This window comes from Drosophila novamexicana, unplaced genomic scaffold (assembly GCF_003285875.2).
Source record: "Drosophila novamexicana strain 15010-1031.04,08,12 unplaced genomic scaffold, DnovRS2.1 tig00000193-arrow-pilon, whole genome shotgun sequence".
NCBI classification, from domain to species: Eukaryota; Metazoa; Arthropoda; class Insecta; order Diptera; family Drosophilidae; genus Drosophila; species Drosophila novamexicana.
The window spans coordinates 8,535,934-8,600,102 of NW_020824787.1; the positions used below are offsets into that span (position 1 = coordinate 8,535,934).

Here is a 64,169-nt window from a genome sequence, read left to right on the forward strand (position 1 = left end):
AAAGCTGGCCATATGAAGAAACTTTCCAGAAGCTCTGTTAATATCCTGATATATGTGTAATACTCACTGGCAGAGTATAATAAAGCCAAAACGTGAAAAAGGTAAAAGTGGAGAGAAAAAAAAAAAGAAACTGGCTTAGCATGGAATGGGTCTTGTTGCTGCAGCAGGTCAAGGGTGCTTGGGGCTGGGGGCTTGCAGGTCGCCTGCTTGCCAGGCAACTGAAATAACATGAGCAATTTTTAGAAAAGCGACGACAAAACGTCGAATGAAAGATAAATAAAGTGAAGAGGAGACACACGAAAAAATATATATATAAAATGTTAGAAAAAAAAAAAACGAGAAGCGAATAACTCGCGAACAGAGCTATAAATCAACGTGCAAAGCAGCCAGCGGCGCCTGTGGGGTGGAGGAGGTGTGCGGCGGGCAAGGGGCGTGGCAATGTATCTATTACATGAACGCGCTGCGCTGTGAATTGTCGCAGCTGCAGTCGCGTCGAGTTAGCAACATTTTTTACTTTTATTTTTTATCGTCTTTTTTTTTATCAATTTTTCTTATTCTTTTTCTTTTTTAGTTGGAGCACAAATATTTTTGCAAGTGTGACAAAAATTGTTGCCGCTTAAATGCTGCGCGCATCGATTTTGATGACATTCGGTAGCATGCCACGCCCAAGCGCCATCTACTTGTCCACCTGGGCCGGTTCCATGGTGTACATATCGCGCAATAGTCGCGCTATCGGCACATTGCCGATAGTCTCCTTGAAGAAGAGCGCCTCAATGGTTGCCGCCCGTATTGTGCGCAGTGAGGGTAACAACAGCAGCAGCCGGCCGAAGCGTGTCGCCTGCCTTGGATATCGCAGTCGGACATGATCGGACAGTATGCACTGTGCCTGATCCTGCAGCATTTCCACGGGCTGCACATCGCACAGGCCGGCTGTCTCCGGCGCGAACAATGCAATCGCCTTCATGCAGCCCACTTCGCTGCCGTCGGGCGTGATCTGGCGAAATCGACAGAGTATCTCCTGTATGGTCTTCATTTCCATTTGGGTCGCCTCGTCCTGCAGCACGCGCTCCTTGATTAGCGGCGATTCTAGTATCGGCGTCAGATCCAATGGTATGGTCCATTGGGCGAGATTAAGCAGAAAAAGCTCCTTCCAGGACTCCTAGAATTGGGAATGGAATAGTGACAAAATAATGGGGTAAGTCAACTTTGTTTTATGATATCTTAAACTCTATATATAATATTATGCGCAAGCCGGTTTTCCCCTGCCTTGCCCCTGTCAAGTTTCGTACTCGAATAAAAACCAAAACTATAAATCATGCAAGTCTTTTGGTGAGAATTTGGGTCTGAAAAAATAAGCTTTCGTTCTTGAAAACGTTTGACACGCAAGAGCAGTGGATCTTGCGAAAAATGTATCGAATGAATTTTCACAGAGATCTTCGAAAGTGAGCTTAAAACCGATTTGAAAAATGTTGAAAATGTTTCACAAAATTTCCACAGTTGCGGGTGAAAATCCGAAAATGAAGCCCATTAAAATCAGCTTACACTTTGTGTGTATATATATAGGTTAAGCTGTGGGCAATACCGACTAAATATCTGTCTAGAGCAACAAAAATCTAAAAAACTTGATTTGAAGAATATTTATCCCATAAAACGTAATTCACCAATTGCGGAAAATCGACTGCGCTAGGTGCAAATGGGGATAGAAGATAATACGCAAAGGGTTTTGAACGTGCAAAGCCGGTTAATATCCGTAATTTAGAGATTGTTTTCCTTAGAAATTAAATCGTACCCACCTGTAGCAGTAGATGCTGATCATTCTTGGACAGCGTCTGGAACGGCATCAGACACTTGACCCAGCGCACAGCCATGAACAGAAGACGCGCCGTCGTCTCCTGGAGCATTTCCCAGGAGAGCAGGCGCGAGTCGAGCAGCTGCTGTGGCAGCGGCGAAGGGAAGAGCAGGGCGTTGTGCTGCACCTGGTACTGGATGAGCTCCTGGCATTTGTCCGGACTGAGCAGCAGTTCCAGGAAACCGTTCGAGGCGTGGCAGCCGCCGACGGTGGCACGCGGCGTTTGCAGAGCCGGAGGCGGTGTCGGTGTTGTGGGCGTGGGTGAGCCCGATGTGTAGCTAAGCTGTTTGTTGTTGTTATCGCCGCTGCTAGCATTATTGTTGTTGTTGTTATTATTGCTGTTGTTGTTGTTGACATGAATGCTGTGCATGAGGAGCGCAGCATTGCTGGGCGGCGTTGTGGCATTATTGTTGGTCTGATGCGAGGCTTCGCTGAGGCAGTGCGTCGAGCCCTGTGCCGGATGCGGCGATGTGCTGGATGCGGCCAGGCTCTGTGAATCGGTTAACGTGGGCGCCGGCGATACGCTGCCAGCGCTCAAGGGCGGCGATGCCGACGGCGATGGCGTCTCCGTTTCCACATTAACGCGCGGACTCTCGCTGCCCAGGCTCAGGCTGCCTGCCTCGTCGCCAACAGCTCCGGCACTCCGCGAACCAATGCTTGATATGGACTGTATGGAATTGCTGGGCGAGGGCGATGAGTAGTTGTTGTGGTTGCTGCCAATTGTCGCCGACGTCGCCTGGGTGCCATAGGGCGACGTGGAAACCACAGCGGCCACTGCCGTTGCTGTTGCCGCCGTAATGCCAGGCAATTTGCTGGCCGCCTCGGCAATCAGATTGTGATGCAGCAGGTGGGGCGGAAAGGTCATGGCCACGGCTGAGGCACCACCACCACCAGCAGCGCTGCCGCTGACATTGCCATTTTGTAGACCGCCGGGCGGCGCCAGCGCGTGCCCATGGCCAGGATGATGAAAGGCCGTCGCATGTGAAGCTGCCTGCTGTGCCGGATGTGCTCCATGTGTCTGGTGTGGATGCGTCGGCGGGGGCTGAGCGCCCGTGGGCAGATGAAAGCCAGCCGGCGGTGCGTGCGTCGAGATGTGCTGCGTATAGTTGAACGAGGCCGAGACATTGGTCACCAGCGACACCGGCAAATGGCCGCCATGATGATGATGCAGTCCGGCAGCAGCAGCGGCAGCCGCTGCAGCATGATGCGCCGCCGCCGCATGTGCGTGATGATGATGGTGATGGTGATGATGCGCGTGGGCGGCGGCCGCATGATGAGCCGCAGCAGCAGCAGCCGCATGATGATGATGATGATGCAACTGCGGATGCAGCTTCGGTTTGCGTGGACCGCGCTCGTGCTGCACAGCTAAAATGAATCCAAGAAGAAATATAACTTTGAGATGAGTACAAAATAAGGGAATAGTCCAAGGCAGCATGCGAATGTTTTGTCATTAGGAGGAAGGAGCCCTCTCAGACCCCATAAAGCATATATATATTCCTAAGCAGCAACATTAGCCAAGCCGATTTAGTTATGATCGTTTCTCTGTCTGTCTGTATATATATACTATGTATGCAAAGTATTTTTAACATCGAAGCTATATATCATATATCTGCCATAGGTACGTTCGATGGAAAGTAGGTTCTTGAATGGAAAACTTTATATGCCCTTGTACAGGGTATTATAATTTTGTCTTGAGATGTATAAGGCATAGAAGGGGACATCTTCGACCCCATAAAGTATATAATTTATTTTATCAACATCGGATAATTATATCATATCGCTGCAGCAAAGACAAACTTCGTTGTTCTCCCCACATAAATGTCAAATATTAACATATATAAATAATATTATATGGCTTCTCTGGGAAAAATCTGACAGAAAATCATTTGGCCATCCGCTTAAGGTTATTTAATCTGCGGCGTGTCAAAGAAATCCTTTCTTGCTTCCTTTTTTTTTGTTTTATATATATTTTGTAAATTTTCTGAGCTTTTCTATAGATTTTTCGCTGATTTAGCCGTTTTCATCTTGTCGAACAATCTATTTTGCTTTGTTTCGGATTCGTTTTGTTTGCCTGCGAGTGCGTTCCGTTTGTTCAACTGTTTTGCATAAAATCAGTTCAAGTGTGTAATTGCGTTAATCTGCTTTTAAGTAGTTAAATAAATAAAGTTAATTTCAAAGATACTTTGAGAGTGGCTTTCTTCTTCTTCTTTCTATCTTGTTTTTTTTTTTTTTTATGGCCGCCCAGCATACTTTGCTGAACTTTGCTTTGAAGTGTGGGCTGGAACTGCCGAACCAAATAGCAAATAGTAAATAACACTTGGCTACGTATAAGTAGCTTCTTGAGGCACACACACACACCCACACACACACACATGCATAATAAACCGATTATTAAAATGCGCAGAGAGGGAGATGCAAAGATAGAAAACGGCAGCTCTCTGGTAGTCGAACCTGGCCTGGTCGTGTGAACTGTTGCATATGCCCCATGGCCTGGACCTGGGCTGACATGTGCGTGTGTGGGCTGCTGTCATGACTTTTATTTGTTTGTAATTAAATGTATCTATAGCGTGCGTAAGTGTGGGCTTGTGTGTGCGCTTCTATCTACTACCTTGTGCGTGACGCAGCGCAAAAGGGGTGACATTTTAATCCGCAGCTAATCGCATGTGTGAGCGAGCGTCTGTGCAAAGTGACTGCAGCCACTTGACGGCCCCCGGGGCCACACGAAACTACTAGTAGCTCCACTGTGCGTGTGTGTGACTGTGTGTGTGTGTGTGCAGCGAGTCTCAAAGCTTTCAAAAGATCACAAATTTCAATTAAAGAAAATGCCAAACTCATCAAATTTTTACGCTGCGGGTTAAGCGGCGCATCAAGCAAACTTGCGACAACATTTTACCCGGCGCCGGCGAAAAAGAACGACTCTTAAAAACTGCGGTTGGCGAGAAAAAAGTTGGGGGCAAAAGCAAACCCTTGCCTCCGACTCGAAAACTTGAAAACCCCGACCCAACCTTGGGTCATGCTAACCCTTTGCACGCGACACTTTCGTGCTTCAGCTTCTGCTTCTTCTGCTTCTTCTTGGCGCAGCCGTCGGGCAAACAAAGAAACGTGTGAAAAAGGCAAAAAATTAAGGGCATAAGCAAAAATTATAAAATTTTAATTTTTCCTTGGCGGCGCTTTTAAATCAACCTCAACCCAGCCACGCCTCCGCCGGAAATGAAGACTTTTCCAACTCGCAGCGACGCCATTTTATTTGCCGTCGCTCACAAAAGTTGCGGCAAAGAAAATTGATATGAAAATCCAACTGATTTGATAGAGCTGAAAAAGTTATGAATGCAAAATGCAAAAGTCGTGTCGCCCCGCGCACAGTGTTAATTGACTGGAGGCGTTTTTCCTTCTTTTCTCGCAGCCACTTGAGGCCAGGATTGGTGTAAAATACCTCGCAGAAAGGTCAAAGCGTCGTTAAATGGAGAGAATTAAAGTAATTTAAATATTTATTAAAAGAAGAACTTCAATTATATTATCTTGAAGTATATTTTTAGCCACTTGAGGTTAGGATTTGGTGTAAAATATATTAAAAGCAGGTTTATTGCAGAGAATTGAACTAATTTAATTGCTTTTAACATAGAATTTCACTAGTTACTAAAATAAAATAAATCGAAAATACATGAAATAATGCATTAAATATGCGTAGCTCTCATTTCTCTCGTAACAAGGCTTGCTTGCAGCTTAATAATTCAGTGGAATGTACCTAGGTTATGTTTTAAGGCATCAAAAAACAATTAAGAGTGCTCTAGCCGGGAGTGTCCGACTAGGCTATACCCTAAACCTTCTTCTACCAACACCAAATAAGGGTCGAACTAGGCGCTTGTTTGCTATAAATTGATCTATGTACACTATTGTAGAAGCTTCATGTCAAATTTGGTGACTCTAGCTCTTCAAATCTAAGAGATTTACTCAAATAACTTGATTTCGAGATAGATTTTTATCGATTATCGCAAAGAAACTCGTACTGCACAGACACTAGGAATAAATATTAGTCTCTAGCTCTTATAGGTTGGGAGATCGACGCATTCCTACATACGGACAGACGGACGGAAGGACAGATGGACAGAAAGACGGGCAGGGCTAAATCGACTCGATTATTGATGCCGACGATGCTTGATGCTTTCATCCGCCTTTTTACGAATTTTTAATGGGTTCAGATAATAAAAATTAACATTTGTTACATTTGTTGCAATGTTACATTTACAGTTGCAAACAATAAAATAATTTGTAACATATTTAAATCAAACGATTGTAACGTTTGACTTGTGATGAATTCTAGTCCAGCTTTCGAACACCTGCCCAAACTCCCAAGCGTGCTGACGGATATCATGAAGAGGCGGGAAAAAAAAAACACAGCTATCTTCAAATCTAATTAGCAACTCATTACGCATCCTCAAAGCGTGGAGCAATAAAAACAGAAACAGTAGTGAAAAGAAACGGGAAAACATATTGACCGATTTGCTGAAGCTAATCAATTAATTAGGGTAGAGAGCAGAAGGAAGCAGAAGTACGAACGCAGCCAAGTAAAAACAATTATGTCAAAACAGAAATGAGACCAGAGCTGGGCAAAGGCAAAAATGTCAGTATGCCAGACAGAGAAATGCGGTAGAAAAATTAATGATAAGTGGCAGAGCAACTGAGCGAGAAAGCAACTGAGTGCGACTGCGGGAGAGGGATAGGTGTACAAAAGCGGATGTTAAACAGCTGCCAAGTTCCCAGAGCTGAGCTGCACGCCCGGCGACTTCACGACCGAGACACGCAAAAATCCCAAATGAATGATCATCAGCTCGGGCGGGGTTGGAGTGTCTTGTCCAGGTTATCCTGGCCAAGCTGCCGGCTCGTAAGCTGAAAAGCGCAAACCCTGGCCACAAATTCGGCAGGCATTATAATGAGTGTGCTACCGATATGCAAGTGAATATATACACACACATATAAATCTTTTATAGGTCTGCTGATAATAAAAATAAAATGCGATTGTTTGGCAGGCAAATGAAAAGTAAATAAGGCAAGTATTGCCAAATGCTTCAAGCGGGGGACACAGAAAAAAAATAAACCATGAAATTAGAAAAAAGAAACACTTGAACTGATTCGATGCGGTTGGCAAGCAGTGGGGGGTGTGTGAGTGTACGGGGGGAGGGGGGGGGTGTGTTTCCCTCATCGGGGTTGGGTTGGTTCAGATATGAGCATCGCCTTTGGCTTAGCAACTGTAAAGTGCGTAATAGTTCATAATGGCCATTGTTTATGTCAGCTCAAGAGCTGCGCCTTCTCCCCAGGCAGGGCATCAGCTAGTCTAATGACAAATTGTCGGCTTACACTTCTGATAGTACGATAAGAAAGTTACGTTTCATTGATAAATTGGTTTACTTTTGAGATGAACGATAAGAAAATATTTTAAGCATAAAAGAGTGAAGATTGAGCAGCTGCTAGTTTTCGCTGGTTTCACACAAAATCTAAGCAATCCGCCCTATTGAACCCGCTCGGGCCTCTTTATTTTATTTATATAAAATCTAAATGAAATTAAGTTAGCCTAGCATATTTATAAATGTAGATTAAATTAAGTAAAAGTTAAATGAAAAACATTAACAAGAAAGCCATACAATAAAGTCAATATTTATGCAGGTCCTGAGTGTTATTCAACAGTCTGTAAAATCTCAATAATAATTATTATTGTGGCAATACAAAAATCATTAAAAGATTATATCTAAAAAAATATAAAATTAAATATTTTTACTTATTTAAATTCGATTTTTTTTATTGTTACTTAAACACTTATTTTATGGCGATATATTTTTGACTTATTAGTAGAAAACTTTTTAGATGTTATTTTATTTTTTATTTTAAGATTTAGGTTATATTAGGAATTCGATTTTATTTAGACTTAGATTTTATTTAGACTTAGATTTTATTTAGATTAAGACTTTATTTGGATTTAGTTTTTATATTTACTTTATATGTCGTTTAGACTTAGATGTTATTTATACCTAGACTTATTAACGATTAGATTTCAAAAGAATAAATCTAAGCTTATTTCAAAATAATATTTGTAAATATAATTCTAGATCTATCGGGCTAAATATTGAATTATTTGAGCAGAAAGTTAAGAGTGAATAATTTCTGTCCAATTCAGTTGTTATTCAAGAGACTTAACTACACTTAACTAATCAAAATATAATATTTAAAACAATCAACTTTAGTTCTAACAAAAAATTTGTTCATGAGTCCACGAGTTTGGTTCCGAGAAAGCTTTATCCCATAACTTAATATCATTACTACATAGCTCTTCACCACATAGGTAATTGATAGGCTTATTTGTTTATGCATAACCTTTAACTTCAGCCCATTTTGAATATTTACAATAACTTTTACTGCCTGCCTGCGCATCGCGCCGCACCTCAACGCAACGCAAGGCAACGCGTCAGCTGCATGGTTGAGGAGGCCAAAGGCTTTTACGCTCTGACTCTGTCGTCAGGGCCCAGTGAGTGAGTGATTTTAAATCCGCTTTTAATGTTGACACTGACACTTTTGTCATTCACAGGCACACACATACACATACACACACACATAGACAGTGGTGGTGTGAGTACATGACACATGCAAGCCAGGCGCATTTACATGTCGCCAGTCGCACACTGCCTACCAAAAGTGTATGCACATAAAGTAGTAGGCTATAATGTCAATTAAGAGCAGCACTGCAGCTTGTATAAAAACATATATATGTAAGCATATATGTGTGAGTGTGTATGTGTATGTGTGTGTGGGGTTGCTTTGTATGTTGCATGGCTTTCAGTGCCCCGCAGTCATGTGTAAATGCAATGCGTATACGTAATATGGCGGGCGCAGTGCGTGCGAAGCGGGCAGCTTAAAAGCTGCATGCGAATAAATAAATATACACATATACACACAAACATGCGCACATACATATACATATAAACAAAATCAATACGTTTTAAATGTGGTCATGAAATTAGTCGCCAGCCAGCGCCAAAAAGTCGACTATATATAAACATATTTATATATATATATATATATATATCTATACATATAGACACAACAACGACAACTACATTTGATGACCGCAAACGCAGACGCTGTCAACGGGCCAAGTTACAGCGTTCGGTCTGTTGACAAAAGGGCTTAAATGCCCAGAAGTATGCTGCAAAATATATACTTTATAGACACGGACAGAAGATGCTATCCAATCACGAACTAACCATGTTGCCCATCATCAACCCGACTGCCAAACAATTTCCATTTTCATTAAATTTGCACTTGGCTGATTTTCCAGCAGCCTTTTCGACTACTATTTGCTGTTGTTGTTGTTGTTGTTGTTGTTGCTTATCTTGTGTATTCAGCATTTGCTACTTGGCCCGGTTGGCAGCGTTTCGTTAAGCATTTTGTTTGCCATTAGCTTTGTAAAATTTTCGATTTGTGAAAAGTGCTAAAGTTACAATTGAATTGGCAAGCTGAAAATAATATTGTAACGATCACAGAGAGTCCTTGTAATGAGAGTGTTACAATTGCGGAAAGTAAATGAACTATCGAAAGAGTCTTAGATACAAAAAATTAATCAATTGCTTAACATTTTTAAGAACACATTTAAAAAGGTCTTTCTTTCTTTAGTTATATATACAGTCTCTAGATAGTATTGGGTTTTCATTTATTAACAAAGAGTCGTATTAAAGATTTGGCAAATAATGGAAACGGGCCTGCTAGCCCAATAAGGTATACAATAAATAATAATAAGACAAACAAATAATAATTATTTAAATAACAATAATAACAATAAATATAATAGGCATACATTAATATAAGCAACAGAATAGTATAAGTAAACAGAAATTAAACTTTAAATTTTAGCGTCGCATTATTTTAATACAATTTACATTTATTTTCATTACCTAGCATAACTCTACTCTCAACATGTAATATTAATAATAATAATAATAATAATAATAATAATAATAATAATAATAATAATAATAATAATAATAATAATAATAAAATAATAATAATAATAATATCCTTAATATTTATACTGAATAACTTCAATTTGTTTAATTATGGCCTGCAATATTTTGATAAAATGAACAATTAGTTTTATAACCTAATGAACTCTCGACATTTACTACTACTACTACAAACAATTATAATAAAACTAATGATAATAATATTATTAATATTCATTTCCTATAGCTGCTTAATTAGGTACAACCTACTCTAAATATTTACCATTAATTGTAATAATAGTATTCATAAAAAAAGTAATATAATAGCTGCTTCAATTTATTTAGTAATGTCCTTTACTTATTTTGGTACATTTTGCATTCATTTGTTACATTGCTGTAATCTAAACATTTCCCAACTGTCCAACTGGAACTTAAAAGTATATTATTTCTCATATTTTCCAAATGCCATCATTAGAGCTCACTTTTCAGCTCATCACGCAGCCAGCAAAGATAAAGACCTAAATATGCGCTGGCACACGCCCCCTGCTCCGCACCCCACCCGCTATCATTCCAAACTCAGAAAAGTGGACGTACCGAAAAGGACATTTTACTGCTCGTTTTTTTTTTCTTATGCGAATGGGATTTGGCAAAGCGACACAAATCACTCAAAATGAAAAATCCGCTTAAAATGCCGCGTAAATATTTGTAAAGAAATATATAAGAATCTAAGGCGCTCCAGAAGCTGGAGCTTGCAATAGAATGGAGCTGGCAAATGGTTGGAATGAAGTGTGCAGAAGAGGGGAGGGGAGGGGGCACTATGCGTGATGATGATGCTGACACTTTGTTGGTATACAAATGCAAATACCATTAAATGTGACAAGTGGCAACATAATTTGTTAAGGGAAGCACTCGCCGTGTCGCCTTTTTTTCTCTTCGCCTTTCCTCTTCTTCTTGCTTCCTGTACCCTGCCCAAAGATATTAGCATACAAAGCGGCCAACATTTATAAGGCAGTGGGCAGGCGGCAGGGGGAAGGGGCAGGGCTAGCAAAAGAAAAAAAAAGAAAAATGAAATGTGCGCTGTTTGTCATATTTTCCCATAATAACTTATTTGCCAAAGCATAAGTTTAGTTTATAACAAACGCTGGAGTTGTGTAACACTACACTTTACCGCTTGCCAACACTGGCTGCTCTACTAATTAGCTTTATGGGCCAACATCGAGAAATCATACAACAATAATATGGTCCAACTGTAGCTAAACAAAATTCAGACCAACTAAAAATGGCTAACCACAGGACCCCAAATTCTACCACACCCTCCCGCGAAAAAGACAAAGGAAAAGTAGAGAATATACAACTATTCTTATGTTGGCCCGAAAAATGTAACACAAACGTGCCTTGAACGATTTTTGTGGCTTTTTTGCTTTTTGCTCTAAACAACAAAAGCACTTTGTTTGGGGCACATCCTGACGCTGGGCAAAGGGATACGCTGCTCAAGTGCGAGCTCTCTCAGTTGTTGGTGTCGGTATCTGTGTGTGTGTGTGTGTGTGTGTGTGTATGTGTGTGTGGGTGTATGTTTATTGTTTATTTACGGCAACCAGCCAAGAAAAACCCCAAAAAGGCAGCTAACATGAGGCTTTCCAGCGGCAAACTAAGAAAATGCACAAAGCAAAAGTACATACACATGTCCTGGGCACACCACTCGCATGCTCTAACATTGAGTTTGTTGGTTTCATCATGCAGCTTGCGGCAATATTTCTTTGAATTGGTGACAATATTTCTTTGAATTGGTTCCAGAATGGTTCCAGAAACTTAGCCGTTTTTAGCTTGGAATATTTAGAATATTATTAAGAATTTTTTTTGTGTTGTATTTTATTTCTTAATATTTAATAATTTGTTATTTAATTTGATTTAATATTTTTTATTATTAATTTTCTATGAAGCGTTTTAGCTTAACAAGTCGTCGAATTCAATTGTTACTTTTATTATTTTTGCATTTTTATTTTTAAAGAAATTATTTATTCCCACAAAATTTTTAATATTTCTCTTTGGTTTTAATATTTTTATGGCTCAAGCCTTTCATATTGTGGGTTTTATTTTTATTTGAATCTGTTGTCTATATTATTCTTAATTTAATTGTTTATTCTTGCACAATATTATTTTAAGGTTCATTGAGTTCATTCAAGATTCTCAATATGTGGGGCAATTGCTCTATTAATTGAGATATTTTGGAAATAGATCTAACATAATTTTTAAGACTTTATCGTGGGATCTTATTATATTTGCAAAAGAGATAGTTTCCATATTCTCACATTGGCTTTTGGTTTGACTTAAGAGCTTCCGTTTTTCGTGCTGTTCAAAGTGTAAGGGTATCTAATCTTTGGCTTTTCGAGCTTGTTGCCTGTTTCCTTTTTTTGCTGTTGTGCTCTTGCCTGTTGTGCTATTGTTGTCACCTAGCGAGCGTGTGATTGTTGTTGGGCCACGTTCAGAGGGCGTTAACTATAAAGCGTGAAGCAGCTCCTCAGACCGCCCCAAACGCTTGGTAAACTAACTTTGCTTCTGGTTCGTTTCAGTGAAATCTTTTGGGCACCTCGTTTCGCCCGAGCTGCGCTTTGACATCTAATGTCGCACGTCTGACGTCTGAGTTTTGGTATCATCATTTGATTGTCAATACATTTTAGTCGCATTTTGAAGCGATGGGATAATGCATGTAATCCGCTATTAAGTGCACATTGTCAATCGACTCCCCCCTAAAGGCGAATTGCGTGTGAGAAAATCTGCAACAATTCTCACGCTGTTCTCCCCCCTGGCTGGCTGCTGTTCTGTGCAGTGAACCCATCAATGGTTGATGCTAAATGGTAAATTGTAGCCATAGAGCTGTTGCCATACAGTCATAGCTATAGCTATATAGCAATAGATGTAGCCATAGATGTTTGTATATTGCTTTCATTGCCAGCCGCTGCCGTTGTTATGTGTTTTTATGCTACATTTAATGTTGGCTTAAGAGCTTTAAAGCTACCATTGTTGCATGGAGTTGTTGAGTTGAGAGTTCGATTCGATTGGGTTGTTTTTGTTTTGTACTGTTGGGCGGGTCTTCGTTTGGTGTGGTGCGCCTGTAAAGCTTGGTCAATTGCATTGGCCAAATAAAGTTGGACATACACGTTTAGTAATATGCAAATCATTAAGTGACTCAATACAAATGCGAGCTAACGTATACATCTATTATCCGACAATAAAAGCAGAAAGGTAGAAATACAATGGAAATACATGGAATTATTTCAAGGGTACAAAAAAAGACTATTGTTTTGTTTAAGCACCTGATTATTATTGATTATTATCGTGTATCCAGGAGTCAAAGACTTTATTGACCAGAAGACCCAGCTGAATGCCTGCATAATATTGAATACGTATTTGAGTCGGGATGGTCCCCAGTTTTAGAGAAAACTTATCTCTGCAAAAGGTTCAAAAGCGGCAACTGTTAAGACCCAGATCAGTTGTAAGAATTAACGCTGCATATATTCCTTAGTCTTTATATAGTCATAGATAATATTTAATTTTGATAGTATTTATAAATAAAATTAAAAAATGTACATTATGTCTGCATTTGAATTCGATTCCTACACTTCGTATGCCGACTCATATTTCATATTTTGTTCTTAAAATTTATTTTCCCTTAACATAACTCTCATATTTCTGAATAATACAAATTGATTGAACAAATATAAAATTCAAAATGATAGCTTTATTTGACCCAGCGACCTCTCGCTCGCCAGTTCGACTATCCTAAGCCAAAGAGAGTTTTAGTAAAAATGCGTACTTGCTCTTGATTGTGCCTTGTGCCTTGATCTCCAATCAATTTAGGAATAACTCTTTTGAATTTATAAAGGTCATTTTCAAATAAAAACAGCTTCTGTCAGCCAGTCCTGTTTCTCTGATTCAAATCAATCTATTAGCCCCTTCCTTTCGACCTTCTAGGCAATCAAAGTCACGCCTACATAATTTATGCGGTACACAAAAAGTGTCGTACAAAAATCAAGTGTCGCAATTTCAATTGTGTGGCTTCTGCTAAAAGTGGAGTCAGCGGGGAGGTTCGCATAATTTATAATCAGCTTAATGACAACTACAACAAAAAGGAGAAGGAACACACACACTCCATGAGGCCGCAGCCAGAGTAAGTCGAGAGTCCTTCAGACTCTGGCCAAAAGTGAGCGGCACCCAAAAGCCTGCGGCATTTTGGTTTTTGAGTTTAATGTAATTTATGCCTGGTCTTGTTGCCGTTGTTGGCAAAGCAGCCCCAGCTAATTTGCTGCATAATTAAATGAATTTTCCAAGTAAAACAAAGACTTGCGGCCAGAAAATAGCCTCCCCCTCCCCAACTCACTACTTACCGTCCTTATTCATGGCCGATTGAAAGCATTTGGCTAGGCGGCAGGCGCGGCACTGATTCCGATGGGTTTTGTCTACAGGACAGCGACCCTTGAGATCACCTGTGGCCTTGCAGGTGTAAATCCGATTGCGATGAATGCTACGCTTGAAGAATCCCGAGCAGCCTACATATGTATATATTAACATCAATTATCATATCATAGTTTGGATGGATGCGACTTACCATCGCAGCTGTAGATTCCATAATGTTTGCCCGAACTGCGATCGCCGCATACCTTACAGGGTATGTCCAGCAGACGATCGCCAGCTGTGAATATATGAAATTTATTGAATTATTCACAAATAATATATAAATGCAGCATGAAAGAAGAATTATGAAGTAACATTTTGCTGCTTTTAAAATTAGTCGTGAGTTTTCTTGAAGTTTTCAATAACTATAAATTTGTTTGTTTATTTATTTTTGGTCAATTTCTTATAACTTCAGACAAAGGGAATCTGCACTGAATTAAAAAAATAATAAAATTAATATTAATCTAAATATATATAAATAAAAGTAAATGAATAAAAAAAACTATCCAAACTAAATTACATATAAAACGTAACAAATAAATAAATAAATAAAGTATTTATGAATACATTATTTAAAATATTAAGGAATATGTGTTCCAACAGGTTTCTTTGGGCTACAGCTTAATAAAATGAAAATAAATATAAATTAAATATGGATAAAGTGAAAATCAAATAAAATAAAAATAAAAATTACAAAAGGTAAAATAAAAACAAAATAAAAAAATATATTATAACAGCTTTTTGGCTTATATAACACAAAGTATTAAATAAATTAAAGAAAAACCAAACATTTTATTTTCGAATTTTTAATTTGATATTTAAATGTTGCAGAAGTCAGTTTCTTTTTAAGAAAAAACTTAACTACTTTTGTAGGTTCTCTTAATGTACATAAGAAAATTTCATCCATTTCGTCCCAAATTTGAAAAAAAAAACCCAATTTTTAAAGGTCATTTCTTTAGTATGCCATATTGAAGCTGTGACAATTTCATGAAGATTGGCCCTTGTATAAGCACTAAAATCTGATTTATATTGATGAAAGATAAGTGAAGGTGTATTTAAGTGGATATTGGCAACATTTACGCATATTTAACTTATATTTAAGAGCTAAGCCTCGGCCTCAAAGCTTCCGTTAGGCAAACACAGTGCAGCACGCAGAAAAGTTGTTGCACACTTTGCGGCACAGTTGCCGTATATTTGCCAACTGTGTGCTAGTGTGTGTGTGTGTGTGTGTGTGTGAGTGTGTCGCGGATTAGCAAGTGAAAATTGCACAAAGCTAGCACATAATGCCAGTTATATGGCTACAGCCCTTTTGGTGCGGCACACTTCACAAATTAAGTTGAACACTCGGCACTTGTCAAAATAAAACGCTCGCGTTTTCGATTGTTTCCCTTTGTTGGGCCCTTTGTTCTGTGACATTTGACATATTGTCAACTGTTGGTTGGGTTTTGGTTGGGCTCTGGTCTGGCCTGGTCTGGCCTGGTCTGCTCTGGGTGGTTGCCTCCAGCCGCATTTTGGTTGCGACGCGTGTTGCCAATTTTCACACCCTGCGCATCGGCAATTGTCCGCAGCGTGTTAACACCTCTCGAGTGGCTGTGCGTGCCCGTCTTCCAGTCACTGGCCCTGCCCCCGCCCCTGCCCCTGGCCATGGCCCATGCCCTCGCCCTGGCTTCTAAGGGTTGTATTAAAATCTATATCAAATGAGCGTGATCCTTTGCGCTATGTTTTCTTTTTTAAACATTTTTATTGTTGATTTTAAATATTTTTGTTTATTTATGCCATGGCATTTCGTTCTTCTGTGTTTTTTTTTTTTTGTTGCGTCAACTTTCGACTAGTGTGTGTCCTTCTGTGAGCGGGTTATATCTTAGTTCTAACTGATTCAATATGCTTTTTGACTGGTATGGAAATCTCGGCATTGTTTTGATAGGCTAAAAAGGCTGCCGACATTGGGATGTGGGCAGACGTGGGATTTTAACTGTTTGGGCGTGGGAATTGCGAATTAGGCATATCAAAGTTATGGCAATGGAAAGGGTGTTAGCTGTGCAGTTTGATATCCCAGTAATGTTCAGCTTTTATATAAATGCACTTAAAAAAAATGTTTTTAAAGCTATACACAAATAATATGTAAAAAATAAATGGAAATATTCTGTTTAGTTCAAAGATCTCCATAATTTCAAAATTATTAAATGTATAATAAAAAAAATTGAAAATAATAATTATTAATTTCAATTATAATTGTATTTTTTATAATACAAAAATAATAATAACAAACAAAATAATTAATATAAAATATATAGGGCCTAATAAGATTTATTGCTTTAACAATCCTTCCATTTTTTAAATATTTTTTAAGCGGGTTCGAAATCTGAAGTTTAATTTATTAAAATATAAACAAAACTAATTTGCTTTAACAAATATAAAAAATTAAATTTGAATACAAATAATTTTATTTGTATTTTAATAGTTTTATAAACATATTTAAAAAAATAATTGTATTTATATTTTTATAAATTGGACCCCGGACCTCGAGCCTTATACATAATATATTTATTAAAACAAAATTGTTTTATTTATATTTCTGACCTGGGAATTTTGTAGAATGGAAGGGTCACCAAAAACAACATTAAATATTCAATTTATATCAATAACAAACTGAACATATTAAACCTAATGTATTTTATATTATTTCCTTAGTAATATGCCTTAATTATAATAACAAGCTACAAGCTTGCTTATCAATTCAGGTTTAATATAGTTCAATAATAAATTTCCCTAGTATATTGATCATTTCAAATAATTGTTTAAGTTGGCCTTCTTTAATCATGAATATTTTAATTAGTTTATCTTACAACAAGTTATATTTTTGATTGTCACAATTTTTTAAATAATTTGTGTTTGACTCTGTATAAATTAAAATGCCGGGTCTTAGGCAAAAAATAAACTCTAAAATTGCCTTAAAGGCTCTTTTTGTGCAATACTTTTCCTTTAGTTATATTTGTTTTGAATATTGACCTAGTATTTATTTAAATTTCATTGAATACTCATGATAAAATTTTAACAATTTAAAAAATATATTTTTTGATTTTCTCTAATCTCTGTCACTTTTTAAAAGCCACTTTTTTATATACAATTTTTTTGCGGCTTTTCTTCAATAATATAAAAAGTTTATTTTTCACACTTCTTTAAGCTATGTCAATAAGAAATTGTGTTTAATTTTTATTTTATTTTTTTTTGGCTTTTATAAACTGAAATATTTAATAGACTGCACTTTCAAAACCGTTAATTTTTCCGTCGGCATGTGATTATGTAATATTCATGCTAAAAAATATTCTGCTTCGGCTCAGTCAAAGCGGCGACGGCTTTGATGGATTTGAAAAATTTCCCGACGGGTTGATGAAATAATGACTTTTCGCTGTTTACCTGTGCCCATTTTCCGTTGATGGAAATATTTAAAGCTTAATGTATCCAGCGTGCTTAAGTTTATAATAACTGGGTATAACACTCGAATTAATTGACTGCGTTTGTGTCAATTTTCAGTTCGGAATTAGGCGGGTTAACAATTAGAACTTTGAGAAACACGATAACAACTTTTGACCACCGCACGCCAAAAATGTTGGGTTACGTTTGCCGACGCAAAGGACGACGACGACGACGACAACGCTGCTGCGGAGCGGATGCGGATCGTTTTGGCTGACGGACCAACTGTGAATGCCGCAGCCAGCAGCGAAACGGAGCAGAAACAGAAACAGAAGCAGAAGCTGAACCGGTGCCAGAGCCAGAGCCAGAGCCAGAGCCAGAGCCGTAGCCAGAACTGAGCAGAGCAGAAAAGAGCAGAGCAGAGACCGCCAATTACGAAAGTGAAGCTGCCAAAGAAGAGGTCCTTTTTTGCAGTCAATTTGACAGAGGACGCAGGACGCAAAGCCAAAGGCAGCAGCAGCAGCCACCCGCCTCGGCCACCCACACACCCCCGTTTCGGGATGCTACACAAAGCCACAGCCGTGCGGGGCGACGCGGGATATATGAAAAATATCGGGCGAGAAAAAAAAACCCCCGAAACCGAATGAGGAAAATGAAAATGGTAAAGCGCAGCGCGACGCGATGCGATGCGAGGCGAGGCGATGCGAACGATGGCAGCGAAAAACCAAAACGTCGACGAAAAAGTCGAAAATTTACGAAAAGCTACAAAATGTTACATTTCATCCCCTGCGAGTGGGCACAGTAACGGTGCAGGACAGGACAGGACAGGCGGGCAGCCAACCGGAAAACGCCCTTTTTTCTGTGCCTGCCGCTTGATGCGATTACAGCAAATGAGGAGACTTCCTGCCGTCCACCATTTTCCTTCTTTTTTTTCTGTGCGCGCACACACACCCACACACAGACATACACACACACAGACTAATGTGCGTCCCGGCCACGCACACTGCGACATATCTTGTGGCTTTCGACAATTCACCACAAAATGTCAAGAATGATGAAAAGCTAGCAACGGAACGAGGCCGTCGACGACGTCGTCGTCGTCGTCGTCGTCGCTTTCGTTGACGTCGTCGCTTCTGCGTGTGTATTGGTAATAATATCTGCTGTCACGCTCTCTGTATGTGCTGCTCTTTCCTACACGCTGCCTGTGTATCTGTGCCTCAGTAAATATCTTTGCCAGCAGAGGCGTCGTCACTGCTGCTGCTGATGCTGCTTCTGCTCTTCGGGCTGATGCCTCGCTGGATTCTTCTTTTTTCGTTTTTCTTCTTCTTTTTTTTTGGTTGGTTCGTCCTGCGCTTGTAGGCTGTCGGATTATTAGTTCTAAAGTCAGGATCTCAGCAGTAAGGGCGCTACAATGTGGGGCATACAGGGTTGACTACGACTTATTGTCCGTAATAATTTATTTTCTATATTCAAAAAAAAAAACTTTAAAAATTATAATAATGATTATAATGATAATGATAACGATAATAATAATAATTATAATAATAATAATAATAATAATAATAATAATAATAATAATAATAATAATAATAATAATAATAATAATAATAATAATAATAATAATAATAATAATAATAATAATAATAATAATAATAGTAATAATAATAATAATAATAATAATAATAATAATAATAATAATAATAATAATAATAATAATAATAATAATAATAATAATAATAATAATATTAATAATAATGATGATGATGATAAAAATAATAATTATTATATAAAAACAAGTAAGAGGTTCTAGTCGGGAGCTCCCGACCTGGGGATACCCTGAACCCTCTTCTTCCAACATCAAATGCATATATATTTTATTTTAGAAGCTATATATCAAGTTTGGTGACTCTAGCTCTTATTATTTACCAATATTGCCCAAAAAACAAGATATCGATATCGATTTTTATCGATTGCTTGGAAACGGAGTAACTTATCGATTATCAAGTTATCGGTTTCTAGCTCTTATAGGTTCTAAGATCCTTACGTTCATACATCCGGATAGATGGACGGACGGACAGACAGGCGGACAAATACAATATACCCTTAAACCCATTTTTAATGGGTATAAAAATGATAAAATTATAGAATAGAAATTTAAAGAACAATAGTAACAATAATTATAAAAATAATAATGTTACAAATAATAAGAATGATAAAAATATAAATAATGATAAGAACAAACAAACAAACAAACTGCCAAATAATGCTCCACTTAAAAAAGTTGTATAGCCCCACAAAAGTCTGGGTAGCGTATGCTATTGGGGATAGGAAATGCCATATGCATGATATATGTATGCATTTACTTCTATGTGTGCTGCTATGCGTGTGCCTGTGTATGTGTGTGTGAGATTATTATGTACGTGTATGCGTCGAGAAATTCGCAATGGCGTTTTCTGGGCTGGCACTGGCTGGTTGTTGTTGGTATGTTGATAGGGGTTGATTTACTGACTCGCATCTAAATTGAAATGACTTTTGTGACATTGTGTATTGGTTGCACACACACACACACACACACGCACACACATATATATATATAACTAGTCATATATAGAGAGAGAGTGTATTATGGGTAGGCAGGAGGCGGCTTAGCGGACAACGTCTTATATATGATTACATTTTGTGGGTGGAGTCTTGTAAATCGGAGTTCAGCACAAGCAACTGGACCTCAGCGCGGCGGCTATTACACAGCCCATTTAGTTGCCTGTGGTTATATAGTCGCATCCGCCTCTCCATGCACTAACCCAGCCTGTACACTCACACGCACGCACACATATGAGAGTAGAGCCGTCGCTTCGATACAATCCTGTGGTTATATTAACCAGTCAGAATGCAAAGTCATTTGCCAACGTTGGCGTTAACTACCTAACTCATACCCTGCTACCAGCTGCCCCACCTTCTGCCTCCTACCATCAGTTCAGGTCGTGCTCCATCAACATGCACGCACGCACACACACACACACACACACACACACACTTACACATACACATGCCAAATTTGCGGCATCAAGAAGTCGCATTTTTTCTATGCCCCAAAACTGCCAGACTACCGCTCGCTCCACTTTGCCAGCGACCCTGCACGGTTTTCATTGTGTGCGTGTGCCAGTTGGCCACGCCTCTTTAGCAGAAAAACTCACCACTTTGTCAGTTATAGCGCATGCGCTGTGCCCTCAGTTCGAAAATTGTTCGAAAATAATTCGAAACACAGCAAGCGTACGAATTGCTGTCATCCTTTCTCGGCTAAACGTACAGCATTTTATAGGTATATGGCTCATTCCTTTCGAACACCTTTAACAAATCAGAAGTGTTGTCTATAAACACAAAAGTTTTTTTTTTGTTTTGTTATTTTGTCTTCCTGAAAAATAACGCACTGATTTGCCGGCTTGTGAGACAAAATCCAAACAGGTGAGCTAATAAATAAACATAATTAATTCAACGTGAGACTGTATCAGATTTGATGTCGCCAAATCTCTAGCACTAAGTGACTATGGATGGAAATACGCCTTTTAAAATTCCCAGCCAATTCGGTTTTGGAAATGGCTCGTGCTTCAACTGCCCGAATGGTAACTGTTCCCGCATGGATGGATCGGGCCAATCGACCTGTTGCCCTGGTGGCAATTGCTGTCCCGGTGGTTATTGCATGCGTGATAGGCACGCCGGGCAGCCGTCTTGGCATGTAAACAATGGACGTCAGCAATAAAGAGCTGGACGCTTCCATATCCGGCAAAGCGGCGCGTGATTTCAATCATATGAATCCAGAATCGCGAATTACCTCTCCCCACCGGATGGTTTTTTTATACAATGTGTTACATTGAAAGCATGACACCACACAAATAAATATTATAGATGGTCCTCTTCTTGGAGAAAGATACAACAACAACGCTACTACGACTGTTATATTTATGGGGAATTGCAGGGAATTTCAGAGCGTGCGTGCGTGTAGGCTGCACTGATCTGAAGAGTGGCCGCTCGTCACTTTTCATTCCGTTATCGTACGAGAGCTTTAATGAAAGGAGCGAGCATTGTGGAAAAAGAGCGCCAGAGTTGTATAACAGTTAAATTGCCTTTACAGCGTATGTCAGCCTAGCCTAGTTGCCTGCTTAGTAGTATGCGGCAATTTAGTCAGTGCGCGTCTGCTTTGTTGACCAGTCGAATCTTTTGCGCGTGCGTGTAAATTTTCATTTATTTTAGTAAGCTAGTGTTAATTGCAAATTTATTGTGCATGTCGGGCTTGTTTTGCTTTCCGTTAATCCACCCTCTATGTTCTTCAATAAGCAATAAGCAATAAGCAAGGGCGTGCAATTGCAGAAAAAAAAACGCAAATGGCGCCCATTTTTTGAGTGGAAACGAGAGGCGTTTAAACATGAACAGCATTCGGCCCTGTCCATCGTGCACGCAATGGACTTTGTGCTTTTGATCCTGTTATAAATGAAAAAGCGCCTATGCAATGAGAGAGCAGTTTTGTATTCTAGCGCGCTCTCCTGTCTTTGCCGGCTTAGCGCAGGCGCCAGCTTAATGAGATAATCTAGTCTGTGCGCGTCTGCCTAATGAAACGAGTGAGACTTGTGTGTGTGAAATCGTTACCTTTTGTTTAATTTAGCAAGTGTTATTTGCAGTTATGTTGTGCCGCGTGTGCTTGTTAATAATGTTTCATTTAATATAAATGTATCAATATAGCGTCTTATACTCATATGTATATTCATATATCAAAATATATAATGCGTGGGGTCAAATTCTTTGTGTTAAGCTTTTTCTGCAAAAAATGGCGTAATTTGTGCTTAAGGCCTGGAACAGAAAAAAGAAGAGAGAGTGAGAGAGAGTAATAAAGAGAGTATTAGTACGCAATGGAGCATTGTGAAGCTTTTCGTATAAAACAAGCTGCTCATCTTTATCTAAAAGGTAATTTTTTGCTATTAAGCGTTAACAGCCATAAATTTGTAAACGTATTCACATTTTTTCTCATATTTCAAACTTAAGCCTGAATTGAAACAAGTGTTTTTTTTTTTAACATTATTCATTTTATTAAATCGTATTTTGCTTTTTCGCATATGTTCTTATGACACGAACTAACAATTAATATATGTATATATATATACTTTTTTATATGGTTTATAATAATTATTTGGGTTCGTTTTATTCATGTGTTTCCTTTTTGCTATGGTATTCTTTTGTATTGGACTTAATTGGCTAGGGTTTCCTCGTTCGTATAATTGTGCTTGATGCTCTTTCTTTGAAATGTAAGAATTTCGGTTTTAGTCTTTGGATAGTTCTTGAAATGTGTGTCTTTAGTTGTAGAATGTGCTGATTTTTCCTTTTATTCCGTGCTTCAAGTCTTTTGAAAATGTACTTAATTGTTTTCGGTCTCCCATGCAAGAGTTGGGGAGCTTATATTGTTTTAATTGAATAATTTGTGTATATAGCTGTCACATGTATATAATATTTGTAAATTATTATCAATGCAACATGTAGATGCTCTACAAAATACCGAATATCTTTTTAATTACCACTACGACCATTTTATTTATCTAATGTTTATTTCATCTAAATATTATTTATTGTTTGCTTCGTTATTTATCTTTTATATATACAAAGATTTTAGTTAAGAGTTAACTGTCATAAGTTCTTTAAATCAAAAAGAAAAGAAAGCGAAAGTTTTCAAATATGGGATAGTTCAGAAAGTTGAATAAGGTATTGAGATAAATAAATAATCATTGAAAATGAAAAACTTTCGACAGCATAAAATAATATTTACTACTTTTTTTTTTAGAACTTTAGCGTATTTTTTTTTTTTAAGATTTCATTTAGTTAATTTGCAATTTTCAATATTGCTTTAAATTACGGACCCATTTAGTACATCAACATTTATCATTGCTTTTTTGTTAATTGTTTTTATACGTTCGGAAGTGTCTTTTATTTAATTTTTATTTATTTTTTTATTTATTTATTTTATTTATTTTGTTGTATATGTGTACAAATCTTTAGTGTGAGGTTCGAGTGTTGTGTGTGCTAATTAGTTGTTCTGTTTGCCCAGTAAAATGCTGTCTCCAAATTTGTTTGTTTTGGTTATATATTAACTAGAAAATTGTTTAAAGTTCACTTTTGTAATTGATATAACTGGCGGTGCTTGTTTGCATTATTTGGTTAGCTAATTATTGATTTGGGTTCTGTGTGTGTGTGTGTGTGTGTGTGTGTTCTGATACTACGTACATTCCCTATACAATAAGTTTATTAATGTTTCTTTAAATAACAATATTTATTGTGCGCTGGTCGCATCGCTAAGCAGCTTTAGTACATGCACAAAAATTCACACACACTAAATGTTTTTTTAAATTTATATAATTACACAATTTCATTACTTTACTACAAATTGTCAATGATTGTGGCGTATAAGCAATATTTATATTGTTTTATTCGGTGTATAATAAATAGTATAAATAAGATATCAAATAATATTGCAACACTTTTGTTTTGTATAATTAAAAAAAAATATTTAAAATCATATAATAACAGCCTTTGGTTGTTTTTAGCGCAACACATCGTTTTTTTTTGTTTTTTGGTTAAAGTTATTAAAAATTAATATACAATTATACAATATAAATAAATAAGTAGTAGTATTTATAAGAATGCCCCTAACGTCTTTTAACAGTTATGGTAGTGTAAGGTTTAAAGTAAACTCCGGTTATTACAATTCGTTATTAATTGTCCAGGGAATTCGTGCGCAGCTGACTATAGCAGGCCTGGCATACCCTTACAGGCTTCAGAATGCGCAAACGCGATATTTCCGACTCGAAGCGACTGCACTTGTTGCAAAAGACCTGGCCACAGTTGCGGCAATGATGCTTCCGTTCATACAGTGTAAATCTGAATAGGAATGAGATATATATCAAAACATTTACACATTTATTTAGCGAAAATTAAAAGTTGTCATCCCGTATTGTACGTAAATACAAAATGTTGTGCCTCTAACTCTTGAAATTTGTGAGAATACATAAACAAAAAGCATAGCCAAAATATATATAGGTATTTTGAATCACTTTGAATAAAACATGATATGCTTTTGGAAATCCAAATATGATCACAATATAGCTAAAAAAACTACTTTGTAAGATCGTAGATACCTTCCTCTGCCAGTTACAATACATGGAATGCTAAACTTCAATATGCTCTCTAAAGGCTATTAACGAATTGAACCCTCTTACTTACTTCACATGACATTTGACACACTGATCGGCAACCTCATCCTTTAGCCAATGATCGGCTACGCCACGACCCGGCTGCTCCGTAACGCTCCATGAGAAAATGCGGCCACGTGTATCACCTGTAACATACACGTTTCAATGATGAGCACTTATATTTTGCAATCGTCAGTTCAATCTTTCGCTGGCACACTCACCCACATATAGTATTTTATGATCTTTGGATACCGTCAGGGCTGTTATGCTAGCCGGTTCGGCATTATCTTTGCGATCATAGGCCGTATGCATGGTTAGCTTTGATCTGAACATTAATTGACGTTGCCATTTAAAGCCTAGGGAGAATTAGAGGTAAAATTTGTGTCAATGCCAAGCGTTTGGGTTTGAGGGAAACAAATGTTTGCAAATGTTGAGAGAGGTTAAGAAATTGAGTTTAAGCACCTTTTCGAAGCGTCTGCTCGCCACGATATCTGTCATTATCCAGCAGAACGAAGCCGTCCGTTAAACTGGTATCGGATTTGCTAGGTCGAATGTTGTGCTCCTCTGTAAACAACATAAATTCAACATTAGAAAGTATGAACAAGAATGAAAGAGAATATTCGGCATGCCGATGTATAAATACCCTAGAATATTGCAGAGTTTGGTGAAGATATCTTAAAACAAAGAAACACTTTCTATAAACTAATTCGAACTATTCGTGCAGCGGTATGATATATTAGTCTGATATTTTTATTAGATTGGGTTTATATGCGAAAGGCAATGTAGTTAAGTTTTTTATACAAGAACTTAATTTTAGACCGACTGTTCCGAATTGAGCTATATGATTAGGTGATTCGATGCATTTAGTTCATAGCGACTGCTATAAAACTGAGACTAGTTTGCATGGAAACAGACAGACGGACAGAGATACATAGCTATATCTTAACAGCTGTTGATTCTCCTCATATATATACATATAGATCTACTTTGTGGAGTCGCAAATGTCTCCTTTTCTATGCATATTTCACGCTAAAGCTATATTCAGATACAGCTATATCGACTAACACTCATCATGTATATAGATATTTTATAATTGATATATATATATAACCCGTCACACTTTTGCCCTCACCCTCATTCGTTTTGTGCTCTGTGCTGCTGTTGCTGGGCCCCTCCACCGTGGCCGATTTCATTTCATGCAACGATTTCGCCCCACTTATGGAGCTTTTTCTACGCTCAGTCGAGGGTTCCACTTTGGCAGTTGCTTCCGCAGATTTGCTGGACTGATTGCTGTGCTGTGAGGCCTCTGAAATGCTGCTCTCCGAGGCGGATTTCACAATCTCTGTAAAGTGTAATTAAGTTATAATTGATATTTCAATGGAGTTGATGGTTGTGATAAACTAACCATGCTCCGGTTCCGGCTGAGAGAGGCTCTTCATCTGCTTGAAAATGTTCATTTTGGTCGACTTATTGTTGGAATCATCGACGGAGCCAGCGTCGGGTTTGTCCTGCGAGTTAACTTCCACGCCGCGCTTGAGCTTGCGATCAATGGGCACTTGAATGTGCTCCAGTGACCACATCTAGAAAAAGAACATTGTTTAAGCTGTATAAGGTATATATGGACTATGTCACCCACCCGGACAACGCCATCTGTGGAGCCCGTCATGATCACATTTTGCTGATCCCATTCGCGAATTTGTGAGAAGGCAACACAAAGAATTTGCTGCATGCGATCGGCGCTGCCCACACACGTGTTGACCATAGCCAGGGCATCGCCATTGATGGACCACACGTGCAGCCAGGTTGCCGAGCAGGTGGCAATTTCGCCAGTCAGCTCGTTAATGGCTACAGCGGCCACAACGCCAGCGTGTCCGCGCAATTGGCGCACGAATATAAATCGAGACATGTCCCAGACGATTGCGGTGCCATCGCGTGAGCCGGAAACAATGACATTGTAGGCAGCACTGGCCGCCAGACATGTCACCGCATCCGTGTGGCCATGCAATTGTTGCTTCACGCTGAGACTCTTCCGATTCGCATCGAATTTCCATATGGTCACAACCGAGCTGGTGCCGGCAGTGACAATCATTTTGGCATTGGGACAGGCGCAGGTCAGTATCTCGCCCGAGTTCTGGGCCGCCGCCTCGGACACAAAGGAAGCACGATCTGTATCGTAGAGGCCCACGCGCAGCGAATGATCGGCAAAGCCCCAGGCAATGTATTTGGTATACGATGGCGGCATCATCACCTTGTTCTGCTCCACAGCAAATACCGTTTTGTCGGGTTGCAGTATTTGGCCCACTGGGCCCTTGAGCTCCTTGATGGGCTGTAGACTGGGCTTCAGATTGTCCAGATTGTGGAAGAACAGACGATCGGTTTGCAGCACTGTGCTGTTGCCCTGTATCAGAGCCGTGGGATCGATCAGTGCCGAGTGTCGCGAGTTGGCCATTTTCTTGGCTGGATGCGCCTTCCTGAACAGCTGTTTTGGTATCTGGCCAAAGTTGTTGATAAAGCCAATTGTTGCATTCTTTTTAAGTGGATCATCAATGCTACAAGATTTAATATCGTTTAATAGATCCTCTCATGGTGCGCCTCTTAAACTCTTACTTGTAAATATCCACATTGCCCTCATAGAAGAGATGATGGAACACATTGACGGCATCCACAGCTGTCGGTCCTTGCTGCTTACAGCCAAAGATCAAATCGATCCACTGCAAGAATATTTTTAAAGGTTTGCGAAAAAAAAAAGTTTCTGTTAATAATGTTGCTCATGTGCTATGTTTAACGGCTTAAGTTTAAGTGTTTATTCTTTTGGGATTACGTCTGTTTGCCCTTCCTTGCAACTTTCATTAATTCAAGCTGCTCAGCTTTAGACGATTGTTTTACTAAGATTCATGTCGACTTACCAAATGCAAATTTTGGCTAACGTAATCGCATTCCAAAGCACTACGATGCAGCCGTATAAACTCCCTGGGATCCTGTTTGGCCCAAGGTGGTAATATGACATGGTTCAAGGTTTCACCGTTTTGCTTGGTGCCCAGATCAAAGTTGTTAAAGTTGCTAAGGAATTCGGGCAAATAGAAGAACTCGGGTATTAGCTCCTTGACATCAGCCATGTTCAGCTTGGAGGCTGATAGCCAGGCCTCCTTGATGCTGTGGAACATGCGATCCGCCAAATCGAAATGGCCGCCTTGCAGCTTGAGGAACGGCTGGGCGAAGGGCTCCAATCGCACCAGATACGAGCACACTATCATGGCCGAGCTGTAATGTGTGCCATAGTGATAGGGCGGGGTTTCGCCATGCGGATCGTCCCATTCCTTGAAGCGCTTCTGGAACTGCTCCAAGCGCTCATCCGACTGTGCGCCCATGGGACGCGAGAAGTCGCGGAATGTTTTGGGATTCGTAAAGTCCAACTCCTCCGAATCGTAATCGGCCAGTATCCAGGGAAATACTGGATACTGCATGAGATCGTTGTAGCTGCGTCCGGCGAGCGTATTCAAATGCATCAGATACTGAAAGTTTGAGATCTCGCCACGTACCCAGCGCTGGGTAACCGACGTTTCACCAATCAAACCGCTAAACAGACCCGACGTTTGCTCCACGCTGGCTGTACGCTTCTGTCCAGCCACGGATTGCTGGGCATTATCATTGAGAGCGGTGGCCAAGGCCAAAAATCGTTGGTTCACCTTGTTGCGCACCTTGCGCGGAAAGCTGAGCAAATAATTTCGGCCATCCTCGGAGAAGACCTCCAATGCAATGGGCTGCAGCAGATAGCGACGCTTGTGCACCTCGCGTATCTCCTCGTAGGCGAACTTGGAGCACTGCCTCAGCTTGTGGCTAACAGCGCGCGATGTCGACGACGTCTGACCGCCCGAGTTGGGTATAATGGGCTCATAGGCACCCGGTGGTAGCGTGTCAATGTCGCGTATCTCTCTGTTCTTCAACAGTGTAAAGCCGTCCACAATATAGCAATGCTCCTTGCCGAACAGCAGTAGACCCTCGAAGGTGTCGAGGCCCTGAACGCGTGCACAGCGAAACATGAAGCTGATCTTCTCCTGTTCCTCGAGCAAACGCAAAAACGTTTCGTTGTCGCTGGTCATTGAGGTATCCTCTTCCTCTTCATCATCCTCCGGGGCATTGCCATCCAGCGAATCCTGCGGATATGCTGCACCATGTGCTAGCAATTTGGGCGAAATAGGCGGCGGAGGCGTCGATGTTGAGCTGCTTGCCTCCAGCCGATGCGGATGTGCCGCCTCCAGTGAGGATTGCTGCTGTATGGCATGCTGCTCAGCTTCGGCCAAGATGCGCGGCTGTTGCTGGCCATGCAGAAAATAGATTTTGCTATCCAAACTGGAGGCCACCTTATACTTGAGCTGCCGATTATCGGCTAGCTCCAGTTCGGGCCGATATGGATAGTGCAAATAGAATAGCTCATTGCGCATTGTCTTTTTCCGCATGCGATGAGGTCCTTCCGTTGTGTCCATTACCCACTTGTCCAGTGTACAAGAGCCCGCCGGACCCCACAGGCCGCGTTCCCGCGTTAGCTCCGTTTCGGATTGCACCCAATCCTGGTAGACATAGCGCTGTGTGTGCTGCAGCATTTGCTGGTATTGCTTGGTGCGCAACTCCAGCAGATCTTTAATTAGCTGCACGTGAATCCCTGTGCACTCGTACGCCGATTCCCGGCTCATATTCGACCTGGTGCGCACCAGCTCATCCTTCTTCACCTTGCTGCGACTGGCCAGACGCGTCAATCCGCCGGTGACCTTTTGTATCTTCGATTGGATTTGATTGTGCAACTCCCAGGGTACACGATATGAGGCCTTGCGTTCGGCATCCACATAATTGAACCAGAGTTTGGAGGCCAACTCCATGACCTGCTCGCGTGTGGTCTGCAAATCTGGCGCCTTCGAGTTGGCAGGTGGTGGGGTGAGCGATATCTTAAAGACTTCCTCAATGGCGGGCTTCTTGCACACATACAACTCCTCCCAGACACGAAAGGCGGCGCCCACAATTAGATTGCGACCCTTTGGGAAAAAGCTTTTTAATAGATTGCCCAAAGATATTAATCTTCCAACTTACCTGCAACTGATTGAGATCCTCATCTTTGGGCTCTGTTGTCTCCGTCTGTGGATTCACATGCCAGGTGGTGTTGCGGCTTGTGGCCGGCTCCAAAATGATTTTCATGTCGGCGGTCAGCTGCATCAGGCAATAGGTGAGGCAGCCAATGAATTCCAGTTCATGATTGCCGGCGCCAAAGATGAGCAAACGATGCTGAATGATTTTGTGCAGCGCCTCAAGGACGCTCATCTGTTCGGCTATGGAGTCGTCGGTGGGACGTGAGAGCAAAAAGAGAATGCTGCGGTTTAGAGAGTGATGCAGTTGCTCCAGCGACAATGAGGAGGATCTGCGCTTGGCCTGTCCTATCAGCTTGATAATAAAGTCAAATATTTCGTGGGGATTCCTCGTGAGGCAGCCCTGCCACAATTTGTCCACTATGCGCGCCGTCAGATAGAACACATTGGGCGCAATGTGCTGTGTGTGGCTCTGGAGCAGTGGAACCAATGGCAACGCCGCCTGCTCACCCACCAGTACATCGGCGGCCAACAGATGATCCATAAGGGCAATGATGATCTGCGTCTGGTATTGCACCTGCAGTGGCAGTTCCGCTGTTTCCGGTGCCGCATCCAGCACAAGATCAATGACCGGTGTGCTCTTGCCATGCATGTTCAATCCCAACGAATCCACAACGATTACGCGTAAAAAGTCTATGACGCACTTGCGCACCGGATGCGCTGTTAGCTTTGGCTGATTGTCCACGGCCGCGTGGAGAGTTTCTGGCGCTGGCAGCACAAAGCTGCTGCTGCCGGTGCCGTCGGTGGGCGTGGAGGTGCCACTATTTGGCTCCGAGTCGCCAGAACGTGAAACCTGCGGAAAGAGCACCGCAACCAGCGAGGTGACCACATCCCCGGCCATCATAACTGGCGTAAAATCGCTTAGATTCTGATAGAGGCTAAACAGCAGCTGAATGATCGTCTCCGGATGACTATGCAGCCAGGCAGCGCACTCGCCGCCATGCACAATGGCACGCACCATGGCCAGCAGCACACAGACACCCTCGGGGCAGACGTTCAGCTTGGGCAGCTGCGTATTGGCCGAGACTGGGGCACCCCAGAGGAATGACCAGACACGATCCAAATCGAATTTCGTATGCTCGGTGGCCAGCACCTTGACTGGCTGGCCCATTATCAATGCGGTCACCAGGAAATACAACTCCGGCACGTCCAAATGGTGTTGCATCAGCCACTCAAGCAACTGGAAACCTAAATAAATAAATAAAATTAATGAATAAATAAGCTGATAAAAGAATGTTCCTACAATCTATCAACTTTGCAGTTTTCAATATGCACTCCTTTAGGCTATTGGAAAATCTATATTTATCTTAATCTTATCCTAATAATAAATAATAAAATGGTGGGTCTTAGAATTATACATTGTAGAATAGAAATATAAATACAATTTTTAAAATTAATATAGTTAAGGTTAAAGTTAGTCCTTATCTAAAAAAAACTTAACGTACTCATTTCTCTGTTTAATTTCTCTACTCACCAGGTATATTTAAAGCCGCCGTGCGCACCTCGCCCGCAATCTGTGTGGGCAAATGCTGTATAGTATTTTGGGGCGTGGCCACGATGACAGTGCCGGTGCCATTGCTGGGACGTTGATTGAGCTGCTGGGCGCCCAGGCCAAGCATTTTGCGCTGCGAAACCATTTCGGTGAAACGTAAATAGCCGCCATTGTGTGTGGCATCCCGGAAACGAACTAGAAAACTCTCATTGGCGCAGACCACGACCAGGATGCGCACCGCTATAATAACTGTGGTGAAGTGAACATGTGGCTGCATGAAGAGCAGCAGCCAGTCCATGCCGAGCGTCTTGGAAATGTCATCGCAGATGACATAATTGACAGTGTTGCGCGGTGTAAAGAGCAGGCCGTGCAATAGCGAGAGGCAGCGATTGCGCAAATAAATATTCTGAGCGACACCATCCTGATCCTCAGCAGGCGGCTTCATGCTGGGCAACAGCACAGCACGCTCTACGTGCGAGTCCTGCAGACGCGGCAATTTGGCGGCCACATACTGGCCAAAGAGTAGCAGATCCGTGTGCCTGGGCTGGCCGCCAAGCAGCGTTTCGAGCAGATTGAACAGAATCTCACGCGTCGAATGATCCTGAATGCTTGTGATGATGTGCAGCAGTTTGACCAGCAACTGCAAGTCTCGCATAATCTTCACATTCTGCTTCTTTTCATTGGACTCCACCACCAGCTCCAGCAAGTGCTCCAGCAGCGAACGCAACAGTCCATTTGGTGCATTATGCCAAATCTCCAGATCGCACAGCAGATCCTGAAATGCAGTCACATTCGGTATGGCCGACATGTCATGCCCGCTGTTCACAGTGCCCACCAGGCCAAAGGTCAGGTGCAAAATGTGCGAGTTCAACAAGTGTTTCTTCTTTTTAAAGAACATGCCCAACGTCTGAAAGCAACGCTTCCGATCCATTTCGGCCTGTGCGGCACGATTGCTGCGCACCACACAGGTCAGCGCCTTGACGCCCGCGTACAGCGACTCCACATCCTGGGCCATGGCAATGATGCCCAGCAGCACATTGCAGCCGCCGACGGTGTCAATCATGGCCGAAACCGGATGCGGACTAAAGACGCGCACGCCCAAATAGCCAACAACAACGCCGCCCAACGAGCGACCAGCGCCGGCCAAATGACCCGCCGAATTGTGAAGGATTCTATAAAAGCAACAGACAAGAAGTTGTGAATAGTCTAGAATGCATCCGTCATGGGATTACTCACTTGATAGGCGTGGCATTCTCATGGGAATTCATATTTAGCTGCTTGGCAATGCTTTTGTTATCCGCCCGACTGTACACCTTGCGTATCTTGACCAACGTCAGCTTGGACACCGCCTTCGCGTTCAGGCCGAGCAGCACACGATCTTCCGGCACCAACGGCGCCAGTGGCTCCGCCTGCTTGCCCAGCTGTGGTGCTTGGAGCGAGCCCATATAGTGTGGTCCCAGCTGATAGATGGTCTGCACCGTCTGCTGTGTGAGCACATCCTCCAGCAGATGGCAGACGCCCTGTTTCCAACACAGGCGCGAATAACGACGCCAAATGGGCGGTGTGCCAATGTAGCCAAAGATTTGCGTGGCCGATGTGAGATTGACGCTGCCCGCGCCTGGATGCTGGGCTATATAGTGCAGTTTTTGCGTATGCATGGGCACACCGTCCAGGTAGAGCGAGAGACTGGAATTCTTAAGCACGGCTCGATTAAGCACCACAACCAGATTGTGCCATTGACCTTCGTGCAACAGATCTGGGCACCAGATACGAGCAATACCATCGTCCGAGCCCTCCGGTTCCCAGTCGCCAATGCCTGAAAGGAAAGTGAATATGCAAATGAAATTTTAAAAGCAAATTGGGCAGCGAAAGATCTATTTAAAGAAGATTCCCAAACCAAGAATACGCTTCAGAGAAGGTAAGCATTTATTTTTAACCTATTCAAGATTTGTACACATATTTAGAAGACCTAATTAATGTTCGGCTTGGCCAGGTTAAAAGTTGCTTAAAAAGTGGCCTATTAGCTTTCCACCCATTTTCCGAGCATACAAAAGTTGTTTTGTCGTCGTGATAGTCTAAAAAGCTAATCTGATACTGACATATCTTTCTCAGAAGATAGATCGACTTGGCGGTTGATGCCGATCAAGAGATAAATTGTTATATACCCCATATGTAGCTTAAGCTTTTATCCATCATACCTATTTGTACAAATGTACAGGGCATAAGAAACACCTACTATGATATGCTTGGTATTGTTTAGACCAAAGCTGTGACTTCTTTTGGAATTCAATTTATATTGCGGTTCACCGATGAACATCTATAAATAGTAACTGATATCATAGCAAAAGCAAAGCAATATCTATATATAGTATAAATTTATGCAGTTAAAACGGGTAGTAGGTTTGTGTATAGACCTTTCTAAAAAAAGAGTTCTTGCTAATTCTATAAGAATGAAGACAGTGATAAGAATGATGAGAAATCAGAAGAGTTAGTCATCATGTTTGTTGTTGCACTTACTTTTTCTGGGCGTGACGAGCGTCTCCTGTGTGGAAACGACAATTGCCTTATCTCTAGCCGAGAGCAGTATGGACAAACATGCTAAATTTTCCTCGCGTGGATTGTGAATGGTGCGTACAAGAGTTAAGAGACGCACACAGTGCGGATCTGTCTTCGGATCGGAGAACTTTTCGACACAAAACCATGTGGAATAACTGAGCCCGGTTTGCGGTGGAAATATGCGATCACCGGCACCGATGCCGCCAATCGTATTCGCGTCAATTGTCCCGCCCGCTGTAGCTGTGGCCTGTGGTGCCAGCGATGGCAAATAGAGGCAACCAAAGCCCTCGGCGGACATGTCCAGCTCCACAAAAGGCGGCAGCGTGCTGGAGCCATGCGCACGAAAATCGCGTGGCGTTGTCATTGAAACCAGCGTCTTGATGCGCGTCAACGGCACCGGACCACCTTGTCGATACGGCTGCTGTAGATCAATATCGGCGCAGCAGAGTGGCTCGCCGAGGCGCAGAAATTGACGCAATTCTGTCGGCTGCAGCGCCTGCGCCGCCAGACGTTCCAGTATATACTGCATGGGCACGTGCAACGGATGCATTTCCTCGGCCAGAGCGCAACGTGTCAGCCTAAGCAGCTGCTCGGCCAGTCCATGGTCGCACATGATTTGCTGATTGCGTTCGCTCCTCACCAACGACTTGATGATCTCGCTGAGGTACACTTGCAGCTGTATGGCCTGTACAGGAGCCGCATCGTGCTGCACGCCGGGCAAAAGCTGCAGCATGCATATAACTACGCCAGGATGCACAATGCGCGGTTCGGGCGCGGGCTGTGTTAAATTTAACTGACTGGGATGCACTGGTGCCGCCAACTCCTTGCTGGGCGAGCGCGTATGTGGCGCCGACTCGCTGAAGAGCGTTATCACTCCGCTCAAATTTGGCGACTCAAAGTTGTCCAAGGCGATGCTGTAGAGCAGTCGAAATACCACACATATGTAGGACAAGGAGCTGGGTATGTGCTCGTCAAAGCTGCAAGGAATAGTAGCTTAATTATTGTGTGCCCTAAAACAAAGCTGAAAAAGACTCACCTGAAGCTCAGTATGTCGCCGCTGAATACGTCATGGTAGTACTTCAATAGCGTTTGTTGCGGCTCATAGTTGCCCGTGAAGTCCTGCAGTATTGTGCCGCTGCCAAAGCAGCCAAGCAGACGCAACGTGTCGCACAGCGAACTATTGCAGATCTCCTGATGAAAGAATTTCGCATTTGCGGGCTCGAAGCGCATGGCAGTAGCCAGCGTCTGGCAGACGATCTGCAGCAGCAAAATGAGATCCTGTTGGGCAATGTCCGGCTGTGGCTGAGCCATGCTGCCATCCAGCGAGACAAACACGCTGGTCAGATAGACAAAGCCGCCCACCTTGCGGAATACGGTGCGTGTGCGATGCGAATCCTTGAGGCAGCCCAACAGCATGTTTAGTATCTGGATTTTAAACTCCACCTGATGTGGACTGATGCTGTGCATCAATGAGAGTATATAGAGCATGTCATCATCTCCACCAGCGGAGAGTATCAGCTCCCGAACTATGCCTAGCGCCTGGGGACGGCAATGCTTATACTTGACCAGCTCATGGACGCACTTGGCACCGCCATATTCGCGAAATAGTTGCGCATTGTTGCTGGCACCGCCGCCCAGCAGCATTGTGAGTGCCTCCAGCACATGTTTGCCCAGTGTGTCGAGCAGATCCTCCTGCTCCTCAGCGCCTGGCTGTACGACAAGCGAATCGTCACCGTTGGTAATTTGTCGCACGTGATCGGCATATCGATTCAGGCAACTAACAAGGATCTCTAGTATGCCCACCTCGCGATAGACATCCTTGAAGACGCTGTTGTGGCGCAGAATGTTGAGCAGCGTCTTCAGGCACAGGATGCTGCAGGATGTCGATTGATTGTGCTTGAGCAGCAGCGATAAGCTGATCAGCTCCTTGCAGGGCACAAAGTTCAACTGAAAGACTATAAACTCGAGCAGATCATAGAATTTCTCCTGTATTTGTGGACTCTTCTGGTGTATGCGCTCCGCAAAGCTGCTCAGCGTGTGCTCCGATTCGAGTATAAAATAATTGGCATTCTCCGAGTGATAAACACGCGAAATAGCGTCCAAGATGGTGCAGCACAGTGCAGGTGTTGTCGATCTCAGAAATACCGTCTGCAGCACCTGGAATGCATACACATTCCGTACGCACGTCTCCCGTGAGCTGGCCTGCGGCAACTGGAAATTTTGTAGCTTAAAGGCCGTATTGAATTGCGCTGCCGGCGGCCGGAGCTCGTAAAAGCCGCACATGCACAGCGATGAGATCATCAATACCAAGTTGCGTATAGCTGCCTGGATTTCCAATGTTTGACTGCGCGCATTGTCGAATCTGTCGATCATGTAGGGTTGTAGATTACAGGATATTAATATTACAATTAAACCACTCACTTGAGCAAAAAGTCACTGAGAAACACGTAGCCCTGGGAGGCGCGAAAGTCGTCCATTAGTATCTGGGATACTTGACTAGAATCCTTGAGGAAGCAAAAGACGGTGACAAACATTTCGACTATTTCCAGCGGATTGCCAAACGTCAAACGTTGCATGTTGTCCACGCACAGCGCCATGCAGCCCTTGGCTAGAGTTGTAGAGTATAAATAATTAAAAGCTTAGTTTTATCTAAAATAGATGTTTTTATACACTCACAATGTATGTAGGTAACAACGGCATCGGTTAAACCGTGTCTCGAGATGGTTGTCAGTATTTCGGCTGCGTTCTTGCGCCACACAATATTTTGCATGGGGCAGGGTGAGGTGATGGCGGAAAACAGTAGCGTTAGATCATCCATGCGAGCCAGCTCCTCAGCTGGATATGGATAGGAGCACAATTTCACGAGCAGCTGCACAAAAACCTTTTGCAATAATGTGCGACGCTCATGGGCATTAAAATCACTGGCACTGGCACCTTCAGCCGGCGGCTCATCGTCCTCCACTTGGGGCAGATCGAAGAACAAATACAAACACTTGACTAAAGTTGAGGGCACCGATGCAGCTGTCATCACCTAAAAGGAGGGGTATTTGGAGAGGGAGTTAAACCTTATATCATATGCCTCAAGACTAGAATGGATCCTAAGCTTTCTGTTCTATTGATACATTACGAATAATTCAAGGATCATATTTTTGTGTTCCTCACACTTTAACAATTTTAGATGAACAACGAATTAATTTGAGAAATATCTGACCTGTAGGATACACAGTTTTTTTTAATTAACAGCACTTAATATACACTTGTATACAGTCCCAGCCACAGCTAGTATATTGTATATTAGATATTACATATAAGATACAAAATACAGCAGTGATTATAGTGCTAATATGCATATAAAAAGCTATAAAGTTCTTAAATCATTGACATTCAAGTGAGGCCAGCAAACGAATGATAAGTATAGAGGTCACTTTAATATCTCTCCCATACACTCATAAAAATATCTATAGTTTCGTATATATGCACATATGTATGAATATCTCTAGGAGACAAATGTGTCAAAGAAAGGAAGGCATTCTTTGACACACCGATTATTAAATGCCCTTGTAGACATATTTTTATAAGAAAACATTATTTCCTTCCGATTTTTCCTATTGGGAGCCCAATTTGAAGCAGTTTAGTATAAATGTTATGTCAAGATATATGTAAAAAATAACATTTCAACCGCTTCCCTGTTGGGAGCTATGACTAAGACCATGACTATATCGACTCGGCAGTTGATGCTGATTAGGAATATATATACTTTATCGGGTTACTTCTAAAAGGGCATGCAAATCAATTGGGCTGCGCATGCATGTAAAGCTTGCTTTTGGAACTTAAAGCTCCAGATCATAGAGTTCAGTTGTGTATAAATAGATAGTTTTACATCTGTACTTGAAGCTAACCTGTATGAGCGAGACATCGCCATTGGCCAAGAGATTCAGTGTGGCCAGCAGCAGCCAACCGCTGCTGGTATCCTCCGTTGTTTCCACCTCGAGAAACTTGACAATCGCTATGGAGGCAGCCTCTGTGCTTTGATTCGATGCACGTTTACGTATCTCGCTGACCATTAGGCGGGACACCTGCTGACAGAAGGCAACCACGTCCCAGAATTTTTCGCTCATATCGTTAGCAGGGCTGCTGCTAAACACCTGCAAAGCCATAAAAACAGCAAAATAATTAGTTGACATATTTAAAAAATAAATTTAAATATTTCAGTAAATTCCACAAACCTTGCAAAATAGAGGCAGCATTTCATAGAGCTTGCCATCCCGTTCGTTTTCGCTGAGCGGTTCCTTGGGATGCGTGTACTCGTTGAAGAGCTTTTTCAGTGTGGCCAGGCTCATTTGTATGCGTGCATCTAGTAGTGCTTCCTCGCCGGTGCGTCCGTTCGCCGCACTGGGGCTGGCATTGCTGCTGCTGCTGCTCGATGCGCTGCCGCTGCCAGCGCTGGCAGCGCCGCGCAGCTTTCGCATAACGTTCATAGCTGTTGTTGTTAATTTCGCTGTCGCTGCCGCTGCTGGTGCTGGTGCTCAAACTGCAAATGCGCAAAACAAATTGAATTACTTAAACGGCTGAAATATAATCACATCATCCAGCGTCCACTTGACATTCTACATTCTATTGCTTTGCTGCATTAATTAACGACTCCGTTGGCTGTGATTCACCGAGAGAGCTTGGCAAGTTGTCTTCCACAATTGTTATCGTAGTTGTTGTTGTTGTTGTTTTTGCTTTTCAAAATTCATTGTTTTTTAAGGCGGAATGTTTATACACGACGCGCCCATCAAAGTGAACGAACGTGCGAACGAACGTTCGCCTCTGTGTTTGAACTGTCTGTGAGTGTGTGTGTGTGTGTGTGTATAAATGCTTAAGCGTGGGCGAAGCGCTTTGTTGCCAGTTCAATGGGGTTAAGTAAACTAAATGCCGCTGCTTTGGCAACTTTTCAATAAATCAAAAAAACAAATATTTACACTTATTGCACAAACAATAACTGTAACAGCTGTTTGCCGTTTACTTTTGCTTTGCACTCTTTTCTCTTTTTGCTACTGTTCACAACCTGCTGCTGCCAACGCATTTGGGGCATGAGTTGCAACTGAAACCAACGGCTGCTCTTTTTTCGCGTTTTCTTCATTCCACGCGCTTTCGTTGCGCGCTCTTTGTTTTGCTCGTGTCAATCGCGCTGCTACGACAATTTTTATTGATTTTTCTGCTCTCTCGCGCTCTCTCCGTCCAGCGGAGCACCATTGCTTCGGCAGAAAGTTGAAAATTTTCACAAACATTTTTCACCTAGTTTTCATTTGATTTGACACTTACTTTTTATGCACATATCAAGCATGGTTTTTGTTTTGCGTTTTTCATTAGTTTTAGCAATTAATTCATTTGTTTTTCCATTTAAAAATACGTTTTGTTGCACACGAACGAACCGATGTTCAATAAAGGAGAACGATATTTACGTGACTTGTTAGAGCTGGCACAAACTATCGCACGTAACGGATGAAGAGTCACGATATTTATTTTCGAAAAAATTTGTATTACCTGAATTATTAATACATATGCTAATTATTTACATGTACACCATTTCGATTGCATTATTTTGAAAAAGCTTCTGTTTATATATCTCCCAACATATCGCTTACTGCGCTAAAAATAAACATCACTTTACCGCTCAGCACTGTTGTCAGCTGCCTGTGTTGCAAAACGGCGCACATTGCTCTCTCCGAGTGGGCTGCCAGCCCACTGCAAACACTCTCTGTGCTGCCAACTAAAGTGAATTGTATGTGGCGCGTCGCTTAAAATTTAAGTAAAAGTAATATCTATTCGAAAAAAAGAGATTGTTAAATGGCCATCAATACAAAAGCTGTCATTTATTTGTATATTAACGACACTAAAATTACTCGAATATATTTGAAGTTCAAGAACATCTCGAACAATCGAAATGGCTCTTAACAATTCGTTCACCGAGGAGCCAGTCACACTTTCATTCTCCTCGGAAGAGGATGAGGAGTCATCGCGGACAATTTGTATAATGCCCCCGCGGCCAGGCACGGCGCCCAAGACTTTCCACGAGCTGCATATACCGCGCGAACAATTAACGCCCGTCCATTATCCCATACAGGAGGCGCAGCGTTGGCTAACGTTGATGGGCAAAAATGGCAAAGTCTATCGCTTTCCGTTGCCCACTATTCTGCCCAAGGTTATACAGACCCGTTTCGTGCCCAAGGGCGAGTTGCCCAAGGACGTGGCTGTGGATCGCCGTCGAAGACAGTACAGCAGAATCAATTTGATCGAGGAGCTGAAAAAAGCCGGACTTACCGATGATATGCTGCAGCCCACCGAAGAGCAGTACGATCTGATGTCCGAATTTGCCTTCCCGCACAAATTTCCGCTGAGCTATTTCGATGACAGCAACTACGACATTAGCTCCCCAGAAGCCTGGTTTGAGCTCGGCATCGTCGGCGAAGACCATTATCCGCTTCCGGCACGTGCCTATCTGCCCTATAATCGGAGTCTGCGGAGCTGCCACTGGGCCATGGCAGCGGTCTCATCGTACAACGAGAAAACTGACCTCTGGACGCTAACCTCATTGGACGACGAATGTAACTACGAGGTTCCCAAGTTGCAGTTCATGTTCCTGGCCGAGGATCCGCACAAGTACATACAGCGTCTCAAGGCAGCCGTGCATGAGCGTCACAAGGGCGAACAACTGATGCTTATGGAGCTGATTGTCGACTGTGTGCTCCACGATGACATCGAGTCGACGACCTTCCAAAGCTTCAAACCCATTGAGGCGCTGCTGCAGCAGTCCAACGTCTCGGAGCAGTGCAAAAGGCGTCTAAGGTCCGAGGTTAACATCGTGTTTGAGCGTCTGATGGCACTCTATGAGCTGGAGCAGTTTATTATACACATGCCCAAGGAGTTTCCGCAGTTCCGCAACATATCCTTAAAGGAGTTCATGCCAGCTGCCGCACCCGTTGACTTTGCCGAACACGAGCGCCGCGAGCTTCAGGCTCTCGGCATCAATATAAAGGAGAAACGGTATCTCTGGCTGCGAGCCAGCCTTTTTTACTGCGCTGGCGGCATTGACGCCATGATGGGCGTGGCCGTCGAGTGTCAGCACATCGAAACGCTGACCATATTTGTATGCAATTTCAATAAGCCAACAGCATTGGTGGACTTCCTGCAGTCGCAGGAGGCGCACAGCGACACTGTCTCCACCTTTCTGAAGGTCTATTGGCCGGAGCAGCTGACCACGGTGATAACCATTGTGTTACGCGCCTTGGGCAAGGGCTGGCTAGATATCTCGCTCAACAATTGGACGGTCTACCAGATGTGCAAGATCTTCCCTTTCATATGGCAGGTCAAATTTCGCATGCAAGAGTCCATGGAGGTGCTGCTGCTCTCGTCGCTGATGAACTTCTCGAAACTGGTCTGTGATCCCTGTTTGCAATTTCTGCCACTCAAGCATAATTATAAGTGGACCAGCGATTTTATCGAGACTGAGTTTCCCTTTCCAAAGCCCGTCTTTGCCCTGACCATAGGTATTAATGAAGAACGGAAGGTCTTCTACTCAACGAATCCGGATGACTTTCAACCATCTCTGATGGATATTTACAAACGGGGCCTGGAGAAGACTTCGGGCGTCCGCACCATTGATGCGGATGTGATGAGCAATTTAAAGTTCGCACATAATCTATATATATTGACCGTCGAACTGATCGAGGACAGGTTCCTTGAGCAGAACGAACTGATGCGTCGCTGCTATGCTCAGGCGGTGCTTCCGCTGAAGGCCTATGCGCGTCATTACGAGAGATTCATCGACTTTTATCTGCTGAATGTAAACGACTTTATGAAGGATTATGCGGCGGCCCATAAACCCTCATCTCAGGTCAAGTGGGATATACTGGAGCACAAGCGGCAAAAGGAAGAGATTCGTCAAATATTGCCCGCCTACATAACAATCGGACCTTTCTACATTAATGTGGACACCATAAAGCAGTTCATGATCAAGAAATACATTGAAATAGTGCGCCGCATCTTTGAGTACTACGTGGATCGCATGTATGAGACGAACGAGCAGATAGTGGAGCGCTGTATGGAAGTATTCAATAAAATTGCCGTGCGTCCTATAAGTATTGAGCATCTGTTCGAGATTCGGGATTTTGCACTGACAGTGCCCGATGTGGTCGACCAGCTGCGTGCCGATATACAGGTGATGTGGCTGGAGTACGATCTGCTGGATAGTTTCTTCTACAATCTGAGCGATCATCAGTTTGCCATGAAATGGAATGCCTTTGCCTGGCCACATCAGATCCTGGTGAGGTTGTCGACACTGAAGGAGGAGCAGAAGCTGGACATTGAAGAGTTTCTGCGCCAGCATTCCAGCGAATGCCAGAACTTTGAAGAGCGTCTCGAATCGCTCAACGATGAGGTTCAGGCTTTCTCTTTGGCCTTCAATCCTAATCGGGCCCAGGAGACTTCTGTTGATATAAAACTAACTTGGGCGCTGATAAGGGAATTGGAGAAGGTCGGACAAACGCTGCAGTATCGACAGGAACTCTTCGAATTGGAGCCACTTTCCACGGAATTTCTGACCAGCATCATCAAGAGCTTTGAGCCATATAAACAGCTATGGTATGCGTGCGCCAACTTTCAGAAACTGGAGGACGCCACTCTGGGTAATCCAATTGCACTGCTCGATCTTGATGAAGTTTGGACCAATCTAATGAATCTGCGCAATGAGCTGGTTGAATCGCTGGACAACTTCAGCGAGAAGCCAGAGATTATGGATGTGGCCCATGTATTTATTGGCAAAATCGATGAATTCATTCCCGTATACAATAGCGTCAAGGACTTGCGTAACGAAAACTGGATGTATTTGCATTGGATGGATCTCAGTCGTGTTATTGGCAACGAAATAAAGTATACCGCTTCGATGAACTATCAATATCTCATTCGAAAAGGCATCTTGGACTTTCTGCCGGACGTGCATGCGATCTCTGTTAAGGCCACCAACGAGGCTGAGGAAATTCAACGCGCCATCGAGGAGGAGGAGCGACGCAAACAGGCCGAGTTGGATGCCTTGCTGTTGCGAAAACAGTTGCGCAAGTGCCGCAGGGATATTGTTTAGAAGATTGGCCCCTCAAAACTAATGACCATTCCATACACATTGCAAAGTTCGATGTGCGTTTTTGGTTTATGCTTCAATAAATCGCATTTAAACATCGTTATAATTGCATTGAATAACCATTGGGATTCTAATATCATTGTCTTATTTGCTTTTTTCTGTTATCCGTGTTTGACGTTTTTCTTCTGAGTTTACATTTACACCTTCTGTACAAGTTACATCATTACCGATTTTTCTTTTACGCTTTTTTTTCATCGCCTTTCTATACAATTCTCATGCTCTCAGGTCTCAGTATCTCATCCACATTTTTATCTCTTGCTTAAATATCGTCTTTCAATGTGATTCTCCTAACTTGAAGTGAATCTAAAATAATATTAGCTTGCTAGTGATATATAAAATTAATGCTTAAACTCTTCTGGCACTAAAAAATAAATTGGCTCTTTTACTTTTAGTTATGTTATCATGAACTGGCGGATCATGTGAAAGGAAACATTTTTAAAACTAAAAAGTACTTACAGACAATCAGAGCCTATGTTGGTAAGTTTATAAGTATTAATAACTGCTGCTTTAATTTGTAAATCTTAAGATATCAATACGATATACGTGACATCCATATATTTTCTTAGGCATTTATTTTATATTTTTATAAAATGTATTCTGTCTGTAATAGAACTCAGAACCCCTGGTGACTAGAAAAGCTGTAAACTTGCATTAGTTCTCATTGAGACTAGAATAGTTATAAAGATCAGTCCGAAATTGGCGACAATTCGCAGGCTTGATCCGGTTAGCCTCTTATGCTGCGCCTTGAAGAACATCACGGTTACGGCCAAGGGCAGTTCCACTTGCTGCTCACGTGCATCGAATTCCAGGTCATGTCGATGACCCAGCACCAGCCTCGCATGCTGCAGCACATTCTGGTGTGGCACGTGTCCTCCGAGCAGTGTCAATTCTGTCATATAGAACTCGTAGCTAACGCTGAGCAACATATTGCGGCAGCTGAGACTCTGCTGTTGCTCATCGTAAACGCCCTGAATGGGTGGTAGCTGCTGACCATAAGCAGAGCCCAGCTGGATTGGCAGCCATTTATCCGGCTGCGGTCTGCCCAGCTGCGAGACAAACACCTTTCCCAGATCATCGAGCCGCGTGCAATTGTGAGGCAGCAACTGTCGCCAAATGTGCGATTGCAGCTGCTGGCAGTAGTCCGTATGGTTGTCGTGCTCCGGCGCCAGTTGCCGCAATTGGCATTGCCTGGCCAGATCGATGCCAAAGCTGACGGCATGATGCGGTTCCATGCTGTGCCTGCGGCAAGGTATCAGCCAGTGCTGATTACGCTCCCTAGAATTGCTCTGGAAGTAGCTGAGCAAGTGCTGAGGCTGTTCCGTTTCGTTTTTCGGGTCCGTCTGAAGCATCATTCCCAACAGTATTGGTGCACCCAGGACATAACCAAGTGGCCCAGAGCTGGGCTTCTTTCTCTCGTTGTCATTGACAGACTTGTAGACCAGCGCATAGCTTAGCCAAAGCTCCTGATGCTCCTCCTCCTCGTAGGCTTCTCTGAGCAGCAGCTTGGCTTCCAAAATGTGGGTATAGTTGTGCGTCAATTCCAGCTCTACGCTATCTACCAGCATGTCCACTTGTGTCTCATTCCCAGCCAGACAAAGAACTTGCGATTGCAGCAGCAGCTGTTGGCACACTTGTATGCTAATGCCCGGCACCTGTTCCTGTTCCTCCGGTTCATGTGGCCGCGACAACAACTGGTGGTTGCTGGTCACGTTGAGCAGCGTCCAGAGATGCGTTTGAATTTGCGACGCTTCGCTTAGAAGGCAGCTGCTCCGCATGGGCTGCAAATGCAACAGCGTCTGCTTCAGCTGGCATCTGGCGCTCTCATAGCCCATGGGCAGCTCCAAGCTGGACAGCTCTTTGCTCTCGGGCTGCCACAGCTGCAGCGCTTGTCCAAATTTGTAGTGCGCCGCAAATTGTGTGGACGGCAATTGCGTGTCATACCCGCTCAGCTGTTCCGGCCATTTATTGTACTGTGCTGCATCGAAGTTGTTGCTTGGAGCCTGAAGAATGAAAGAAATAACATAGGAGCAGACTATAAACAACCGACTTAATCAAGAATGCATTTGCCAGAAATTGCCTAGCCTCTTCTTTTCTTTTAACATTCACCTGTATTTTGGCTGGCTTTGTGTTGCTGCGAAAGACGCACAACCAGCCATCGCTGAGCTGACACGTGGGCAATCCATGGTTGTACTGAAAGTCCTCCAGACGCGTCGGCTGCTCTGGCAAGCAGCTGAATACCTGCAGCGTCTCCTGTGGACAATCGGGATCGCAGCAGCAATTTATTTCGCATAGATCGCTGTACAAATCACAGGCGCAGTAGGCGAAGCGAGTATTCCCGTGGAAAGGCACAGCTGTAGCATTTAATGGCAGTATTTCAGTGGTTGGAGCAGGCGCCGGGCTGCTACTTCGGGGCGCTGCGGTTGTGCGTGGTTTAGGTGTCTTGCGTGGCGGAAAAGTCTGACTGGGAGTGCTTCCAGCTTCGGGCACGGGGCTAATGTCAGTGGTGATCATGTCCGCAGCAATAGTTGTCATTGGAGTCTCTGTAGTTGTTGATGCTGTTGTAGTTGATGTTGTTGTTGTTGTGCTTGTGTTATAGCTCTGCGAGATGCCGATCTTGATGCACTGCATCGACGTCGACAGCAGGCAGATGGATAATGCAGTCAACTTCAGGCATAACATGGTTGGTAATTATTTAAATTCGACGCCGTATTCCTCAAATTTGCGAAATATCAAGCTCAGCTCAACAATTATTTTGCCAGAGCTGCGTGTCAGCAGTTTGTAGCTGTAAAAGATTAGGTTTTGCATAGTTAGTTTAAAAGCCCTCAATCGAAGTTGTAATGTATCTACAGTTATTAACTCTCATATAAACTCTTTAGCTTATTCCTTTACATAGCAAAATTTTGATCAATTTAAAATTGTGCTTAGTTGAACTTTAAACTTTGCTTAAAATCAATTGAATTTAAGCTCGGTTCAAGGTTTAAGGTTCAATCTAAAGTGCTTTAAACGTTTTTTCTGCTCATATACTATTTCTAATAGCGCGTTTGTTTCTCTATTTCTTTAGAGCATGAGGCATATAAATTGTGCTAAATTGAATTTTAATCTTCAAGCTCATATTAGCTTACGCGAATCTTTTACATATTACCATAGTTGTCTTAAGATAAAGCTTGCTTTGTCATAAGCTGATTTTCAATTTCCCATGTTCCCTGCCTTAGCTGTTCTTTACGCTTAAACAAAAGCTTATGTGGCATTTTAGGTGTCATTTAAATTTTAGTGTCATTTAAACCTACCGCTCCACTCCCGAGTAAAGTAGATCGGTTTTATGCAGCGCCGCGCCGCCGCCACCAAAACGTTCCTTGATGCTCTGCCACCAGCTGTTTGGTGCGATCTTCCAGGTGTTTATCTCCAGGCGATGAGCACCGGGTGTTGATGGCATATGCGCAAATCCGTAGCCGACGGGCCAGCACTGCTGCAGCACGTTCACGGCGTAGACCTCGACAAGAAGACGCGGCCAACCCTGAATTGCAGCGGTGCACAAATGTATGTCCAGGGGTTGAGCGAAATCGGAGCTGTTTTGTAGGCGATGGCTGGAAACGTGCGTCTGCCCCTGCAGCTCGCCCTGCACCAAACGCCAAGCGTTGCCTGTGCGCAGTGGGCGTGGCCAGTTAAAAAGTGTATACACACTATTGTAAAAATATAACTAGTTTTTCACTCGCTATTTACCGCTCTGCAGACTCCACTTGCAGTACAAATGTGGCTCGTCGAAATCAACAGCTTTCAGTATTTGTCCAATTATGTGCACCTCCGCCATCAATTGTTTTAAATATTTAATCTAACAACTATTTACTGCACTCAAGTATGTTTATTTTAATAGAATTTACACAGTTTGACTTTTAAAAGCGAGTCGCGTTAGATATTTTCATGTTTTGGCTGCCAGTCGTCGTTGCCAGGGCAACCGATTGTTGCCATGACTGCCCAGGACATGTTCTATTTGCAGGGTACACAAACACGACTAGGAAAAAAATTAAAAAATGACAAGTTAAATATATTTTTATTTATTTGGTATTGATATCATTTTGAGTGTTTTCCGCAATACGCGGTTCCATCGATAAATGCTCGATTTGTTGCCGATTAATCGTGGTGGCCACACGATATTTATCGGCGCTGCCAACCTGTACACAACGCATGCGCACGGGCTGCTGAAATATTTGGTGAATTTGTATTTGAAATCAAAATAACGTTTGTGAGTTGGAATTTGTATTTAAATGTGGTTTAAATAGCGAAAAATCAAATAAAATGTTGGCTTATATGGCATTTAGACTACAAAATATTTGAGCTCAGTTCCTCAGGGCACATCTTTCATTTGAAAAAAATTGTATATATCTATGCAGAGAGAACTTCACAGCTTGTGGCTTAATAATTAAGCAGTTTTATTAACTTAAAATTTGTTTTTTGCTACGACAACAGCAAGAACTAGACTGTGGCATATATATGTATGTATTTATCTCTGACCGAACCAAGGATCTTCTTTGATTTGCGGCACATTATATCTGATTTTAACAGGCGCCAATATATGCATAATCATGTGCTTGCACTCAGTGGTGGCTGATGGATTTTTTGGGAATACCAGCGATTGATTGATGCGCTTCAGCAGTATGTGCACATTGGAGCCATCGTAAGGCAGACGACCAAAGACCATCGCATAGCAGACCACGCCGCAGGCCCACACATCTGACATGAATGGATCATAAGCAATGCCTGAGTGGGGGATTAGTTAGAGTGATAGATTTACAAAAGCTTTGATCCGTATACCCTTCAATATTTCTGGACTGGCGTATGCGTAGCTGCCACAGAACGTCTTTGATAGCACCACTTGATTTTCATTCGTGCGCGTGTCCTTGCGCGCAAAACCAAAGTCGATTAACTTCAAATTCCAGTTCTCATCCAGCAAAAGGTTTTCACATTTGATATCACGATGTACGACGCCCTTGCTGTGTATATACTCAACGGCGCTGATCAATTGTTTAAAGAGTGTGCGCGACTGCGGCTCATCCAGAAATTTCTTCTCGCGCACATAGTCCAGCAATGTGCCGTTTTCCGCTAGCTGCATTATCAAATAGACTCTGTGATTGGGTACATTGATAATAACGAGAAGAAGAAGATTATCGGCTATAGGTCAGTCTATACCTGTGACTGGTCTCAATGCTTTGATAGAACGTTATCAGATTCTCATGATGCAGTCCCTTCACAGCCTCAATTTCGCGGGGCAGAAACTTTTGGGTATATTCGGATGGCGCCTTGACCTTGGATATTATTTTAACGGCCACCCGCTTGCCATACTCCTCGGAGAAGCCAATCTTGACCTTCGCATAGTTACCCGTGCCAATCACCTTGCCCAATATGATGCCATGCTCTTCCAGTATAGTCTTTTGCGGTTTGGCCTTTTCGTCCTTGCCCGCAGTCGGAGTTGACTTGGCCTGATTGGGCTTCTCGCTGTTGAACGTATAGACTTTCTGTTCAGTCCTCCGACCCGAATTTTGATCGGTGACTAGATCTTGCGATGAACTTGCAGCAACTGCGGGGCAAAGGTGATTGCACACATGCAATTCCATACAGTCAGATTAGCAATATTATTTTGATTCAGATACGTACTTGGGTCACCCTTTCTCTTTGGCGCTGTCGCCATTTAAAATGGTCCACAAACTTGATCTGTGGCAACCTGCGCCAGGATGTTACCGAACTCGTCGAGTGCTGTTGTCGTGAAAAAACCAAAGTATCATTGAGAATTTTACTTAAGCATATTTGTTATAAAACTTTAAAATTGAAAAACCAGAAAATTTTTTTATCTATCCGTTTTTGACAAATTATTGCCAGCATTTCTGTTTTTCAGTTACAAAACACACAAAAACACACACATACACATTTAAGTCCCGTGGTGTGATGCTTAAAGCTTACGTATATATCTTACTATAGAATTTTCACTTTATCTTTGATATAAGAGCAAGGATCTTGCGAAAAATGTAAATGATATGAATTTCCGTGATCAAATTATAATACTCCTTATAAAAGTATAGTTAAAAGTTTCTCGACAAAAGAACCTGTTGATTCGATTTCAATACCATAAATCTGAAGAAAAATATTTGACTAAAATCAAGATAAGTAAGCTTTATTATGATTCTTTGGTAAAAAATATAACAAAAATCAGTCTTTTGGTTGAATTTATCTTTGTATTCAGGTAATTTAATTCAATATATATAAAAGTAAGCGCAAATTAAATTTTATAAAATTATTTAGGTAATAATAATGTACCCTCTCTTCATTATTTTTCCTCGATACTTTCTAAGGAAAGCCCCGGTTTTGGGTAGAGCAAGAGGAACATGATTTTTTTTTAATTGAATTTATATGCCAAAGGCGTTGCGGTTACCGTGTTTATGCAGTTGCCAGTTGTGTAATAGCTCAAGCAAAAATCAAATAAGCCACACAACAACAAAAACAGCCTGGCGAGCCGACACACAGTGTGTGATTGTGTGTGTGTGTGAGTGTGTGTGTGTGTGTGTGTGTGTGTGTGTAAAATGGCCGTAACTTTTACTGGGCGGCTCAGTTTTTGTGCGCGCACAGAGCCCCTAGCCATTGGTTACCTACATTTTTACTTAACTTTGGACGTTGTTTGAGTTTTGGTTTATGAAATTTTCACATTTTTGTTCTTTCTTTTTTGTTGCGTTCCATTGCTTTTATTGTGCGCCGCCAGCCACGCCCCGGCCCCAGCCCCAGCACCCCGCCCATCAGCTTATGTTAAAGTAGCTTAAGGTCATTCGAGCGGTTTGTAAATTTCAATTGAAATGCTCGCACACTCACACATATTACATATATTTTAAAGGAGTTTTCTTTTTTTATTTGTCGTGTTTTTCCTTTTATTTTTTATTTTGTATTTTTGGCCTTGCTTCTCGTTTTACCATTGCGTGCAAGTGGAATTTTATGTTTCTGTTAAAATTGAAATGTAGCTGGCAGCAAAACAAAGTCGCCTGCAATTGGCTGTGGAATTTAATACAGTCTACTTGGCCCTACAGGTTCGCTTTACTCGCCCCTCGCACCACGCCTGCCCGCTTCAGGTGCTGCTGTCCTCGCTTCTGTATTAAATAAAATATTTATAATTTCATAATGAAAAAGAGCAGCATGCCAAAGATAATGCGAAAACTGGGGCTATACACTCTCTTTCATAATACCCCTGACCTATGCGGGCATTTTAACTTTCATCTGAGACTTGTTGCGTGTCGTAGGAGTAGAGGAGGAGGAGTAGTATATGCATATGAAAAATCAGGTTCAAAAATCGAACCTTAGGCCCAGAAATGGGTTAGAGCTATGAAACGCTTGCATCATGATCTTATTATGCAGAATGGTTTGTTGACTTTAAATAATATTTTATATAATATAAAATGATATTAGTGCTAATCTTCATTCTGTGCCCCACCAATAGCTGGGAATCCTTGACTGGATTAGCAAACCCATTTCTTACATACCTGACATAATTTATTGATACAGCACTGTGTAGTGTATTTGAAGTGCGATTTGTTGTTTCATGCATTGTGCATTCTTGTTTTGTGGCCAACATGCCCGGACATTGCTACCTGTCGCCTTTTTCGCAGCTTGCATGTTAATGCCCCGCCATTACGTTGATTTCACAATATCCTTGCACATCCTGTCCAGAGAGCAGCACACCGACAGGCTACGGTACGAACGAGCGCTCCGCAACTGAGCAGCGCAAATGTCAAAATTGTTTGTGGCAGTTGCCGCCGCAGCTGCGTTGCCAGCGGAAATGCCGCTACCCAGGACAGGAGATGCAGGATGCAAACCATAACGAGTGGAAGAGGCGGGTTGACGGGGCCAGGAGCTTCCGCACACACACGGCGACTTCTTTTCTGGCATACGCAAAACCGGCAAAACAGCAAAAATGACAACTGAAATATGCGACGCTCTGCAAATTTGTGAGTCAGTCTGTCCGACAGTCCCGAGGATCTGGGATGCTGGGCTTTGGTCCCAGGGCCCTGGCATTGTGGTTTATGTCACGCATCATCGTCAGGCGGCAGGACAGGAGCTGCTGGTGGAACAACAGGGCGCTGCTGCTTCAAGGCTGCTGCCGATGTTTCTTCTGTTGCTGTTTGCTGTTTGATATTTCTTCAGCTGCCGTACTTGCTGTTAAAGCCGGCCAGGATGTTGCCAGGACTCCTCTTGACTTATCATTGGGCAGTTCGTGTACTGGCGCCATCTACCGGCACGAGCTTACACTCGGTGACGTGTTTGCGCATAATGAGCCGCCCGGTAGGCCAAGAGCGAGTCCAGTCCAGTCCTGACTGTTCCGGGCATCGCCTTTGTTGTGGTTCATATATCCTTGCATGCATCTGAAATGCCATTCATTTGTGGCAATCCCTGCCTAGGCACCGGGCTGCATCCTACACCGTCTGCTCTGTTCCGGGATGAGCTTACGTCGTTTTTCACTTATCCGCTTAAGCTGCTCGTCGTCCTCTGCCTTTCTGGCAGTAGTCCTGTCATTAACATCAGTCGACATTTTATTTTGTTGCTGTGCATAAAAAGCAACAACAACCTTTTCACCGGTCAGAAATAATCGCAATGCAAATCTTTGTGCAACGGAAATGAGAATGAAAGAGCTTCAGAGCACGGAATAATCATAAGGCAATACACTTGTAGGGCACATCCATCCCAGCTGGCAACGGGTGCTTATCTAAAGGATAAGCTGCAAGCTGCTAAAATCGTAACCAAATGCAGCTGGTTCTTTGAGATGCTTATTATCCCTTTAAATAACCCAACAGCGTGTTGCATTTCAGATTCAAAGGGATATCTGATTGTTTTAAGATTTTTAAAATTACAATGAGTTACTGGCAGAGAAGGGACATACTAGTTATACCTTTATTTATGAAAAGGGGCGGCTGAGAGGGTTAAATGAAATAGCATTTTCGCAAACACCCCCTACAAAGGAGAGCCTGCTAATGAAGCTTTTCTTTAGCTCAGAGAGACAGGCTTTTGACCCAGATAATACCTCCTATTCCAAAAATTGTCTGAAGGTGCATTTTGCAAAGATGAGATTTCAATTATGTAGTAGGCGACCAGCAATCCCCAAGCTTAACATAAGCCGAAATTAGTTCATCTTGCAAAATCAAATATTCTGTGCAAGGACATTTTAATTAAAAATCTCTAACTAACACTGCAAACCTCACTCAAAGGGGGAGGAATTTATTAGGCCAATATGTTTTGACCAGCTTGTGATTTGCAACCCGATGACAATTTTCCCAATAGCAAAAGGCACTGATTTAAATATGTAAACAATTACATATAACAGCAATACGACTAAAATATAAATAATAAAAGGACAATTAGACATTTTGCACCAACGCAGAGGCTTTCATACATTTCTTATGAATTTTGTAACACAGAATAGACATTAAATACATATATAGAATAACTTTTTTTATTTATATACATGCGAATTTATTTTGAATTAATTTTAAAGATTTTTTGTTATGTTTTAGTATTTTATTTTATTACTAGCAGATAAATCTTATTTTTGTGGCTTGCGAAATATATACATTTCTTAAGCTTTATCTATAATGGAGTGTTGTCCTTCGTTTCAAAAACAGTTTGTGATTTACTGAAATGTTTAGTATCTTTTTTTTATGCCTAAAACATTTCGCATGTTTATGGAATTAATTTACTTAAATTAATTTCTGCTTTGGCTTCAGTTCTATCTCTTGAAGAGTATTCACTCTTCGGCTTACCCAAAACTAATGCGCTTCCTTTCGATGTCACATAGAAATATAATAAATATACTCTATACTATTATTATATGACTAGTAATTAGTTTCAGCCTTTGACTGGGCCATATAAAAAGGCTCTTGCAGCCAATTGGCATCAACAGTTGCAACTAGTTTTCACTGGCGTGTGCTAGCAAATTAACAAAGTGGTTAAAAAGTGAAAATGTTTTTCAAGTATTTAAGGGAACCAACGCTGACAGATCTGATGCCCAGTCGAGATGCGTACAAGTATTTGGAGTACGGCATGACGGCCTTAGGCTGGATGCCGCAGGCAGTGAATGCCAGATATCGCTTTCTGTACCGAATCTGGACAATATTTGTGATCACACTGGCTGGTTATTTGCCCATAGGTCTGTCCATAACCTATGTGAAGGAGTTTAGCACGTTTACGCCCGGTGAGCTGTTTACCTCGCTGCAAGCGGGCATCAATGCGCCGGGCGCCTTCACCCGTGGCATGATATCCTTTCTGAACGTGTGGCGTCTCGCCGAGCTCAAGCAGCTGTTCGATGAAATGGACAAGCGTTGCGTCAAGGATGAGGAGCGGATTGCGGTGCATCGCGGTGTGAAACGCTGCAATTCGCTTTATCTTTTATATCAGTTCACCTACACGATCTTCGTGACCATCACCTACTTGACCTCGGTAGTGAGGGGACTGACGCCTTGGCGTTTGTATAATTGCTTTGTGGATTGGCGCGATGGCACCTCCAGCCTGTTGATCGCTTCCTTTATTGAGTATCTTTTTATGTCCTCTGGCGTGTACTTCAATCAAATGACGGATGTTTATCCGCTAATCTTTGGCTTCTCGTTACGGATGCATCTGGAACTGCTGTGCAAACGCATCGAAAACTTGCGCACGGATCCCAGCATGTCCGAGGAACAGAACTATCTGGAGCTCAGAGGCTGCATTTCAGATCATAAGCTAATAATCAAGTAATTATAAGGAATTGTGTTCATAAAGACTACTTCAATGAGTTCTGCTTTAGGATTTGCAATCTAATGCGACCCTATATATCGCGCACAACCTTTGTGCAATTTCTATTCGTGGGCCTCTTGTTTGGCCTCACGATGATCAATCTGATGTTCTTTGTGGATCTCTGGACGGGCATAGCCTCAGTGGCCTACGTGATTGCGCTCTTCTTTCAGACGTTTCCCTTTTGTTTCACCTGCAACCTGATCGAAAGCGACTGCGAGAGCCTAGCCCTAGCCATATTTCAATCGCATTGGGTCGATGCAACTCGTCGATATAAATCCGCTTTGATATACTTTTTGCAAAATGTGCAGCAATCAATTAGCTTTACCGCCGGCTCCATATTTCCCATCAGTCTGAACACTAACATTAAAGTAAGTTAGCGCTTTTACTGCCCCTTGACGTTGGTTGTATATTAATAGAGCTATTTTCATAGGTGGCTAAGTTGGCATTTTCGGTGGTGACATTCGTGAAGCAAATGAACATTGCGGACAAACTGAAGGCAGACTAAGACAAGAAAAGGCTAATATTGAAAAGGCTTAAGTTGATCTGTCTATTATATATATAAAGAGTTCAGTAATTCACGAGTAATTCAGCACGAATCAGAAAACTATACTTCACTTGGATAAAGAATTGGTTGATTTTCTTTTTTATGTATATATATGTATTTATATTTGCTTCACATTTAAGAATAGACACCTGCGAAATTATCTGATATTTCAAGGAGATAATATTATCATTCAGTTAACTCTTTATTCAGATCAATTATTTTTATTTATCAGTTTCTGTTTAAATTTTGCTAAACAACGTTCCTTCAGGCTTTTTTTATACATATATAAATCTGTATATGCTTATAAAGCAAATTTGATGGCAAAACAGACAGTTTTATATCTGTGCAACATATTAAGCTGTTTTGGCCTCAAGCGTTGGCCAAAGGAGGAAAAACGAAAAGATGAAGGCAAATTGTGGCTACTTTTAAATGCACAGCTTTGAGGCAGACGAGCAAAAAGCCAAACCGACGAAATGCATGAAGGAACAGTGTAATCCCAGTGCTGAAAGGGGCTGCTCATGGACGACATAGCTTCTTTTGGCATAATAAAATAATATTTTGGCACTGGTCCAGGTCCGGGCCAAGTGAAACAAAGCAAAACAAAACAAAGCCAAAACAAAGGCAAAACAGGACAAACAAGCTGCTGAACGAAAAACAGGAGATGAAGTGGACTTGGACTTGGCTCGTGGGTTATGGCCATGACAGCGGCAAAAGTGCCAGAAGTCAATGCAGTCAAGTGGCCCGGCCCCAAAGCCAGCTACAGTCCTTTTGGCCAGTTTCTTGGGGCTGCGCAGCCTGTCAAGTTCAAGAATTAAAAAAATTTTAAACAAACTCAGCCAGGGAAATCAAAACAATAATAATTATATGGATGTGTGTGTGAGTGTGTGCCCGTTGGCTGGTTTTTCCCTCTGCTGGCAGCTTTCCCGACTTCCTGTCTGGCTGCCATGATTTTATTTGCATGCAAGCGCGTGTCAATGTAAACTATGAGCCCCAGACGCGTTTGCCATGCCCACATCAGCCCACCCTGCCTGTGCCTGCTCCCCTCCCCTCTCGGAGTGGTAGTCGGTGAAGCGTTGCCTGTTACATTTTTGGCAGGCAGCCGAGAAGTATGCAACGTCTGCTGCGGCATTGTGCATGTCTGTGCAGCCTTTGCGTACAGTTGTCCCCTGCCCCCTGCAATCGCAGCCCCGCCCAGCCCCCACCCATCAAGCGCTTGGCATTTTAGGTTCTTTTTTGCCTGCCCTTACTTCAATTTACTCGATTTTTAGGCATTTCGAATTTGCTTTTATTGCCACACTGCACAATTTTTTGCATTTAAATGCCCAATTGTTGTACTTCGCATCGCTGGCAAAAATTTATTTAAATTCATGAGCCGTCCGCTGAAAATAAAATAGGCACACGCGGTAACTCACGGCTCCTGCAATATGCATTTATTTATGTGTCAACAGCTGTTGTTGCGGCAAAAAAAAAAAAACAAAAACTGGAAGTTAAATGAAGTCGCAAATTTTCGAGTGACGAATTTGCAATTACCCTTAACAAAAATGAAAATAAGGACATTTTTTCTCTAGATTTTCAGAAAATTGTATGAATTTCCATTTTAAAATGTTGCATAGGTTTTGCCTCTTTCATAATTTTGTAGGTTTAACGTATTTTTAATTTAAGCGTAAATATGCTCCAAAAATTAATTTCTTCACATCATTTGGAATCTTTCTTATTTTCTGTAGTTTATATTTAATATATTTTTCTGAGCCTAGCTAACAATTTAAAGACTAAAGTGTTTAAGCCAACTGTCTCAGGGTCTGGGTCTGTTGCTCATTATAACATTAGTATATATAAGTAAATACAGGTGGACAGATCGACTTAATTCTTTTTCATCAGCGATTTCTTCAATCAGTACAAGGCCTGCATACGCTTTTTACTCGGTAAATGCTTTAACTTGTTGCGAATTTTAACAAGGACAAGAGCAGCAACTGAAATCCAGTTTTCTATTTACAGATAGAATTATTCCGTTGCGAGTTTCAATAGAATAATAGTTGAGCATATGCTGCTATTGTCTTGCTGACCGAACTACTATAAAAGGTAGCTATCGTAGGGTATGAAATCTTGTTTGGCAGTTTGGCGCCCACAGAGAACCTGACACTGAAATACTGAACAGTGGAGAACAACATAAATTAATATTCAGTTAAAAAATGTGCAAATATTTTAAACGCGCATGTCGCTTGTTGTTGCTGTTATTCATATTATTTTTTTTTATACCCTGAACCCATTAAAAATGGGTATAAGGGTATATTGTATTTGCGCGAAAGCCAAATGTATGTAACAGGCAGAAGGAAGCATCTCCGACCCCATAAAGTATATATATTCTTGATCAGCACCAATAGCCGAGTCGATCTAGCCATGTCTGTCTGTCCGTCCGTCCGTCCGTCCGTATGTATGAACGCAAGGATCTCAGAACCTATAAGAGCTAGAGACTGAAATTTTAGATGTAGGTGCTCCTAGTTCCCGAGCAGATCGAGTTTGTTTCCGATAATCAATAACTTACTCCGTTTCCAAGCAATAGATAAAAATCGATATCGATATCCTGTTTTTGGGCAATTTTGGTAAATAATAAGAGCTAGAGTCACCAAACCTGACATATAGCTTCTAAAATAGAATATATATATGCATTTGATGTTGGAAGATGAGGGTTCAGGGTATCCCCGACTAGAACCTCTTACTTGTTCTTTTATGTGTTACTTTTGGCATTTTTTTCTGCCATTCGTATTAAATTTTTGAATTATTTGCGCGCTTGCCGTTGAATTTATGAAATGTAAATGTTGTAGCTGTTGTTGCTGTTGCATACTTTCTGGCAACGCCTTATCTACAGTGGCTGCAGCTTGTCGTGGCCCCGAGGTAATTTACATGCATTTCAGCTATAAATTGACCAGGCACTAGTCTTCAAAAAATCCATACACTATATCAATGAGTATGTATAATATTTTGTTTGATTTATGCAAATGCTAGCACACACAGACACACTCACATGCGGTTAATTAAAAATTCATAGAATATTACATAAAGTAGCTAACTAATATTCATAGTTTCAAGTTTCCACTCAACCAGAAACTCAAAGGCCCACTTAATAAGCCCAGCCGCAGGTTTGAGGCAGGCAGTTTGAATTGCCTTCGAACGCTTAAAAGATAAACGAACCACAAACTAAATACCCTCTGCTTGCCACGCCCCATACATACACATATACATATACGCCCATATGCTGGTCGGCATTATGAGCTCATTAATTATTCATAAATATTGCTTTACGCAATTAGTTAATTCCAGGATTGATTGATTTACTTTTGTCTGCATATGTTTAAGCTTTTCAGCTGTATCTATCTCTGTCTGCGTCAACCCCCCTTGGCGCTGTCTCTGTTTGGCATGTTCGAGGCGCTTTTGTGGCATCTCTCGATGATTTGTGTCCACTTGTTGTTGTTGTTGTTGCTGCTGTTGCTGTTGTTGCTGTTGTTGCTGTTCTTGTGGCATTGTCTTCGTGGTTGTCGTTTCAAGGCAAATAGTTCGCACAGCTAACGACAAAATGCCATAAATGCTTTTGCCATCTTGTATTTGTATAGCCCGATGGCAGAGCATGGGTAAAACGAGGAGGGGATCAGGGTGCATGTAGCTGCCACCTGCTCCACCAATGTGGGTGGCTAAGTGCGCCTGGGTGTGTGTGTGCGTGCGTGTGTGTGAGTGTGTGTGGTTCAATGGCTTTGTGCATCTGTGTGTTTGATAGTTTTGAGGCGCTTTGGAATTTAATGTTCTATTGGGTACGATAAATCGACAGACATCAAGATAAATGTGCATATAAGCCAATAATATTGGGGCTGTAAGTATAAAAAAAAATAAAATTTGGTGCATGCATCTACCTTCATGAGGACACTTTTTAGGGAATCGCTATCCAATGTTCTAGACACTTTTATAACTATTTTATTATTATAATATGCCAGCTAACATCTGAAATATTGAATACAGTTTCGGTCTAGTAATAATTGTTAAATATTGATATTCTTATAAGTCTTAAGTATCCGAGATAATTAGATGAGCAGGTTGTATTCGGATAAATTGTTTTCTTTAATTGCTTTCAAGCTGAGTTTATAAATTATTGTTAAACATTCTTTATAAAATAGTCGGAAATTAGAAGAAGATGTTTACTTCTTCTACTGAGAAAGTTATAATACTTAACGAAATGGGAAACTTACAAATATATAAACGACAGAGTTTACAAAATACTCTATAAATTGTATATGCTTCTATACGAATGTATTTATGTGCATGTGAGGCAACTATCTGGTGGAATTGATATCTTAAATGATTTCACGCAACTAATCATCAACTGATATTCAAATTAATAAAACGAACTGCCGAGTAATGTGCCCAGTAGGGCTTAAATCGATAATAATCACAATGCAACAACAACAAATGCAGGGACAACTGTATGTCGAGGCACACAGAAATACATATATCTATATCGATATATCTAGCTGAATTGTCTGCGTTGAGCCACAGCTGAAAATTGCAGTCAACATAAATCGCCTAAGAGACGCAACGTTCAATAGTCAAGGGATGTGTGTGTATGTCGAGAATATGAGAAGGGCAGGATATGGAATGGGCTTATTTGCGGTGGTCGCCAAATACCGCAGTTGCATGCAATCTAAGACCCAAAGCCGATGCCAAAGCACTGCAAGGCCTGTGCGCTAAATGCAAATTAATTAGACAAGCCAAACTCAACCTCAATACAGTAACAACAACAACAACAACAACAACAACAATTATTATTATTACAACAACAGCAGGAGGAGAGACAGCAGTTGCTGCCCCACACCCACGCCCAACATCGATGCAAGCAAGAGGAGATTTGCAAGCTTAGCACTGGGCATTAGTTTGCACGGCTTTTTAAACAATAATTATTTTGTTAGCCATAGTTATGAGCAAATTGAGCGTCTATAATGAGTGGGCGCCACACTCCAAGCGGATTGGATGGGCCGACAATGCGTAAGCCTCAATTAAGCTGCAACAATTAGTGAGAGGCTTATTATGTGCAAGTGTGTGCAATATGTTTGTTCTCTGCTGAAGAGCCACTCGATAATGGGTTGCACAGCAATGCAAATTAGGGAACACATACATAATGCGCTCCTTTTATACATGTACTGAACTGGGCTGCAGGCCAGTATTGACTCCGGCAATCCATTTACTTATTGCTATGAGCCGAACTTAAAGCTAAAAAGCCAACCATTCTTTGTTTGGGCCTGCAGCCTTACATTAAATAGAATGAACTTATTTAAAATCTTCAGCTTCTTCTGGAAGTTCTCGAAAGGCAAAAGATGCAACTTACATTTTATAATCTGCCTTAGTCATTCAATTTCTATCCGAACTTAACTTATTTGTCAGTGTACCGAAATTGTAAATTTTTGATATAACACTAAAAAAAATTTTTAAATTTTAAAAGAATTTTGAAAGAAACATGAACAGTCGTATTTGCTCTATGCCCAAAAAAACACTACAGAATAGAAGTATAATATATAGTCATAGGCACCCCTCAAAAAATACGGCATAAGTTATGTAATTAAAAAAATATATTCTATGAGGCAAATTAATTTTTTACATCATTAAAACGTTATCTAATCAATATCTGACTAGTTTATTTAAAAGGTTTTTTTTTTATCCTGCTGCTGTAGTTCCTTAATTCCATTTCATTTTTATTTTATTTTTGCTCAGAGCTAATCTGCCTTCAAGTGCTCGAAATGTTCTGAACTTTCAGATTTGTGTAGAACCATTTTGGATTTATAAGGAAAGCAAAGGTTACTTTGATTGCCCAAATTGTTGTTGAAAAAATTTGATTTAGAAGGAAAAACAAGAGTTCGGAAGTGCTTCAGTCGGAAGTGCTTGACTAGGGAATACTCTGTAACTTCTAGCTATAAAATGAAACTTACTTGATCTGTAATTATATCTTGAAGCTACATGTCAAATTTGATTTCTCTAGCTCTTAAAAGTACAAGAATTTGTTCTAAAACAGGAATTCTACATCGATTTTTATCGATTGCTTGGAAACGGGGCGAGTTATTGATTATCGACAACAAACTTGTACTGCGCGGGCACTAGAAGTGCCTAGGTTCAAGTCTCTAGCTCTTATAGGTTCTGAGAGCGACGCATTTAGAGATACTGGCACTACACTACCCTATGGGGTCGGAGATGCTTCCTTCTGCCTGTTATATACATTTGCACAAAACCAATGTACTCTTCTTACACAGTTAGTTCAGGGTACAAAAAATGTCATAAAAAGTAGTTTTAAATATCTTGCATTTTCGAGGTCTGCTTTGGAGCATTTAATTCGATTTTGGGCGGTGTACAAATACTGTCCAGCAGAGCCTAGGTCTAAGCAGTTGTCAGTTAATACCTTTGTCCAGCTTCAACTTGAGTTTTTCAGCTTCCATTCAACTGCAAGTCCCTTTCTGCTAGTCGAGTTTGGGTGGAGACAGAAGCACTTTGTATCATTTTGTTACGTCTCTCAGTGTTCGGTTCGAATGTGTTCCGCTCTCTGCAGCTTCTTCTTGTACTTTTTATACCCTGAACCCATTAAAAATGGGTATAAGGGTATATTGTTTTTGTGCAAAATCCAAATGTATGTAACAGGCAGAAGGAAGCATCCCCGACCCCATAAAGTGTATATATTCTTGATCAGCACCAATAGCCGAGTCGATCTAGCCATGTCCGTCTGTCTGTCCGTCCGTCCGTCCGTCCGTCCGTCCGTATGTATGAACGCAAGGATCTCTCTATAAGAGCTAGAGACTTGAAATTTTAGATGTAGATGCTCCTAGTTCCCGCGCAGATCGAGTTTGTTTCCGATAATCGATAACTTACTTCGTTTCCAAGCATTCGATAAAAATCGATATCCTGTTTTTTGGGCAATTTTGGTAAATAATAAGAGCTAGAGTCACCAAACTTGACATATAGCTTCTAAAATAAAATATATATATGCATTTGATGTTGGAAGAAGAGGGTTCAGGGTATTCCCTAGCCGGGAGCTCCCGACTAGAACCTCTTACTTGTTTTTGTTGTATTTTTTTGCTGTTCTGTTAGCATATTTTATGCAATGACAATGGCTTTGGCCTCGCCACTGTTGGTAGTTTATAAATCATTTGAGATAAGCTGCTGCACAACGTGCAACACCTGATGCCCTTTTGAAAGGATGCCGACCCAGGCTAGCAACGTGCCATGCCATCGGAGTATGCTACGTTAAAAATTGCAAACAACGACTAAATGGGCACAAAAAACAGAAGTATCAGTTGCCCACCGAAGGCAGCTTCGGTAGCGACGACGAGCACATAACAAAATTGAAAATAAAAAGTACAAAAGACAAAAAATGTTAAACGACAGCGGAAACAACAAGAAAACTTACCATAAATGTAAAGCTGACGCGTGGATGCTCTACAAAAAAATCGAAAAAATCCATTGAAGGAAAAAATTCATAAAAGAAAGAAAGCATTTGATCTAAAATTCCAGATGGCAAAAAATTTCACGTCATTTATAATTTTAATTATAGAATACTTTCTTCTAGGGGTTCGAACCCTAAACCTTATGCTTTACGCTTAGCTTGGTATGGGACCTGCCAGAATACCTACAACAATATTTTCTATTTCTTCTATTTCTTAATAATTGTATAGCAATATTTGCTGGATTTGAACCGGCGACGTCACGCTTGTCAGTTCGACATTTTATGAGCTCTTTCTTTTCGCTATTCCTCACAAAATTTAACAGTAAATTATAAGATCCAATTGCGGCAAGGGTATGCGAACAACAAAATTGTTTGCGGTGCGGCGTATAGCAAAATATGAAAATGTAAATAGCATAAAATGAAAACCTGCAATGGCAGCACTTTTCCAACACTTTCAAGTTGGCGACGAGGGGTTGCCGGACGGGTAACACAAGTCACAACGTTGAGTTGCTGGTTAAGGGAGTTCGATGTGTGTGTGTGTGTGTGTGTGTGCTTGTGGCGGGGGTAGCTTGTGTATTGCTTCGTGACTGACGCTGAGTGCAAGCTGTTTAGCTTTCATGTGACAAAGTAAATTTCAATATATTGAAATTGTTATTTAAGTAGAGTGCACGTGGAGCCAAAAGGGGGCGACATACCAACTGCTCCTGCTGTGTGTTCTCCTGTGCTCAGCCAGGTCGGCTATGTATGTGTGTGCGCTTTTGTGGGCGACGCCTGGCAGCTGCTGTCTCTGCTCAATCCTGGCGCCCTTTATAGTAAATAGTGTCATAAATAAATTGCCGAGATTTGTGTGCCAGCCGCAAGAGGCGTCGATAAAAAAAATGTATACAAAAGAAAAATATCATGTGCTGAACAAATTGCATTTTAAAATGCCGCTGAAGCGATTTTCTAACATCACTTGCATACTCTATAAAGTGCACTTGCCACCGCCCCCCACCCACTGCAAATACCAGAAAAAAAAGAATGTGTGTATAAAATGCAACATGGCTACCACAGCTGAACGCTGGCAAACGATTTAATTACAAATAAAGTAATTTTTAATTGAATAACCGCCAAAGTTGATGGAAAAACGTTTCGTCGACACCAAACCAAACCAATCCAAACCAGGCCAGGACAGGACAGGCCAGGCCGGGCCACTCCAGACCACGCCAGTTCAATTCATATCATATACATTCTGGCTTAAAAACTGATCGATTTCCAGTTTCGGGTTGATGCAAACAGCGTGAAAAATGCGCATCAGCATCAGTGAGGAGCATCAGCATCCGCTTGAATGTTGTTGCTGGTTATTGTTGTTGCAGCCATCGCCTCACTGACCGTAACGTCATTCGCACCACTGTGCGTGTGCCAACATTTGTTATGGGTGTGCTCTGTGTGCGCGTGTGGACATTAATTTTGCCACTTTTCCACCCTTTGCATACGCGCAGTGCACTGGCTTATTTAGTTCTCGCTTATGCCCTACAATTAAAACAAGATTAATTAGCTGAACTACTCTTTTATATGATATACATCTATAAAAAAAATAATTTAATAGTCAATATATATATTTTGTATCTTATTTTAATTTCTAGAAGTTGATTTAATGAAATGTTATTAAATTTTACCAGACTTCAACTGATTTCTTTTACTCAAATGTAAACAAAAATTGAATTAGCTAATTGTTTCGAATAGGATAGAATATAATTTCTGACTTTCTTTGCAAATGTAGCGCATTTAGCTGCCGACCCAACATTTTGTGCTGTTCCAGCATCAACCCATTTTTTTGTTCACAATTTGCAGTCGCTTCCTTTTCGCTGCGCTTATTTGCAATTGCATCATCGATTTAATTGCAAATTAATTGCTTCATCATTGGCTCGCGCATGGCCATCGTCCATGGGGTGGTCTGGATGATGGGCCACCACAAGTGAAACTCCTGCCACTCCACTCTACTGGTCTGGGGCAAAGTCATCATTGGATTCGAGCAGCTGCCGTTTATTTTTACATTTCGCGCCGGGCGCTGCATTACTTTGTAATTAT

General features: G+C 41.7%; 7 protein-coding genes and 1 long non-coding RNA gene across 11 annotated transcripts; 3 read left to right on the forward strand and 5 right to left on the reverse strand.

The window, feature by feature from the left end:
• Positions 1-586: 586 nt before the first annotated feature.
• Positions 587-17,716, reverse strand: LOC115759320 (steroid receptor seven-up, isoforms B/C). Its single transcript, XM_030700230.1, has 5 exons — positions 17,707-17,716; positions 14,444-14,527; positions 14,223-14,384; positions 1,794-3,214; positions 587-1,159 (listed from the first exon to the last, which is right to left on the reverse strand). The coding sequence occupies exons 1-5, from the start codon at positions 17,714-17,716 to the stop codon at positions 677-679; spliced, it is 2,160 nt and encodes a 719-aa protein (XP_030556090.1). The 3' UTR covers positions 587-676.
• A 3,320-nt stretch (positions 17,717-21,036) lies between these two features.
• LOC115758679 lies at positions 21,037-21,640 on the forward strand. Its single transcript, XR_004017443.1, has 2 exons — positions 21,037-21,165; positions 21,236-21,640. It is a non-coding gene; the product is annotated as an uncharacterized LOC115758679 (long non-coding RNA).
• A 2,348-nt stretch (positions 21,641-23,988) lies between these two features.
• Positions 23,989-39,736, reverse strand: LOC115759345 (WD repeat and FYVE domain-containing protein 3). Of its 4 annotated transcripts, XM_030700265.1 has the most exons (18): positions 38,342-38,658; positions 38,015-38,260; positions 36,792-37,146; positions 36,537-36,723; positions 35,152-36,477; positions 34,077-35,092; positions 32,796-33,375; positions 31,542-32,731; positions 30,015-31,255; positions 27,839-29,959; positions 27,540-27,643; positions 26,569-27,481; positions 26,338-26,512; positions 26,065-26,274; positions 25,395-25,496; positions 25,154-25,288; positions 24,964-25,078; positions 23,989-24,621 (listed from the first exon to the last, which is right to left on the reverse strand). In XM_030700265.1, the coding sequence occupies exons 1-18, from the start codon at positions 38,591-38,593 to the stop codon at positions 24,456-24,458; spliced, it is 10,434 nt and encodes a 3,477-aa protein (XP_030556125.1). In that variant the 5' UTR covers positions 38,594-38,658; the 3' UTR covers positions 23,989-24,455. The 4 variants fall into 4 exon arrangements, with proteins under 4 accessions (XP_030556125.1, XP_030556127.1, XP_030556128.1 ...); XM_030700267.1 differs by lacking the exons at positions 23,989-24,621; positions 24,964-25,078; positions 25,154-25,288; positions 25,395-25,496 and adding an exon at positions 39,423-39,735 and having other exon boundaries at positions 26,192-26,274; positions 26,338-27,481; positions 38,342-39,355; XM_030700268.1 differs by lacking the exons at positions 23,989-24,621; positions 24,964-25,078; positions 25,154-25,288; positions 25,395-25,496 and adding an exon at positions 39,423-39,736 and having other exon boundaries at positions 26,198-26,512; positions 38,342-39,355.
• Positions 39,737-39,982: 246 nt separating this feature from the next.
• LOC115759347 (dynein heavy chain 1, axonemal) lies at positions 39,983-43,319 on the forward strand. The gene has a single exon (XM_030700270.1). It carries the CDS (start codon positions 40,045-40,047, stop codon positions 43,234-43,236), a length of 3,192 nt encoding a protein of 1,063 aa, XP_030556130.1. The 5' UTR covers positions 39,983-40,044; the 3' UTR covers positions 43,237-43,319.
• A 537-nt stretch (positions 43,320-43,856) lies between these two features.
• On the reverse strand, positions 43,857-45,992 carry LOC115759348 (tectonic). The gene is made up of 2 exons (XM_030700271.1): positions 45,400-45,992; positions 43,857-45,293 (listed from the first exon to the last, which is right to left on the reverse strand). Exons 1-2 carry the CDS (start codon positions 45,970-45,972, stop codon positions 43,923-43,925), a joined length of 1,944 nt encoding a protein of 647 aa, XP_030556131.1. The 5' UTR covers positions 45,973-45,992; the 3' UTR covers positions 43,857-43,922.
• On the reverse strand, positions 45,958-47,237 carry LOC115759351 (B9 domain-containing protein 2). Its single transcript, XM_030700273.1, has 3 exons — positions 47,014-47,237; positions 46,581-46,932; positions 45,958-46,075 (listed from the first exon to the last, which is right to left on the reverse strand). The coding sequence occupies exons 1-3, from the start codon at positions 47,099-47,101 to the stop codon at positions 45,982-45,984; spliced, it is 534 nt and encodes a 177-aa protein (XP_030556133.1). The 5' UTR covers positions 47,102-47,237; the 3' UTR covers positions 45,958-45,981.
• A 479-nt stretch (positions 47,238-47,716) lies between these two features.
• LOC115759349 (testis-specific serine/threonine-protein kinase 3) lies at positions 47,717-49,151 on the reverse strand. Its single transcript, XM_030700272.1, has 4 exons — positions 48,943-49,151; positions 48,478-48,865; positions 48,103-48,413; positions 47,717-48,048 (listed from the first exon to the last, which is right to left on the reverse strand). Exons 1-4 carry the CDS (start codon positions 48,974-48,976, stop codon positions 47,792-47,794), a joined length of 990 nt encoding a protein of 329 aa, XP_030556132.1. The 5' UTR covers positions 48,977-49,151; the 3' UTR covers positions 47,717-47,791.
• A 4,126-nt stretch (positions 49,152-53,277) lies between these two features.
• LOC115759321 (odorant receptor 42b-like) lies at positions 53,278-54,592 on the forward strand. Its single transcript, XM_030700231.1, has 3 exons — positions 53,278-54,044; positions 54,098-54,455; positions 54,518-54,592. The coding sequence occupies exons 1-3, from the start codon at positions 53,278-53,280 to the stop codon at positions 54,590-54,592; spliced, it is 1,200 nt and encodes a 399-aa protein (XP_030556091.1).
• Positions 54,593-64,169: the final 9,577 nt, after the last annotated feature.

Bases quoted from the DNA above. Each gene is read 5' to 3' on its own strand.
- LOC115759321 (XM_030700231.1), top strand. From the start codon at position 53,278: ATGTTTTTCAAGTATTTAAGGGAACCAACGCTGACAGATCTGATGCCC. The intron at 54,045-54,097 runs GTAATTATAAGG...GTTCTGCTTTAG, and splicing joins GATCATAAGCTAATAATCAA to GATTTGCAATCTAATGCGAC. The intron at 54,456-54,517 runs GTAAGTTAGCGC...CTATTTTCATAG, and splicing joins GTCTGAACACTAACATTAAA to GTGGCTAAGTTGGCATTTTC.
- LOC115759347 (XM_030700270.1), top strand. From the start codon at position 40,045: ATGGCTCTTAACAATTCGTTCACCGAGGAGCCAGTCACACTTTCATTC.
- LOC115759348 (XM_030700271.1), bottom strand. From the start codon at position 45,972: ATGTTATGCCTGAAGTTGACTGCATTATCCATCTGCCTGCTGTCGACG. The intron at 45,294-45,399 runs GTGAATGTTAAA...TTCATTCTTCAG, and splicing joins CAAAGCCAGCCAAAATACAG to GCTCCAAGCAACAACTTCGA.
- LOC115759349 (XM_030700272.1), bottom strand. From the start codon at position 48,976: ATGGCGACAGCGCCAAAGAGAAAGGGTGACCCAA. The intron at 48,414-48,477 runs GTATAGACTGAC...ACCCAATCACAG, and splicing joins AGCATTGAGACCAGTCACAG to AGTCTATTTGATAATGCAGC. The intron at 48,049-48,102 runs GTATACGGATCA...TCCCCCACTCAG, and splicing joins CAGTCCAGAAATATTGAAGG to GCATTGCTTATGATCCATTC.
- LOC115759351 (XM_030700273.1), bottom strand. From the start codon at position 47,101: ATGGCGGAGGTGCACATAATTGGACAAATACTGAAAGCTGTTGATTTC. The intron at 46,933-47,013 runs GTAAATAGCGAG...CACTGCGCACAG, and splicing joins CAAGTGGAGTCTGCAGAGCG to GCAACGCTTGGCGTTTGGTG. The intron at 46,076-46,580 runs GTAGGTTTAAAT...AATCTTTTACAG, and splicing joins CTTTACTCGGGAGTGGAGCG to CTACAAACTGCTGACACGCA.
- LOC115759320 (XM_030700230.1), bottom strand. The intron at 14,385-14,443 runs GTAAGTCGCATC...ATACATATGTAG, and splicing joins TGGAATCTACAGCTGCGATG to GCTGCTCGGGATTCTTCAAG. The intron at 1,160-1,793 runs GTGGGTACGATT...TCCCAATTCTAG, and splicing joins ATCAGCATCTACTGCTACAG to GAGTCCTGGAAGGAGCTTTT.
- LOC115759345 (XM_030700265.1), bottom strand. From the start codon at position 38,593: ATGAACGTTATGCGAAAGCTGCGCGGCGCTGCCAGCGCTGGCAGCGGC. The intron at 36,478-36,536 runs GTGAGTGGTTTA...CATGATCGACAG, and splicing joins CTCAGTGACTTTTTGCTCAA to ATTCGACAATGCGCGCAGTC. The intron at 26,275-26,337 runs GTTAGTTTATCA...TACACTTTACAG, and splicing joins TCAGCCGGAACCGGAGCATG to AGATTGTGAAATCCGCCTCG.